General features: G+C 38.6%; 1 non-coding gene and 1 pseudogene across 1 annotated transcript; one reads left to right on the top strand and one right to left on the bottom strand.

Moving 5' to 3' along the window:
• The first annotated feature begins 52,772 nt into the window (after positions 1–52,772).
• Positions 52,773–52,844, top strand: TRNAC-GCA. The gene has a single exon. It is a non-coding gene; the product is annotated as a tRNA-Cys (tRNA).
• A 2,004-nt stretch (positions 52,845–54,848) lies between these two features.
• LOC113885215 lies at positions 54,849–61,154 on the bottom strand (annotated as a pseudogene).
• Positions 61,155–72,089: the final 10,935 nt, after the last annotated feature.

The following is a 72,089-nucleotide window of genomic DNA, read 5'->3' as shown; positions in this document are numbered from 1 at the left end:
GTTCAGTTGCTCAGTCGTGTCCAACTCTTCGTGACCCCATGAATCACAGCACGCCAGGCCTCCCTGTCCATCACCAACTCCTGGAGTTCACTCAGACTCACATCCATCAAGTCAGTGATGCCATGCAGCCATCTCATCCTCTGTTGTCCCCTTCTCCTCCTGCCCCCAATCCCTCCCGGCATCAGAGTCTTTTCCAATGAGTCAACACTTCACATGAGGTGGCCAAAGTACTGGAGTTTCAGCTTTAGCATCATTCCCTCCAAAGAAATCTCAGGGCTGATCTCCTTCAGAATGGACTGGTTGGATCTCCTTGCAGTCCAAGGGACTCTTGAGAGTCTTCTCCAACACCACAGTTCAAAAGCATCAATTCTTAGGCGCTCAGCGTTCTTCACAGTCCAACTCTCACATCCATACATGACCACAGGAAAAACCATAGCCTTCACTAGACGAACCTTTGTTGGCAAAGTAATGTCTCTGCTTTTGAATGTGCTATCTAGGTTGGTCATAACTTTCCTTCCAAGGAGTAAGCGTATTTTAATTTCATGGCTGCAGTCACCATTTGTAGTGATTTTGGAGCCCAGAAAAATAAAATCTGACACTATTTCCACTGTTTCCCCATCCATTTCTCATGAAGTCATGGGACTGGATGCCATGATCTTTGTTTTCTGAATGTTGAGCTTTAAGCCAACTTTTTCACTCTCCACTTTCACTTTCATCAAGAGGCTTTTGAGTTCCTCTTCACTTTCTGCCATAAGGGTGGTGTCATCTGCATATCTGAGGTTATTGATATTTCTCCTGGCAATCTTGATCAGCTTGTGTTTCTTCCAGTCCAGCGTTTCTCATGATGTACTTTGCATATAATTTAAATAAGCAGGGTGATAATATACAGCCTTGACGTACTCCTTTTCCTATTTGGAACCAGTCTGTTGTTCCATGCCCAGTTCTAACTGTTGCTTCCTGACCTGCATACAGATTTCTCAAGAGGCAGGTCAGGTGGTTTGGTATTCCCATCTCTTGAAGAATTTTCCACAGTTTATTGTGATCCACACAGTCAAAGGCTTTGGCATAGTCAATAAAGCAGAAATAGATGTTTTTCTGTAACTCTCTTGCTTTTTCCATGATCCAGCGGATGTTGGCAATTTGATCTCTGGTTCCTCTGTCTTTTCTAAAACTAGCTTGAACATCAGGAAGTTCACGGTTCACGTATTGCTGAAGCCTGGCTTGGAGAATTTTGAGCATTACTTTACTAACATGTGAGATGAGTGCAATTGTGCGGTAGTTTGAGCATTGTTTAGCATTTCCTTTCTTAGGGATTGGAATGAAAATTGACCTTTTCCAGTCCTGTGGCCACTGCTGAGTTTTCCAAATGTGCTGGCATACTGAGTGCAGCACTTTCACAGCATCATCTTTCAGCATTTGAAATAGCTCAACTGGAATTCCATCACCTCCACTAGCTTTGTAGTGATGCTTTCTAAGGCCCACTTTACTTCACATTCCAGGATCTCTGGCTCTAGGTGAGTGATCACACCATCGTGATTATCTGGGTTGTGAAGATCTTTTTTGTACAGTTCTTCTGTGTTTTCTTGCCACCTCTTCTTGATATCTTCTGCTTCTGTTAGGCCCATACCATTTTTGTCCTTTATCAAGCCCATCTTTGCATGAAATGTTCCCTTGGTATCTCTAATTTTCTTGAAGAGATCTCTAGTCTTTCCCATTCTGTTGTTTTCCTCTATTTCTTTGCATTGATTGCTGACGAAGGCTTTCTTTCTCATCTTGGTATTCTTTGAAACTCTGCATTCAGATGCTTATATCTTTCCTTTATATGTGTTAAATTTTATGGTTTGTGAACACCCCATGCCAATTCTTCTTTCCATGAAAGAAGTGTCTTGAGCATAGTTGATGTTAGTGTTTTCAGTGCTTAGAAAAGAAAAACAAAACAATCTTATTTTTAGGAGCGAAGTTGTGAGAATCGTAGAAACAATTCTTTTAACTGTGTTGTAGTCTTGCTATTTCAATAGTATAAACATAGTATTTCAGCCAGTGCTTTTACATGGCTTGAAGGGAAATCATCATTAGAATGTAAAGTTAATGAGATCCATGATTTAGATTGGGGTAAGTATTAGGAGCTTCCTGGTGACTCAGATGGTAAAGAATCTGCATACAATGCAGAAGACCTGCGTTTGATTCCTGGGTCCGGAAGATCCCTTTATCTGGAGAATCCCATCGAGAAAGGAGAAAGGAGCCTCGTGGGCTACAGGCCATGGGGTCACAAAGAGTCAGACAGCTAAGAAACTTAACACTTTCACAAGCTTTTAGGAATTTGAGAATTATGGGACTAAAAATATTGATTAGGCTTAAAGGCAAAAGACAAGTACTGTAAGGTGAAAGTGGACAGGATGACAGTTAAATACAATGAAATCTTTAGGACAGTTAAAGGAAATGTAATTATATAGCAGAGAAAATTAGCAGGATATGTTCCTAGAATTCACAAGAGAGTGATTTAACTCTATGTCTTTCACCTCCTTATTTGAAAATAGTATCATCTTTTACAAATTTTTATTGAATACTTCCCTGCATAAAATATTTAATATTTATATTGTTTTAAATGAAAGTATATATTTTTAATGTAGAATTTTATAGAGATATAAAATTCAAAACCAAAAAAAACTGGAAAAGAAATCGGTATAGTGCTCAACAAATACACAGTAATTGGATGTTACTCATTTTAAAATAACTTTTATTTTATATTTGACTGATTTTTACATGCTAGGTGGTAGACTTGCATCTTCTAGATAAAATTCTGGTAATTTTAGCTTAATAAGCAATGCTGTGAGATAACCAAAGAAAAACCATCATTATCCAGCCGATTAACTGAAATAAAATAGATTAATTTGGACATCTGCAAAACAGAGATACTTTTCATCTATAATGAGATAGCGATTCATATAAACAAAAGGTCTTCATAGATATAGTTGAAATTACAGAGTTTAGATAGTATGATTAGACAGTATGATTAAGCATAGCCAGTTCAATGTAAGGAAATCCAATTTATGTTCTTACCGTCAACATATACTTTTGCTTGTCTTGGTGAAGAGCTAACAGAAAAGAATAAGCAAACAAAAAGAAAATCTTTTAAACTAGAAATATAAAAACTCACAGATTTGCCTGCAGGAAGAATTTCTTTTTAAGAAGATTATTTGCTCAGGGAACCATTGCCAAAGGACCATGAGATACTTCCCTTTGGATAATAGTTGTTTTCCTGTGAACAAAAGCTCTATTACCTTCAAAAAGTTCCTGAATAATGCATCATTCTTTCTGAAAAATTATTTCAATAGACTTCTGTTAAAACAAAATTAGAGGCATTAGAATTTTTAAGTTAAATTTAAGCTTATGGTATTCTCTGATATTAGTCAGTGGTGCATCTAGTTTACTCTAGATCATCCACAGTAGAGATTTGCCATTCTTTTTGACTTGTTCAGTCATTCACATGTGTCTGCTTTTGAGACTCATGGACTGCAGCACACCAGGCTTCCCTGTCCTTCACTATCTCCCAGAGTCTGCTCAAACTCACGTTCATTAAGTTGGTGATGCCATCCAACCATCTCATCCTCTGTCATCCCCTTCTCCTTCTGCCCTCAATCTTTCCCAGCATCAGACTGTTTTCCAGGTGAGTTAGCTCTTTGCATTAGGTGGCCAAACTATTGGAGATTCAGCTTCAGTATCAGACCTTCCAATGATTATTCAAGGTTGATTTCTTTTAGGATTGACTGATTTGATCTCCTTGCTCTCCCTTTTGACTACCTAACATCTGAGTCACATTTTCTGCTTTGGGAATTCCTCACTTTATAAAGAGGGGAGCTTGCCTTCCACTGTAAAGACCAAGTACTTTCTCAGCCTTGACGCTATACCATGCATTCCTATATCGTATGATGAGCTTTGTCTATCTGATGTTTTCACTTCAGAATTTGAATTTCTATAATGCAGCAACTACTTCTTGACATCTTTCTTGCCTGATGTCTGCATCTACTTCAGAGAAATGACAGAAATTCTGGCAGCAGCTCACATTAGTTGCATAAGCTGTGTTCTCTACAGCATCTCTGCCCAAAAGTGAAGCAAGTGATATTTTCACAGGACAAGCTCTACAGAATAAAACAGAACTCATTCATTTATGTCTTTGGATACATGTCTATAAATTGCTGTCCTCAATTTTTCCTGGATATTATGGAGCAAAGAACTGAGGACCCTGACAAATAATGAGCATCTTCAAGTAGCTTGCTTCTGATCTGTAATTGTAAATGGATAGCCAAGGTTTAGATGGAGATGCTTCTGCTTATAAAAACTAAAGATCAGTTGATATTAAACTAAAAACCATACTATTCCTCTTCATATTCCTCTCCTATCATAAAGCAAAAACTCCATTTTTAAAAACAAGACTTTTGAATTATTATTTAGTGTTATCTTTCTCTTGCATCACTGTTCATCCCATTAATTTTCACTTTATTCCTCATTAACAGAAAATTGAAAAGAAAAAGGAAGCTAGCTCAGAGTCTCCATATTCAGAGCTCTGAGAATGAGTAGCTTATTAGAATGTATATTTTAATAGCCAATAGTGTATATCAATATAGTTGAAGAGAATATCACTGCAAATATTCAGGTATTTAATCCATATTAATGAACTAATATAAGAAGAAAAAAATTAGGTGATTACCTAGGCTGAGACAAACATATTGAGATATTCAAGTACTTTGTATTATATATTCTTCTGAATTACCAATTACTTCTGCATCATTAGAGACATGTAAAACCAGCATGTTGTTTGGGAAATTAGAATAGGAAAGAAAGTTTTTATACTAAGCAGCATGATACAGAAGATGATTATCAAACAGCGATTTCTTTTGTCTAGGTGGATTAACCCCCCTCACCATCTTCTGGAAGCTATTTATAATGATATTACAGATTTACTTTGCTTCACAAATCACCTATGCTTCAGCAAAACTGTCTAAATGGAAAATTACTTATAATTAAGAAAATAGCAAATGTTTGACATTTAAAGGAAATCGTAAATTTCTTGCACTATATATATTTATGTTCTCAAGCTCTAGGACCATATGCCTACTGTTTTCTCTAGATATCAAATAGTGATTGAAAATAGTGTTCACCAGTGATATTATACATTTATATAATTCAAATTATGTCTGTTATTAAACTGTGCATAAATTCCTGAGGATTTTTTAGGAAAATTTGGACAGGAAGTTAACTTCTGACTTTATATATAGCAATGTCTATTTTACCTCATTTGATTTGTTTTGGACTTGTAGGTTCATAATTAGGTGCACTTACCAATTTGAACATATAGATCCTTTTGCATTCCATATTGTTAATGATGATTGATTCTAATAGGACTCCAAATAATGTTATCATCCTATTCTTAGTCTTGAAGATTTTACTATCCTCCTATTGATGTTACTGTTCTTGATATCCTCCTCTTGATATCCTCCAAAAAAAAAGAACTGAAAAAAGGCAAATGGTTGTCTAATGAGGCCTTACAAATAGCTGAGAAAAGAAGAGAAACTAAAGGAAAAGGAGAAAAGGAAAGATATACCCATTTGAATGCAGAGTTCCAAAGAATAGCAAGAAGAGAAAAGAAAACCTTCCTCAGTGATTAATGCAAAGAAATAGAGGAAAACAATAAAATGCAAAAGAATAGAGATCTCTTCCAGAAAATTAGAGATACCAAGGAAAGATTTCATGCAAAGATGAGCACAATAAAGGACAGAAATGGTATGGACCTAACAGAAGTCAAAGATATTAAGAAGATGTGTCAAGAATACACAGAAGAACTATACAAAAAAGATCTTCATGACCCAGATAACCACGATGGTGTAATCACTCACCTAGAGCCAGACATCCTGGAATGCAAAGGCAAGTGGGCCATAGGAAGCATCACTATTAAAAAACCTAGTGGAAGTGATGGAATTCCAGTTGAACTGTTTCAAATCCTGAAAGATGTTGCTGTGAAAGCGCTGCACTCAATATGCTAAAAAATTTGGAAAGCTCAGCAGTGGCCACAGGACAGGAAAATGTCAGTTTTCATTTCAAGCCCAAAGAAAGGTAATGTCAAAGAATGTTAAAACTATTGCATAATTGCTCTAATCTCACACGCTAGCAAAGTAATGCTCAAAATTCTCCAAGCCAGGCTTCAACAGTATGTGAACCATGGACTTCCACATGCTCATGCTGGATTTAGAAAAAGTAGAGGAACCAGAGATCAAATTGCCAACATCCATTGGATCATCAAAAAAGCAAGCGAGTTCCAGAAAACATCTACTTATACTTTATTGACAATGCCAAAGCTTTTGACTGTGGATCACAACAAACTGTGAAAAATTCTTCAAGAGATGAGAATACAGACCACCTGAAAAATCTGTATGTAGGTCAAGAAGTAACAGGTAGAACTGGACATGGAACAACAGACTGGTTCCAAATTGGGGAAAGGAGTATGTCGAGGCTGTTTATTGTCACCCTGTTTATTTAACTTATATGCAGATGTGAAATGCCTGATTGGATGAAGCACAAGCTGAAATCAAGATTGCCAGGAGAAACATCAATAACCTCATATATGCAGATGACACCATGTTTATGGCATAAAGGAAAGAACTAAAGAGCTTCTTGATGAAAGTGAAAGAGGAGAGTGAAAAAGTTGGCTTAAAGCTCAACATTGAGAAAACTAAGATCATGGCATCCAGCCCCATCACTTCATGGCAAGTTGATGGGGAAACAATGTAAACAGTGGCAGACTTTATTTTTTAGGTCTCCAAAATCACTGCAGATGGTGACTGCAAGCATGAAATTAAAAGACACTAACTCCTTTGAAGAAAAGCCATGACCAACCTAGACAGCATATTAAAAAGCAGAGACATTACTTAACCAACAAAGGTCCACCTAGTCAAATCTATGGTTTTTCCAGTAGTCATATATGGATATGAGAGTTGGATTATAAAGAAAGCTAAGCACCAAAATAGCGATAGCTTGGACTATGATGTTGGAAAAGACTCGAGAGTCCCTTGAACTGCAAGGAGATACCGTTAGTCAATTCTGAAGGAAATCAGTCCTGAATTTCATTGGAAGGACAAATACTGAAGCTGAAACTCCAATACTTTGGCCACCTGATGAAAGAACTGACTCATTGGAAAAGACCCTGATGCTGGGAAAGATAGAAGGCAGGAGGATAAGGGGATGACAGAGGATGAGATGATTGGATGGCTTCACCAACTCAACAGACATTAGTTTGAGCAAGCTCCTAGAGTTGGTGATTTACAGGGAGGCCTGGTGTGCTGCAGTCCATGGGGTCACGTAGAGTCAGATATGACTGAGCAACTGAACTGATACTGATTGATATTACCTCTCACTGAAGTTTTAACTCAGTAATCTTTTCCTATAAATTCAAAATAGTTACCACCCTCTTTTGTACTACTTAACTGAAATTTCCAGGTTGAAATAATATATGGCAAAATGACAATTGTGGAAGTGTGTCTTTACTATTTCAATAAATATACTTGTGTAGTCTTTCTTTGCACCAAAAGCCAAAAAGTGCTAAGTAGTTATATTTAAATAATTATATATTCAGGTTGTTAGAATTCAAGGTTTTTAGTATAACTGGAATCAGAGTTCATTTCTACTTCAATGCACATTTTAATTAATCATTTGAGTACGCTTTCTACTAAATGGCTCAGTATAATCGATTAATGCTTTAATGTGCTTGCATGCTAAGTCACTTCAGTCGTGTCTGACTCTTTGCAACCCTATGGACTGTAGCCCTCCAAACTTCTCTGTCCATGGGATTCTCCAGGCAAGAATTCTGGAGTAGGTTGCCATGCCCTCCTCCAGGAGATATTCTTGACCCAGGGATCGAGCCAGCCTCTCTTAAATCTCCTGAACTGGCAGACAGGTTCTTTATCACTAGAGCCATCTGAGAAGCCATGCTTTTATATTACTTGACAAAATTTTTGAAGTTTATGTTGGTAACTAGTCCATGTCTGTCATAAACTTTACTATTCTATCCCTTCTTTAGATTCCAAGCCCTGTGTGTTTTTACTAGCTTTAAACTTAGGCAAATGTATGCTTTTAAGACATTTACATTTAAAAAAAAAAAAAAAAAAAAAAAAAAAAAAAAGACATTTGCAGAACAAAGTAGAAGACAAACCAAAAATAATGAATTATCAAATTGAAGACATTGAATTCTTATTAATGTATTTATGTCCATGTGTGACAAAATGTTTTGAGAGCACAAAAATTCAAAATGTTTTTTTCTAAATCTTTGAATGAAATTCATTTTCCAGGAAAAAAGTATCCATATTCAATATTTATTGTCTGGTTTTTTGTATATGGACATAGTTCAAGGACCCTTATTTTGAAGAGCAAAGAAGCATATGAGTCAGAGGGTGCATGAAACAAAAGCAATCCAGTTACTATGCACACCTTTTTCTGATACTGGATACAGAGACACAGTTCTCTGCAGATCTGTCACAGGAAACGTGGTATGGAGCATAAAAGCAACAAATAACTTAGAGATATTTCTTTTACTATTTTTCATTGTATGATGATAGAATCTTGCCAAAAAGGCAGTTCTGTAAATGCTATTATACTAGAAGGCAGTAAAATTATGTGGTCTAAGCAGCTAGTACACTTATACTATGGAATAATTTATGGATAGCTATTAGAGCATTTAGTGATATGAGTGTACTGCTTACTGTTCAGAAATTTCCCCATAAATATTGTGTTCTCTCAACTGTGCTTTTCATAAATATTGAGCAATAGCAGATTTCAAGTTATATTCCCTGACAAGTAATTGGATTGCCACCATTCCATACTGGTGATTCAGTACAGAGTAGCATTCATTGACAGTCAGCTAATCTGGGAAAATAAATGAAAATGACTTGTGAAAGCCAAGGTACTAGAGGGGAAAATATGCCATGATTTAAAAAAAACACAAAATTCCCTAATACTGTCCAGAGGTGGCCTAAGCAAATACATACAAACAGGCAGGTATAAATTTCTTCCAAAAGCAATTACAAAAGAAAGAAATTTATTTTCAGAATTTTAATGATCACACCAAGATCACAATGAGCATACCCCCATACCAAGTTTATTTTATAGTTTTTACACTGGCATACTGTTTGGTGGGATAAACAGACATTTAAAATTACAAAATTTCACAAAAAATCCAAAATTTATAGTTTCCTTAATGTATTAGAAAATATGGCCACACTGGATTCAAAATCCTTCATGACAGTGTTTGACTGGATCTGTGCATAGTATGTCAAATTTAGATGGTACCCACTATTCCACTGGATTTGTAGATATTTGCTTCCATGATGCCTATGAAAAACATGGCTTAGTGAATGCAAGCCAGAAAGACTATGTAATGTTTCGTTTGATGTATGACATAATTATAATTAATTGCATATATCACAAATCTAAAACCCAGTACATTTTTACAAGGTGAGCAAAGCCATACAACCACATAAAATAATTTCAAAACTCAGAAAGTACTCTAATGCTCATCATAGTTAACTTATCTGCAAACATAAGCAATATTCTGAACACTAACATTATAAAATATCTATGCTTGTTGAATTTTATATAAATTGGGTTACAAAGCAAATACAAATATTATCATGCAGTAAATTATTTTCATTCCTTTTCATTGATGTTTAGCATTTCATTTACTGAGAATACTAAAATGCATTTCTCCATTTTACTGTTGATGTACACATTAATTTATTCCAGGTTTTATCTCTAAACAATTAAGCCACTTTAAACATTAAGGTACTTGTCTATGGATGAATTATAGCTTCATTCATGTTTGGCAGAGTCAAAGAAATGAATTTAATGTTATATATATCAGGATTTATTTATTAGCTTTACTCTTTTCCATTGGTCTAAATGTCTATCTTGATGCCAGTACCACACACATATGGTGATTGCAGCCATAAAATTAAAAGATGCTTACTCTTTGGAAGGAAAGTTATGACCAACCTAGATAGCATATTCCAAAGCAGAGATATTACTTTGCCAACAAAGGTCTATCTGGTCAAGGCTATGGTTTTTCCTGTGGTCATGTATGGATGTGAAAGTTGGACTGTGAAGAAAGCTGAGAGCCGAAGAATTGATGCTTTTGAACTGTGGTGTTGGAGAAGACTCTTGAGAGTCCCTTGGATTGCAAGGAGATCCAACCAGTCCATTCTAAAGGAGATCAGTCCTGGGTGTTCTTTGGAAGGAATAATGCTGAAGCTGAAACTCCAATACTTTGGCCACCTCATGCGAAGAGTTGGACACATTGGAAAAGATTCTGGTGCTGGGAGGGATTGGGGGCAGGAGGAGAAGGGGACGACAGAGGATGAGATGTCTGGATGGCATCACCGACTCGATGGACGTGAGTCTGAGTGAACTCCGGGAGTTGGTGATGGACAGGGAGGCCTGGCGTGCTGCAATTCATGGGGTCGCAAAGAGTCAGACATGACTGAGCGACTGAACTGAACTGATACTCTTAAAATTTTATTTATTTATTTATTTTTGGCTTTGCTGGGTACTCCTTCTGTGTGGGCCTTTCTCTAGTTGTGGCAAGTGGGGGTTGCTTTCTAGTTGTGGTGCATGAGCTTCTCATTCTGGAGGCTTCTCTTGTTGTGGAGCACAGGCTCCAGAGCGCAGGTTCAGTAACTCTTGCACTCAGGCTTAGTTGCTCCACAGGATGTGGGATCTTCCCAGATCACGGATCAAAACCATGTTTCTCCTACACTGGTAGGGGGATTCTTTACCACTGAGCCACCAGGGAAGCCCTGGATTACTGTAGTTTTTTTGGTAAGTTTTAAAATCATTAAGTGTGTGTCCTCCAGCTCTGTGTTTCTTTTTCAGGATATTTTAGGTTACTCGGGGTTCTATAAGATTCCACATGAGTTTTATGATGATTTTTCCTGTTTCCTCAAAAATATTGTTGGGATTTTGATCGGATTGAATTGAATCTAATATTGTTTTGGGTAGTATTGACATCTTAACAATAGTAAGACTTCTACTCCCTGAAAACTGGCTATGTTTCTACTTCTGTCTTCTATTTCTTTTAGCAATGCTTGTAGTTTTCAATTGCACAAATCATTTACCTTCTAAGTAAGCTCTTAGCATTTTTTTTCCTTGTTGATGATACTGTAAATGGAATTGTCTTCTTAAATTATTTTTTGGTGTTTTCTCTCTTCAGATTTTTTGAAAACTTTGGAAAGATTGATATTGGTTCTTCTTGAAATCTTAGTATAATTTGCCATTAGGTTCAGAATTTTTCCTTTGTTGAGAAATCTTTGATTATTGATTCAGTTTCTTAACTAGTAATATATTTCCTATATTCTATTTCTTCATGCTTTTGTACTTGTGGGGTTTGTGTTTCTAGGAATTTGTCTACTTCATCTAGGTTATCTAATTTGTTAGCTTATGGTGCTTACCGTACTCTATTATAATCCTTCTATTTCTGTAAAATCAGTGGAAAAATTCACAATTTGATTGCCAAATTTAGTAATTTGAATATTTTCTTCTTTTTTAAAGTCCATGTAGCTAAAGGTCTGTCAATTTTGGTGATCTTTTAAGAGACCAGTTTTTACTGGAAATAGAACTGCCTTATGATCCGGCAATCCCACTGCTGGGCATACACACTGAGGAAACCAGAAGGGAAAGAGACACGTGTACCCCAGTGTTCATCGCAGCACTGTTTATAATAGCCAGGACATGGAAGCAACCTAGATGTCCATCAGCAGATGAATGGATAAGAAAGCTATGGTACATATACACAATGGAGTATTACTCAGCCATTAAAAAGAATACATTTGAATCAGTTCTAATGAGATGGATGAAACTGGAACCTATTATACAGAGTGAAGTAAGCCAGAAAGAAAAACACCAATACAGTATACTAACGCATATATATGGAATTTAGAAAGATGGTAACAATAACCCTGTGTACAAGACAGCAAAAGAGACACTGATGTATAGATCAGTCTTATGGACTCTGTGGGAGAGGGAGAAGGTGGGGAGATTTGGGGGAATAGCATTGAAACATGTATAATATCATGTATGAAACGAGTTGCCAGTCCAGGTTCGATGCACGGTACTGGATGCTTGGGGCTGGTGCACTGGGACGACCCAGAGGGAGGGAAGGGGAGGGAGGAGGGAGGAGGGTTCAGGATGGGGAACGTGGGTATACCTGTGGCGGATTCATTTTGATATTTGGCAAAACTAATACAATATTGTAAAGTTTAAAAAAAAAAAAAAAGAGAGACCAGTTTTTATGTATTTATTTTTTGAGAATCAACTATTGGTTTTCCTGATTTTCTCTATGATTTTTCTATTGTATATTTTGTTTATATATACACTAATGTTTATTATTTATTCTTTATAAAGATGTTGGCCTTAATTAGTTATTTTTTTTAATTCTTTAAGCTACAGTTCGGTCATTGAATTGGTTTTAATTGTTTTTTTGTTTGTTTGTTTGTTTTTTTACTGCCAATTGTTAGTGGTGGTGTTCAGTTGCTAAATCATATCTGAATGTTGCAACTTCCTGGACTGCAGCACATCAGCCTATTCCTCCACTATAACCCAGGGCTTATTTAACTTCATGTCCATTCAGTCACTGCCATCTAACCGTCTCATCCTCTGCCACTCCTTTCTCTTCCTGCTCTCAATCTTTCCCAATATCAAGGATTTTTTCAAGGTATCTTCTCTTCACATCTATTGGCCAAAGTATTGGAGTTTCAGCTTCAGCATCAGTCCTTCCAGTGAATTTTCAGGACTGATTTCCTTTATAATTGACTGGTTTGATCTCCTTGCCTTCCAAGGGACTCTCAGGAATCTTCTCGAACACCACAATTTGAAAGCATCAATTCTTCAGTGCTCAGCTTTCTTTATACCCCAACTCTCATGTCCATACATGACTACTGGAAAAACCATACCTTTGACTAGACAGATGTTTGTCAACAAAGTAATGTCTCTGCTTTTTAATACACTGTCTAGGTTGGTCATAGCTTTCCTTCCAAGGAGAAAATGTCTTAATTTCATGGTTGCCGTAACTGTCAGCAGTGATTTTGGAGTCCAAGAAAATAAAATATGTCACTTCTTCCATTTTTTCCCCTTCTATTTGCCATGAGGTGCTGAGACTAGATGCCATGATTTATTTATTTTTGTTTTTCATGTTGAGTTTTAAGCCAGCCTTTTCACTATCCTGTTTCACCCTCATCAAGAGGCTATTTAGTTCCTGTTCAATTTATGACTTTAGAGAGGTATCATCTGCATGAAGTTGTTGACATGTCTCCCTGCATACTTGACTTCAGCTAATGATTCATCCATCACAGCATTTCACATGATGTACTCTGCAAAAAAAGAGGTTTTTTTCATTATAGGGGATTAGAATGCAAAAAGTAGGAAGTCAAGAAATGCCTTGACTAACAGGCAAATTTTGCCTTGGAGTACAGAATGAAGCAGGGCAAAGGCTAAGAGTTTTGCCAAGAGAATGCACTGGTCATAGCAAATAGCCTCTTCTAACAATACAAGAGAAGACTCTACACATGGACATCACCAGATCAGATCAGATCAGATCAGTCGCTCAGTTGTGTCCGACTCTGATGGTCAATACCATAATCAGCTTAATTATTTTCTTTGCAGCCAAAGACTTACTTAAATTGAAGAAAGTGGGGAAAACCACTAGACCATTCAGGTATGACCTAAATCAAATCCCTTATGATTACACATAAGTGGAAGTGACAAATAAATTCAAGGTATTAGACCTATAAGACTGCCAGAAGAACTATGGGCAGAGGTTCATGACATTGTACAGGAGGCAGTGATCGAGACCATCTCCAAGAAAAAGAAATGCAAAGAGGCAAAATGGTTGTCTGAGGAGGCCTTGCATTAGCCGTGAAAAGAAGAGAACCTAAAGGCAAAGGAGAAAAGAAAGATACACATTTGAATGAAACTTCCAAAGAATAGCAAGAAGAGAAAAGAAAACCTTCCTCAGTGATCAATGCAAAGAAATAGAGGAAAACAATAGAATATGAAAGAATAGAGATCTCTCTAAGAAAAAAAAAGAGATACCAAGGGAATATTTCATGCAAAGATGGACACAATAAAGGACAGAAATGGTATAGACCTAACAGAAGCAGAAGATATTAATAAAAGGTGGCAAGAATACACAGAAGAACTGTACAATAAAGATCTTCATGACCCAGATAACCATGATGATGTGATCACTCACCTAGAGCCAGACATCCTGGAATGTGAAGTCAAGAGGGCCTTAAGAAGCATCACTATGAACAAAGCTAGTGGAGGTGATGGCATTCCAGTTGAGCTACTTCAAATCCTAAATGATGTTACTGTGAAAGTATTGCACTCAATACGCCAGCAAATTTGGAAAACTCGGCAGAGGCAACAGGACTGGAAAAGGTCAGTTTTCATTCCAATCCCAAAGAAAGGCAATGCCAAAGAATGCTCAAACTACTGCACAATTGCACTCATCTCACACGCTAGTAAAGTAATGCTCAGAATTCTCCAAACCAGGCTTCAACAGTACGTGAACCACGGACTTCCACATGTTCAAGCTGGATTTAGAAAAGGCAGAGGAACCAGAGATCAAGTTGCCAACATCTGTTGGATCATTGAAAAAGCAAGAGAGTTCCAGAAAAACAATTACTTCTGCTTTATTGATTACGCTAAAGGCTTTGACTGTTGATCACAACAAACTGTGGAAATTCTTAAAGAGATAGGAATACCAGACCACCTGACCTGCCTCTTGAGAAATTTGTATGCAGGTCAGGAAGCAACAGTTGGAACTGTACATGGAACAACAGACTGGTTCCAAATTGGGAAAGGTGTATGTCAAAGCTGTATATTGTCACCCTACTTATTTAATTTATATGCAGTGTACATCATGTGAAATGCCAGACTGGATGAACCACAAGCTGGAATCAAGATTGCCAGGAGAAACATCAATAACCTCAGATAGGCAGATGACACCACACTTATGGCAGTAAGAGACGAAGAACTAAAGAACTGTAGAAGCCTGGCTTGAAGGATGTACTGTAGAAGCCTGGCTTGAAGGATTTTCAGTATAATTTTGCCAGCATTGGAAATGAGTATAATTGTATGGTAATTTGAGCATTCTTTGGCAATGCCCTTCTTTGGGATTGAAATGAAAGCTGATATTTTCCAGTCCTGTGGCCAGTGCTGTTTTCCAAATTTTCTGACATATGAGTGGAGTACTTTAACAGCATCATCTTTTAGGATTTTAAATAGCTCAGCTGGAATTCTGTCACCTCCATTAACTTTGTTCATAGTAATGTTTCCTAGGGCCAACTTGACTTCACATTCTAGGATGTTCAGCTCTAGGTTTGTGACCACATGATTATCCAAGTCATTAAGATCTTTCTTGTATAGTTCTTCTGTGGATTCCTGCCACCTCTTCTTAATCTCTTCTGCTTCTGTTATTTCCTTGCCATTTCGCTCCTTTATTGTACCCATCTTTGCATGAAATGTTCCATTAATATCTCCAATGTTCTTCAGGAGATCTCTAGTCTTTTTCGTCCTAATATTTTCCTCCATTTCTTTACATTGTTTATTTAAGAAGGCTTTCTCATCTCTCTTTGCTATTCTCTGGAACTCTGCATTCAGTTGAGTACATCTTTCCCCTTCTCCTTTGCCTTTCATTTCTTTTCTTTCCTCATCTATTTGTAAAGTCTCCTCAGAAAACTACTTGCCTTCTTGCATTTATTTTTGTTTACTATGGGTTTGGTCATTGCCTCCTGTAAAATTTTATGAACCTCTGTCCATCTTCAGGCACTCTATCAGATATAATACCTTTAATTTATTCAGTACCTCCACTGTATTTTCATAAGGGATTTGGTTTAGGTCATAGCTGAATGGCCTAGTGGTTTTCCTACTTTCTCCAATTTAAGCTTGAATTTTTTTAATAAGGAGATCATGATCTGATCCACAGTTGGCTGCAGGTCTTGTTTTTGCTGACTATATGAAGCTTCTCCATGTTTGGCTGCAAAGAACATAATCAATCTGATTTTTTTATTGACCATCTGGTGATATCCTGGTGTAGATTCATGTCTTGGATTTTTGGAAAAATATGTGTGCTATAATCATTGTTTTCTGTTCACAAAACCCTGTTACCTTTTGCCCTGCATCATTTTGTACTCCAAGGCCAAACTTGCCTGTTATTCTTGGTATCTCTTGATTTCCTACTTTGCATTCCAGTCTCCTATGATGAAAATGATTTCTTTTTGGTGTTTGTTTTATTAGGTCTTGGTCTTCATAGAACTGGTCAACTTCAGCTTCTTCAGCACCATAGACCTAGACTGCTGTGATGTTGAATGGTTTGCTTGGAAATAAACCAAGATCACTCTATTGTTTTTGAGGTTGCACCCAAGTCCTGCATTTCAAACTCTTTTGTTGACTATGAGAGCTACTCCATTTCTTCTAAGGGATTCTTGCCCACAGTTGTAGATATAATTATCATCTGAATTAAATTCACCCATTCCCATCCATTTTAGTTCACTGATTTCTTTGGAGATCACAAATCCGACATTGTTCACCATAAGCTATGGTGTCCATGGGGTTTTCCAAACAATACTAATGGGTTGTTATTTCCTCCTCCAGTGGATCATGTTTTATCAGAACGCTTTACTATGACCCATCCATCTTGGGTGGCCGTGCAGGACATGGCTCATAGTTTCATTGAGTTATGCAAGCCCCTTCATCATGACATGGCTGTTATCCATGAAACAGTCTTTTTCACTTACTTTTATGTATATTATATAGGTATTTCTTTGTGGTTACCATGGGAATTAGATTTAATATCATAAAGTTATAAGACTCAATTTGAACTTATACCAACTTAACTTCAATAAAACATGAGTGCTCTTCTCCTTAACAGCTTTATCCTCACCCTTTTAAGGTGTTTATGTCACAGAATTACATGTTTATACATTTTTCTCAAAAATGTAAACTAATAATTTTAAGGCATTAATCTCTTATGTTATATAGAAAATAAAATGAGGAGTTACAAACCAAAATTATGAAAATACTTTTAGATGAATATATCTTTTACTTTTTAATATATTTTTCTCTTAATTCATGTAAAAAGCAAAAAGTGGAGTACCACATCATTGGTACAGTAATACTGCTTTTATAATTTCTCATTTATTTACCTTTACTGAAGTTTTTATTTCTTCATGAGATTCCCAGTTACTGGATGATGCCCTTTCATCCTGAAGCACTTCCTTTAGTATTCTTGCCAGGCACATCTAATGGTAATGATTTCCCTCAGGTCTTGTTTACCTCGGAGCACCCTCACATTTGAAGGACAACTTTGCTGGATATAGGATTCCTGGTTAGTATTTTCTTTTTCTTTTTGCATTTTGAATATATGAATTCTACTGTCTGCAGGTCTATAAAGTTTTTAATGAGAACCAATTGATAATCTTATTGAAGAGAGCTTGTGTGTGGTAATTCACTTTTCTCTTGCTTCTTCCATGATTCTTTTTGTCACTGTCTTTCAGCAGTTTCATTACCATGTGTCTCATTAAGGGTCTCTTTGAGTTCATCTGACTTGGAGTCCATCAGACTTCTTGGATAATTACAGTTATATCTTTCTTCAAATCTGGGGAGATTTCAGACATTATTTTTTTTTTCAAACATTGTTTTTCCTTTCTTATATCCCAGTTTGGAACTTCCACAATGCACATGTTGGTCCACTGGTTGGAGCCCTACAGGTCTTTAAGCTCTGTTCACTTTTCTTCAGTCTTTTTGTTTGCTGTTTCTCAGACCTGATAATTTTCACCATCTTGTTTACAAATTTACTGATTCTTTTTTCTGTCCACCCAAATCTGACTTTGAATCCTCAGTGGATTTTTGTATATCAGCCATTTTACTTTCAATTCCAAATTTTTTTTTGCTCCATTATGCTTTCTACCTCTTATTGATATTTCTCTGTGTTCATACTTCATTTTCTTAACCTTCTCCATGTTGTCTTTTAGTTCTTCAAATGTCTTTAAGATAGTTATTTAAGTCTTTGTCTAGAAGATTCATGTGTTGTGACTAAATAGCTTCCATTGTGTCCAACTCTTTGACTCTTTGCAATGCGACCCTTTGCACAGTAGCCTGCCAGGCTCCTCTGTCCATGGGGTTCTCCAGACAAGAATACTGGAGTGGATTGTCATACCCTTCTCCAGGCAGATTTCCAGATCCAGGGATCGAACCCATACCCCTTAGTCTCCTGCATTGGCAGGCAGGTTCTTTACCACTAATGCCACCTAGGAAGCCTTAGAAGAGTCACAATCAGGTATTTGTCAGGGACAGTTTTTGTTTATTTATTTTGTTCATTTGAATGAACCATGTTTTTCTGTTTTTTTTTTTTAATATGCTTTGAATTTTTTGTTTAAAACTGAATACATGAATTGAAAAATGTGGTAAATCTTAAAAGCATATTTACCTCTTTCTTCCGAGTTTGTTGTGGAATATTTTGCCTGTTGTTTGTATTATTATTATTATTATAGACTGTCTCTGTGCTGAAGATTGGCCTTAAGTGTAAATTTAAGGTCTTCTCAGGTCTTTTCTGAGTCTATGCTTTCCCACAATCATGCACTGTGTCTTTTTAATTTTCTCTACATATGCAGTAGGTTTTAAATATCTTAGTCTTTAATGTTTTACTCCTAAAGATGAAAATTAAAAATAAAAATAGAGGAAATGTGCTGGCCTTTAAATCCCCTAGAAGTCACTTCAGCCAAAGGGGAAAGAGCCTACAACAATGTGAAAGGGTGCAAAAACAAAGGCTGTCCCCTCTGTGTCTGAATCTCTGTGATCAGAAACAATAATCAGTGATCAGAGATCCCCACTATTTAAAGAACAAAGTCTTTTTACCTACCCAGGTTCCTACAAGCTGTATTCAAACTGCCCTCGGAGCATGTACACATTTACTTGCCATAGGAATGTTACATAGCTGCTACTATATTAAGAGTTAAAAATGACCAAATATAACTGCAACTTACCACCCAAGGATTCCCATGGAAATTGCAAGTCTTCAATAAAATCTAGAGTTCAAAAATAGTTACACCAAGCAGATTATGTTCGTGCAATTATTATCTAGATGGAAAAACAGATTTCTGATGCTTCCTATTCCCTCTTCCTAGATTCCCACAAATAATTAAAAAATTTTTTTTCTTTTGGTTACTGAAAAAACGTATGCTAAAATCTCCTGTCTTATTTTCACATTTATCTACTTCACATTTTAGTGCTGTCAGTTTACCCTTCTTTTCTAGGCCGTTCAGTTCAGTTCTGTTCAGTCGCTCAGTCATGTCTGACTCTTTGCGACCCCATGAATTGCAGCACACCAGGCCTCCCTGTCCATCGCCAACTCCCGGAGTTCACCCAAACTCACCTGCATCGAGTCAGTGATGCCATCCAGCCATCTCATCCTCTGTCGTCCCCTTCTTCTCCTGCCTCCAATCCCTCCCAGCATCCGAGTTTTTCCAATGAGTCAACTCTTCTCATGAGGTGGCCAAATTACTGCAGTTTCAGCTTTAGCATCTGTCCTTCCAAAGAACACCCAGGACTGGTCTCCTTTAGGATGGACTGGTTGGATCTCCTTCCAGTCCAAGGGACTCTCAAGAGTCTTCTCCAACACCACAGTTCAAAAGCATCAATTCTTAGGCGCTCAGCTTTCTTCACAGTCCAACTCTCACATCCATACATAACTACTGGAAAAACCATAGCCTTGACTAGACAGACCTTTGTTGGCAAAGTAATATCTCTGCTTTTGAATATGCTATCTAGGTTGGTCATAACTTTCCTTCCGTGGAGTAAGCGTCTTTTAATTTCATGGCTGCAATCACCATCTGCAGTGATTTTGGAGCCCCAAAAAATAAAGTCTGACAGTGTTTCCACTGTTTCCCCATCTATTTCCCATGAAGTGATGGGACCAGATGCCATAGATCTTCATTTTCTGAATATTGAGCTTGAAGCCAACTTTTTCACTCTCCACTTTCAGTTTCATCAAGAGGCTTTTTAGTTCCTCTTCACTTTCTGCCATAAGGGTGGTGTCATCTACATATCTGAGGTTATTGATATTTCTCCCGGCAATCTTGATTCCAGCTTGTGCTTCTTCCAGCCCAGCGTTTCTCATGAGAGATTGATTGAGTTAATTCAATCATGTACTGACTAAACTGTGGGTAAGTTTGTATACCTGTTAGGGCTCTGTTTAATGCTATGTAATTCTACTACTTGAGCTGAGTCAATGAGAATGTCATCCAACTTGGAGATTGGGTATCCAGTAATACCAGGAATATCGAATAATACCTTATTAATAGGGTATTACTTGCCAGTTTCAGATTCAAAAAGTAAAAACCTTAGAAGATATCATACATATTTCTAGAACAAGTAAAAATTGAACAAATGAGTTAACCATTATTTTTCTTGAAACTAACAGAGAATTGAAGTAGCAAACTAAAAGTGAAAGTGTTAGTCATTTAGTCCTGTGCGACTTCTTGCCACCTCATGGACTACACCCCACCAGGCTCCTCTCTCCATGGAATTCTCCAGGCAAGAATATTGGAGTGAGTTTCCATTCCCTTCTCCAGGGGATCTTCCCTGATGCAGGGATGGAACCAGAGTCACCTGCATTGCAGGTGGATTCTTTACCATCTGAGCTACCAGGGAAGCCCAGCAAAGTAAACTGTCACCTAAAATTCTGGAGATTCAGACAAATATAGAGAACAGAAAAGATCGTCTAACCTTGGTCAGAAGCTATTGGAGCAATAAACAGGTAGGAACACTTATATGATCATTTTGACAAATTCCTGTTTACCTTGCATAAAAGAAACTCTTGTAATCTTAGGATGCCTTGACACTCTGTGGGTTTTACCTCTAGGTAAAACATAATTTCTCACTGTGAAGAGCCGAGAGAAAAATCCCCTAGTGGCTCTGGCAGGAGAAGAAAAAGCAACCATCTTGAAATATGTGTGGAGTATTGTCATGAACAAAAGCCTACTGTCCATGGAGAAAACTTTAGCCCAGCCTTGTCTTACACAGTGGAAAGGGCCTTTATGCACTACCAGTCTCCTTCAGACTTCCTGACTCAAATTTGTGAAGGTTATAACCTAGGGACATAGGATTTCTAAAGACTAAGACTAGAATGCTTCATCTTCCCCACACCTTAGCAACACAATCACAGATTTCTAGCATAATAATAGAGGATTGCAGACAGAAGGAAGAATATGCCTAATGGAAATATTCATCTGTAACAAAAGATTAAAGAGCATTAGAAATAACCATATCCAAAAGGTTTTTTATCATTTATATTGACTCTTTGTTTGAAAATAATAACTTTGGAGTGTGCAATGTATAACATATATAAAAATAAAACAAAAAGGCAATAATAGTAAAGAAATCTGGATGGGAGGAAAATAGTACTATTTAGGAAAATATTTTTAATGACTGGCTTAAAGCCTTTCACTCTCAGTTCCAACATCTTTCCAATTCTGACTCAATTTAATTTATCTTTTTATTCTTGATCTTATTTTACTTCTTTCTTGTAGGCTTGGTAATCTTTTGCTGGATGCCAGGCATTTTCAATTTTAACTTGTCACTGTCCTGGATGTTTTATATTTCTAACATTATTGAGGTCTTTTCTGGGATAGAGTCAAGTTACTTGGAAGTTTTTTGATTCTGATACTGATTTTATGATTTGTTAGGTGAAACTAACCTACATTTATATGTGCATATATATGTATATATGTATAACATATGCCTATGATATCTGTATGTATATACATGCACAATGAAATACTATTCAGCCATAAAAACAAGGAAATCTTGCCATTTGCAACAACATGAATGAACCTTGAATATTATGCTAAATGGAACATCAAACAGAATAGACAGATACAGTATGATTCTATTCATATGTTGGCTCTAAAAAACAAGTGAACAAACAAAACTCATACATGCAGGGAACAAATTGGTGGTTGCCTAAAAGGAGGATGGTTGAGTGGTGGGTAAAATGAATGAAGAGGATTCAGAGGTACAGATTTCCAGACATAAAATAGATAAGTCATATAAATAGAAGTGAGAATTATTTTTCTGTAATGTTTTAGAACAGTGCTTTTTCTACTTTTATCAAAAAAGCAATTGATCGTATTATAATGGTGCCAGAAGACTAACATAATTATTCTGAATTCCTTCTTATATAGAAAAAAGTACTGTGGTTTTTACACATTCTGGTGCATATGACAGACTTCATAGATTAATAAGATGCAAAATGCTCAGTGCTTTTTCAGAGCATTTGTTAGGATAATGTTTATTAAAGTTATGAGCTTTACTCTTGAAATGCTTGCTGCCAGGAAGTTTTCCTCTAGAGACCATACCTTGACTTTTCCTGCATATTGGCAGTGACAGCAGTAACACTCACAACAAAATATGTGGGTCATTTTGAGAAGGATTATGTCCAGAGATAGAGTGGAGAAATATGAAGGAGGTTATAGAATATTGATATAAGAAGCAACCTCAACCATACTTCTTGAAAGAGCAATTCTGTAAAATTAGAGCTGTCAGATTAAATGAATTGTTCAACAAATGCAAAACAGTTGCATACAAAACATGAACCAGCAAATATATTTCACCAGTACCTTTGACAGTTTTAATAGAGCTATCAATTTACATTTGTGACATAATTTTATACAGAGTAAGTAAAACAGACATGACCATATATTTGATTCACAATATGAGAGAGAAATTTATCTTTTCTGTATAATTTATTTCTCTGGGTATAATATTTAGGTTGTCATATTTATTTTGGCATCATCAGAATATATAGGATATTTTATTCATCTGGGTTTTCAATTATGTGCCTAATACATTCTGATTTGTAGATAGATATTAATGGTTGGCATTTTTATAACCAAGTCGTATTCATCTTTGCAAAGTATATCATTCTACTTTAAGAACTTTCTCAAGCACATTTCTGAGATGGCAGAACAAAAAAAATGAGTCAAAGCTCATGTGTTAGGAGAGTGAACTAAAAGTTTTAATATATAAAATTAAATTAAAAGTTGTATTTGGTTTGGCCCAACCATAGTAAAAAATTTATATAGAACCCCAGTTTCTCCTCTCATTTTATACATATATACACACACACAAATATATTCTCCTGCCAGGCTCCAATGTCTATGGAATTCTCTGGCAAGAATACTAGAGTGGGTTGCCATTTCCTTTTCCAGGGGATCTTCCTGACCCAGGAATCTGGCTCTCTTGCATTGCAGAGGCATGATGGCCCTTACATATTCTCCATTGAGAACAACTCTTTCTGAAAAAGTTAAACTATGTAGAGTCATATAATCAAATCCTGCACTTAGAAATTGTGTTACCAATTATTCACTAAATGGACATTTAAATAAATATACAATTTCTCAGTATTGTTACAGTTTGGCTTCTATTAGAAACATAGAACCCTATAATTAAAGAATGTGGAGAGCTAGTGAAGACACAGAAGGCAATGATGGGACATCGTTACTTTGTAAAGACAAATCTGTTAGAACTTTTTAAAAAAATAATTTATAATGACCAGTCCTAATTTCCTATGTTAAAGTCATGGTTTAGTCAGGACAATTTTAGATTATGGTCTGTAAAACATCAAAGGGAAGTAAAAACTTGCCTTTACTGAAATAAATTGGTTGACTTGTGTTATACAGACCCAGGTGGCACTAGTGGTAAAGCGCCCATCTGCCAATACCATAGACATAAAAGACATGAGGTTTGATTCCCGGATAGGGAAATTCCCCTGGGGTAGGAAATGGCAACCCACTCCAGCATTCCTGCCTGGAGAATCCCATGGACAGAGAAGTCTGGCGGTCTACAGTCTATTGGGTCACAAAGAGTTGGACATGACTGAAGCGACTTAGCACACACACACACACAATTAGCTGAAGATTCCAAATGACAAAGAAATACAGGGTAAGATGAGGGATAAAAATCAGAGTTTTCAGTCTAACTTTGATGGCCTACTCTACAGTGTCCTTTACGTAATTCTACCACCTTTTCTCTATGCCTGTGCAAATAGGATGAACAATAGGGGAAATGTATTTCCTATCACTGCCATTTTTGGCTTCTGTGATTCTTTTTTGATTTGTAAATCATTTGAGAGTGAAGCTACATCCCTCCAAGAACCTTTCTATCCTAATGGATTTTTGCTTTTTTTGTTTGTTTGTTTATATTTGCCAATCTATTTATTTGACTTCACTGGGTGTTAGTTGCAGCACACAGGATTTTTGATCTTCCCTGTGACAAGGGAGGTATTTAACTGTGGCCTGCAAACTCTTAATTGTGGCATGTAGGATCTAGTCCCATGACTAGGAATAGAACCTGGGCCCCCTGCATTGGGAGCACAGAGTCTTAGCTACTTGGACCACAGGGAAGTCCCAGTCCTGATTATTTAAGTATTTCTGATCATCATGCTAAGTCGTTTGAGTTGTGTCCAACTCTTTGCAACCCTATGGGCTGTAGCCCACCAGGCTCTCCTGTCCATGGAATTCTCCAGACAAGAAAACTGGAGTGGGTTGCCATGACCTCCTCTAGGGGATCTTCCCCACTCAGGGACTGGATGTACATCTCATATCTCCTGCATTGGCAGGCGGGTTCTTTACCACTAAACTTCTAAATCTCATCCTTCACACACACACACACACAAACACACAACTGGGCCTTACAAAGAAACTGTGGACTTGCTGGATTAAGCTATTGTTCCATTTAGCAGTAAATTAATAGAATACCACTGGGAATAACTTTGTATAGGAAATATCTAATTTGCACAAGAGAAAAATCAGAGTGAGCCAGAACAAAGCAAAGCTACTGACTTGGAGCCAATTTTCAGGCTTAATATCTGGTATTATATAGTTACAGTTCAATCTGATATTAAAAGTATAAATATATAAATACATACCCTAATACAAGGAATTTAGGTTTTCTACCCTTTATCTCCCTAAGAATGTGAGCTATCCCACACAGCCTAAAGCAGAGTGTGAATAAATCAGTCACCCAACCATAAACTTAATCTGTTGGCAGCCAAACAGGAGCTAAGGGAATGCAGTGCCTTCTTGCATAGAAATGTCTGCAAATGAGCAATGGACCAAAGCAATTCACACAGAATGAATATAAATTTTCTTTCCTATTAGCATGTGAAGCTATTTTTCCTACCACCCATACAACCACAAATCTCAATTGATTTTGCACAATTGTCCATATGACATATAGCCCAGTTTTCTTACTACTGGGCAATTTGTCTGAAGACCTACATAGTTATAGTCGTAAACTTCAGAACTCATTGTGGATTTTAAATCTAGCTTTTATATAAACTGCATAAAGTTAGAAGACCAGCCTTCTTCTCTATTCTGAATACTAGACTTCCACTGATGAAATATTTTTTAACCTTTGTCAGCTAAGTCAGCTTTGTTTTACTCACTGATTTACTTGACTAAATCATCAGTATCCTTTGCACTTAATATGTTGGTAGATGAATTCTTCCTAGGATTTAATAGTTTGTTGGGCCTAAGTGTAAAAAATATATTTGTATTCTCCCCAAACTTCGTGGTTATATTCAGCCCTTTCTTGTAAATTACTGGGATTTTTTAAATAAATGAAGTGTAGTCTAAATAAATAGAAAATGAAATTAAACAAAACATCAAATATAAAAGAGGCAGCAACTTAAAGAGAACAAAGTCATCAATACATGTAGTAACTGAGATTTTTTTAGGGATAAGGGAGAGATATATTCTTCATTAAATGAATAAAGTATTTGATTACTCATTGAGATAGAAATACAGCCTAGCTCAAAATGTAGCATATAAATTTTAGAAAGATTAAATATGTAAACACTAAGAAAATACAAGAGCTCATTTTTATAATCTTATAACAGTGAAATTCTTAACTTTTGAAACCTGTGATTATTTACTTATGAGTTATTGGAAGAACACTGATGTGGGGCTCGGATACCATAAGGATGTGTCTCAGTCTCTCTGACTTTAGTTCCCTCCTTTGTAAGTGAGGTGTGTAGACAAATGATCCACAAGGCTCCTTCCAGTGCTCTTGGTCTGTAATCACTGTGGTGTGTAATGTGTGTGACACACACATATAGGAGACTACCAGGTTTGGGAATGTAACTGAATGAGGAAATGCTTTGTTTGTCCAGAAAACACTATGAACTTTCCAAAAATGGACTGTGATAAATATTGGATATTTTGATTATGATAAATGCAGTTTCTTTTAAATATTAGCTGAAGGTACAGAAATTTTGTGGTGTTCTTACAAATGTCACAATGTATTCAAATATTTTTCTTTCAAAGATCATTGTGTAAAAATCGTCTGCTTTTATGTAACTTGTGATAGTGTTACTTTTATTTTAAAATTAAAAATATATAACCTGTCATCCTTCAACCCTGATTACTAGCCTTAGTGTGTTACTGTTAATCAGTTTCTCATCTTAGACTTCTTCTGGCAGGAATCTGACACCAGTCTTGGTTCTCTCCACTTTCCAATATTTCCCTGAAGTTTCATCCATTTGGCTGATTTCAAATTAGTGATCACTATATTTTCTCTTTCATGCGGAGGGATGAGATTCATATTACACCACCACACCTCACCAAAGGAGTTCTCACTATAATGTCTACTGCAAACTCTTCATATATCTGCTTTAGCCTTGATGGCATATAATGGTGGCAAAAAGTTTGTTGTTGTTCAGTCTCTCAGTCATGTCTGACTCTGCAACCCTATGGGCTGCAGCACACCAGGCATCCCTGTTTTTCACCATATCCCAGAGCTTTCTCAGACTCATGTCCATAAAGTCAGTGATGCCATCCAACCATGTCATCCTCTGTTGTCTCCTTCTTCTCCTGCCTTCAATTAATCCCAGCATCAGGGCCTTTCCTAACGAGTCAGTGCTTCGCATCAGGTGGCCAAAGTATTGGAGTTTCAGCTTCAGCATCAGTCCTTCCAATGAACAGTCAGGATTGATTTCCTTTAGGATTGACTGGTTTGATCTCCTTGCAGTCCAAGGGACTCTCAAGAGTCTTCTCTAACACCACAGTTCAAAAGCATCAGTTCTTTGGTGCTCAGCCTTCTTTATGGTCCAACGCTTATATCCATACATGACTACTGAGAAAACTGTAGCTTTGATTATAGGGACCTTTGTTAATTGTGGTTTTGCCTTTGCTTTTAAACAAAGGGATAAAGGAGTATTTGGCACCATTTTGTTTCTTGATTTTAAAATGTCAGTGAATATATTGAAAGGAAAGTCATTCATCATATCATGCTATATATGTGTGTACTGTATATGTGCATGCACTATATTTCTGAGTAAAAATAATTTCATAACAGTTTATAAGAATATTCTTTCAAGTGTGAAAATCTACATGTGTATAAATTTTTGGCATATGTTAAAAATGATTGTGTTGGTTCAACTGAATGATTATACATTCTAAAAATGAAAGTTGATTCAGTTGTCTATGCTGTGTAACAAATGACCCCAAAATGATGGCTTAAAATAATTATTTTTTATTTATTTTGCTTCACTATCTCAATTAGGTAGTTGCCACTCAGGGTTCCTTAGGAGGTTGCAGTTAGATGGTGGTTGGGCTGAGGTCTTCTCTAAGCTTCTTTTTTCACTTCTCTGGTTACTGGGAAGGTAAGACTTAAATAGCTGATGTCTAAAATAGTTAGGACTCCATATGTGGATCTCTCCCTTTGTTTCTCTGTATGTTTGTCTCTCTACCTGTTTCTCTTTCTTTCTTTCTCTTCAAGTGGTCTCTACACCCTTGTCACTTCACATAGCAGCCTTCAGTCAGCTGAATTTCTTACATGAGAGCTGAAGAATCTAAAAAACGAATGCCCAAGGGAGCATGTTTGGCATAATTTATATAGACTTTTCTAGCTGGCCACACATGTCTCACATTGTCACTCCACTACATTCTGTTTGTTCAAGAGAAATTAGTAATTTAGGGGACTGAATTTGATACCACCTCTGTCCAGTTTTTAATTGGATTATTTATTTTTTCTGTTGAGTCATATGAGTTATTTATATATTTTGGATATTAACCACTTGTCAGATACAGGATTTGCAATTATTTTTCCCATTCAGTAGGTTGCTTTTAAATTTTGTTGGTGATTTTCTTTGCTTTACATAAGTTTTTTAGTTTGATGTCACTCCATTTGTTTATTTTTGCTTCTGTTGCCTTTGCTTTGGGAGTCAGATCTAAAAATTCATTGATAAGACCCATGTTAAGGAACTCCCTGTATATGCTTTCTTCTAGGAGTTTATGTTCCATGTCTTACATTTAAGTATTAATACATTTTGAGTTAATTTTTGTGTATGGTGTAAAATAGTGATTCTAGTTTCATTCTTTTGTATTGTATATGGCTCATGTACATTTTCTGGGAAAGGGAATCTAAAATACCTAACAAATTCTCCTATTTTTATTGCAAGAAAAGATATAATCACAGCCTTAGAATTTTGAGGATGTTTGAAATTCTGAATTGTATAACTACTGACTATGACACTGAAACAGAAAGGGGGCAACAGGTTTTACACAAATCTATGTCTTAAGTCATGGAGTTTGAGGGCCATAATTTGGGTCAAAATCAGCAAAACCAAATGCAACTCCTACTATACTTGATTTTATTTGTCAGTTTAACTGGCTAAGGTATGCCCTGATAGTGAGTAAAACATTTCTGGCTGTGCCTGTGAGGATGTTTCTGGAAGAGATTAACATTTGAAGCAATAGACTAAGTAAAGATTGACCTCACCAATGCTAGTGAGCATCATCCAAATTACTGAAAATCTGTGTAGAACAAAAAGGTAAAGAAGAACAAATTTTCCTATTGGCATGAACTGGACATCCATCTTATCTTGGTTATCAGTGATCCTGATTTTTAAACCTTTATACCTGGACCAGGCTTACACAAATGGCCCTCAGATTCTCAAGTCTTTGGACTCAGATTTATACCATTGGCTTCATTGGTTCTCAGCCTTCAGACTTGGACTAAATTGTACCATTGGTTTTCCTGATTCTCTTGCTTCCAAATAGCAGATTGTGTATATCACTGCTTTTGGATGAAAGTCGTATATATATATATATATATAAACTTCATATAAATTTATTATATATATATACAGTTGTGTATATACATATATAAACTTTATTTAAATTTATCTTGTCTAATGTGTCACTTAAAGCCAGTGTTTCCATTTTGATTTTCTGTCTGGGTGATCTGTCCATTGATGTTTAAGTGGGGTGTTAAAGTCCCCTACTATTATTGTATTACTGTCATTATCTCTATTTATCTATATTTATATTTGCTTTATGTGTTGAGGCACTCCTATGTTGGGTGCATATATTTTACAATTGTTTTATCTTCTTTTTGGATTGATCTATTATTATGCTTTTTCTTCTTTGTTTCTTCTTAGAGTCATTTTAAAGTATATTTTGTCTGATATAACTATTGCTATCCATCTTTCTTTTCTTTCTATATGCATGGAATACTTTTTCCATCCCCTAGCCTGAAATGAGTTTCTTGTAGGCAGCTTGTAAAGAGTCCTGCTTTTGCACTCATTCAGTCATGCTAGTCTTTTGATTGATGATCTATTCAGTCCATTTACACTTAAAGTAATCATCAATAGATATGTGCACACATGCTCGGTTGTTTCAGTCACATCCGACTCTTTGCAACCCTTTGGACTGTAGTGCCAGGCTCCTCTGTCTATGGGATTCTCCAAGCAAGAATAATGGAGGGGTCACCATGCCCTACTCCAGGGGAAACTTCCTGACCCAGAGATTGATCCCAGCTTTTCTACATTACAGGTGGGTTCTTTACCGCTGAGCCCCTGAGGAAGCACCCCCAATAGGTATGTACTTATTGCCATTTTGTATACTGTCTTCTGGTTCTTTTTGCAGTTCTTTATTATTTCTTTATTCTTCTTTTGATTTATTTCCTTGTGATTTGATAAACACCTTTATTGATATGCTTGGATTTCTTTCTTTTGCCTGTGGTGTGTGTGTATCTATATAGATTTTGGGGTTTTGGTTACTATTAGAATTATATACAGCATCTATATATTATACATGCAAAAGAATTCCAGAAAAACATCTATTTCAGCTTTATTGACTATGACAAAGCCTTTAAATGTATGGATCACAATAAACTGTGGAAACTTCTGAAAGAGATGGGAATATCAGACCACATGACCTGACTCTTGAGAAACCTGTATGCAGGTCAGGAAACAACAGTTAGAACTGGACATGGAACAACAGATTGATTCCAAATAGGAAAAGGAGTACATCAAGGCTGTATATTGTCACTGTGCTTATTTAACTTATACATCATGAGAAATCCTGGGCTGGAGGAAGCAAAGTTGGAATCAAGATTGCCGGGAGAAATGTCAATAGCCACAGATATGCAGATGACACCACCCTTATGGCAGAGCCTCTTGATGAAAGTGAAAGAGGAAAGTAAAAAAGTTGGCTTAAAGCTCAACATTCAGAAAACTAAGATCATGGCATCCGGTCCCATCGCTTCATGGCAAATAGATGGGGAAACAATGGAAACAGTGGTTGACTTTATTTTTCTGGGCTCCAAAATCACTGCAGATGGTGATTGCAGCCATGAAATTAAAAGACACTTACTCTTTGGAATGAAAGTTATGACCAACCTAGACAGCATATTAAACAGCAGAGACATTACTTTGCCAACAAAGGTCCATCTAGTCATGGCTATGGTTTTTCCAGTGGTCATGTATGGATGTGAGAGTTGGACTGTGAAGAAAGCTGAGTGCTGAAGAATTGATGCTTTTGAACTGTGGTGTTGGAGAAGTCTTTTGAGAGTCCCTTGAACTACAAGGAGATCCAACCAGTCCATCCTAAAGGAGATCAGTCCTGGGTGTTCATTGGAAGGACTGATGTTGAAGCTGAAACTCCAATACTTTGGCTACCTGATGTGAAGAGCTGACTCATTTGAAAAGACCCTGATGCTGTGGAAAGATTGAGGACAGGAGGAGAAGGGGACAACAGAGGATGAGATGGCTGGATGGCACCACTGACTCAATGGACATGAGTTTGGGTGGACTCTAGGAGTTGGTGATAGACAGGGAGGCCTGGTGTGCTGCAGTTCATGGGGTCGCAAAGAGTCAGACACAACTGAGTGACTGAACTGAAGTTGATACATCCTTAAGATCAAATACATTTCAATAACCCTGTATTTTTATTCCTCCATCTACACTTTTAAGGTTTTTGAGATCATATTTTATATCTTTCCATTTGCATATTCCTCAACTGTTTATTATAGATACAAATGTTTTTACTACTTTTGTCATTTAATGATTCTACTAGCTTTATAAGTGATTGATATACTACCTTTACTGTATAATTGCCTTTACCAATGAGATTTTTCCTATTTTCTATTTTAAGTTTTCATATTTCTGGTTGTGATCCTTTCTTTCCCCCTTAAATAAGTCCTCAATATTTCTTGTAAAGCTGGTCTATTGGTACTCTTTTAGCTTTTGCTTGTCTGTAACACTCTTACCTCTCCTTCAAATATGAATGATAGCCTTGCCATGTAGAATTTTATTGGTTTTTGGTTCATTTCTTTCATTATTTTAAATATATTATGCCATTCCCTTCTGGCCTGTAGAGTTTTTGCTGAAAATTCACCTGACAGCCTCATATGTAGCAAGGTACTTTTCCTTTACTGATTTTAACATTCTCTCTTTGTCTTTAATTTTTGCCATTTTAATTACATTGTGTCTTGGTTTGAGCCACTATGGGTTGGTCTTGTTTGGGGCTTTCTGTGTTTCCTGGACTTGAATGTCTGTTGCTTTCCCAGGTTAGGGAATTATCAGTTTTTGTGTCTTCAAATATGTTCTCTGCTCCTTTCCATTTCTTTTTTTATTTACATACTTGTAATACAAAGGTTAGTACATTTGGTGGTGTCCCAAAGCATCTTATACTCATTTTTTTTAAAGTTTGTAATTCTTTTTTCTGTTCAGGCTAGGTGATTTCTATGACTCTGTCTTCCAGTTTGCTGATCCTATTCTTTTTTATCATCTAATTTACCTTTGATTTATTCTGGTACTTTTTTTATTCTTCATCTCTGGGCCTTTAAAAAAATTCTTTGTTAAACTTGTTGTATTCATCTTTTCTTATCTGGAGTCTATTGCACATAATTACAAACATTACCTTCTTGAACTCTTTATTGGGTACATTGTTTATCTCCATGTTGCTTAGCTCTCCTGGGTTCTTGTTATTTCATTTAAAAGAAATTTCTGTCACTTCATTTTGCTTGATTTTATGTTTTCATTTCTATGTATTAGGTAAGTCAGTTACATTTCCTGATCTTGGAGAAGTGGCCTTATGTAGGACATGACCTTTGGGGTTCCGCCAGGGGCATACTCCCCTCTGTTCATCAGATCGATATACTTCAAGGGTGTCTCCTATGTGGGCTATATGGGCCCTTCTGTTATGGTGGGGGGTGACTACTGTGGGTATGCTGGTAAGCATGGCTGGTCCCTAGACAGGTTGATTGCCAGATCCTGCCTTATGCATAGGCTGCCAGTGCTGGTCGGTGGGGACAAATTCTGACATGATTGGCTGCATCAGCTGGGGAGTCCCAGTCCTGGTGCCAGCAACACTGCCCTGTTTTATTTTATAGCTGCACATTTTAAGTAGAATATTCTTACTTGAAGAATAGACTTTATAGTTTTATCCACTCCTAGCCCTAGGATATTTCATATACATAGAACATTTTCAATAAAGAGCTGCTTGTTGATTAATTTGATATGTCATCAAAAGTTGTAGTCTTTCTCATTAATTCTGATAGGCTTTCAAATTGATGTTGATGAGCAAAATACATCAGATTATTTAATTCTTTTATCATGCAAAAAAGATCAATCAGCTTGGAAAATTGGAGATTATATGGTTCAAACATGAAATTATGAAATATTTCAAGAAATGCTTGAAAATAGTTAAAAATTGATAGGAACATAAATATATTACTGGACTCAAACCACTGAATAGTTTCTATTGCTATGATCTGACCTAAAATTTCCAACTTTACCTTGGTGCTTAATTGATTATTTGAATATTCAGATTACTAGCATAAACATAATTCAGAATAATTTGAAATTCAGTTTACTAGCATAAGCAAATTGTTCCTTGAATGATATAATTCAAGTAACAATGTAAGTGTGACTACTATCTTGTTACCTGTACTTGTGTGACTTACAGTGGTAATTAGTCATCAATGGGTATCATACTTAAAAAGACTCATGACCAGGTGGTATCTATCTCAGTAATTATTTTAAACCACTATTACGTTTTTAAGTAATTTTTCTTTTTCTACTCTTGAGTGTTATGCTTTCTCCTGTCATAGATACCAGTCACAGCAAAAGAAATGAATTGTAAGTGCACAATACCCTTTGAAACAGAATAATGTTGAACACAGGCTGGTTCCAAATAGGAAAAGTAGTACATCAAGGCTGTATATTGTCACCCTGCTTATTTAACTTATATGCAGAGTACATCATGAGAAACTCTGGGCTGGAAGAAGCACAAGGTGAAATCAAGATTGCTGGGAGAAATATCAATAACCTCAAATATGCAGATGACCCCACCCTTATGGCAGAAAGTAAAGAGGAACTAAAAAGCCTCTTGATAAAAGTTAAAGTGGAGAGTGAAAAAATTGGCTTAAAGCTCAACATTCAGAAAACTAAGATCATAGCATCTGGTCCCATCACTTCATGGCAAATAGATGGGGAAATATTGTCAGACTTTGTTTTTTTGGTCTCCAATATCACTGCAGATGGTGATTGCAGCCATGTAATTAAAAGACGCTTACTCCTTGGAAGGAAAGTTATGACCAACCTAGATAGCATATTAAAAAGCAGAGATATTACTTTGCCAACAAACGTCCATCTCATCAAGGCTATGGTTTTTCCAGTGGTCATGTATGGATGGATGTGAGAGTTGGACTGTGAAGAAAGCTGCGCACCGAAGAAATCATACGTTTGACCTGTGGTGCTGGAGAAGACTCTTGCAAGTCCCTTGAACTGCAAGGAGATCCAACCAGTCCATTCTAAAGGAGATCAGTCCTGGGTGTTCTTTGAAAGGAATGATGCTAAAGCTGAAACTCCAGTACTTTGGCCACCTGATGTGAAGAGTTGACTCATTGGAAAAGACTCTGATGCTGGGAGGGATTTGGGGCAGGAGGAAAAGCGGATGACAGAGGATGAGATGGCTGGATGGCATCACTGACTCCATGGACGTGAGTTTGAGTGAACTCCGGGGGTTGGTGATGGACAGGGAGGCCTGGCGTGCTGCGATTCATGGGGTCACAAAGAGTCAGACACGACTGAGCGACTGAACTGAACTGAACTGAAAAACAGTGAAGAGCATCACTCTGTCCTGTATTAATTTTGCTTTACAAAACAGATTCTGAGGCCCTTCAGGGGGAAATGGTAACATAATAACATTTCCTGAAAGATAAAGCTCAACTTGGTTGAATTCTGTTCTTTCAAAAGGATAAATTTTCTCTAATATTAGTTACTAAAACAAAGTAAATACATTGTAGTTGCAAATAATTTTTAGTCTATTACCTTGCTTATAGGATTAATATATACAGTTCTATCCAATGTTTTGTCTCAATAACTATATAAAGCTCTTCTCACTTATAAATCAATGAAAGCTTTAAATCATATCTAGATAAATGCAAATTAAAGAACAGAAGCTCTGGTGTCAGGAGACTCAAATTACATCAACAAAACTGCCTTATAACCCTATTTAATCCCCCTAGTCTATTGCTTCCTCTATAAAATAAGTCTAGTTATTAGTATATATCCCATAGATTTATTGTAAAGAATAAATGAGATTATATATAGAATGCATTAAATATGCCTTTGGTGCCTACTAAGTATTAATAGTAAATCAATATTAACTATTATTTCTTCAGAAGGCCTTATTATCATTTCATTCTCCAAATATTTATTGAGTGCCTGCAGTAGACCAGCAGCTGAAGTTTCAGCAGGCTAGAAGATAAATAATATCCTTTGTTTTCATGGAACTGGCATTCCAGTATAGGATATGGCAACAAAGAAAACATAAATGAGTAGTGTAAGCCAGAAAGTGAGTAGGATTAAAATCAAAAAGTAAAGCAAAGAAGAGGAATATGAATGGATGAGTGTGAATATTTTTGGTAAGACTGAAAAGAAATCCACATTTGATAAATGTCTGGAAGATATAAGTCATGCAGACACAGAAGATCATTTAGGGCAGAGAGAACAAATCCAAAACCATGATGCAGGCATCTACTTTGTGTGTCCAAAACAGAGTGAAGGCCCCCAGTACTGGAGTGGGATAAAAGGAGTGAAGGATGAACTGAATTGAAGTCATTTTCAAGACTCTTATGTTGAGAGGCTTTAGTAACAGGAAGGACGTTGACCCGATGGTGAGCCATTGGAGCAATGTGCAAAGAGGGATGTGGTCTAATGAGATTTTATGGTTTCCCCTTGGCTGTTATGTAGGGAATAGAATGACAGCAATTAAGCTGTGAAGATGGGTCACCAATTAGGAGGCAATTCCTATATACTCTGGTGAAGAGTAGGTCTAAAAAGCCTGTGATGATAACTAATATCAGTATGGTTTATCATAATCATAGTACAGTTCAGTTGCTAAATTATGTCCTACTGCTTGAGACCCCATGGACTGCAGCATGCCAGGCTTCCCTGCCCATCACCAACTCCTGGAGCTTGCTCAAACTCATGTCTGTTGAGTCGGTGAAGCCTTCCAACCATCTCATTCTGTGTCATCCCCATCTCCTCCTGCCTTCAAAATTTCCCAGCATCAGGACCTTTTTCAATGAGTCAGTTCTTCGCATAAGGTGGCCAAAGTATTGGAGTTTCAGCTTTAGCATCAGTCCTTCCAATTGAATATTCAGGACTGATTTCTGTTAGGATTGACTGGTTTGATTTCCTTGTAGTCCAAGGGACTCTCAAGAGACTTCTACAACACCACAGATCAAAACCATCAATTCTTTGGTGCTCAGCTTTCATTATAGTCCAACTCTCATATCCATACATCAGTTCAGTTCCGTTCAGTTGCTCAGTCGTGTCCGACTCTTTGTGACTCCATGAATCGCAGCACGCCAGGCCTTCCTGTCCATCACCAATTCTCAGAGTTCACTCAGACTCATGTCCATCGAGTCAGTGATGCCATCCAGCCATCTCATCCTCTGTCGTCCCATTCTCCTCCTGCCCTCAATCCCTCCCACCATCAGAGTCTTTTCCAATGAGTCAACTCTTCACATGAGGTGGCCAAAGTACTGGAGTTTCAGCTTTAACATCATTCCTTCCAAAGAAATCCCAGGGCTGATCTCCTTCAGAATGGACTGTTTGGATCTCCTTGCAGTCCAAGGGACTCTCAAGAGTCTTCTCCAAAACCACAGTTCTAAAGCATCAATTCTTCAGCACTCAGCTTTCTTTATAGTCCAACTCTCACATCCATACATGACCACTGGAAAAGCCATAGCCTTGAATAGATGGACCTTTGTTGGCAAAGTAATGTCTCTGCTTTTGAATATGCTATCTACGTTGGTCATAACTTTCCTTCCAAGGAGTAAGCGTCTTTTAATTTCATGGCTGCAGTCACCATCTGCAGTGATTTTGGAGCTCCAAAAAATAAAGTCAGCCACTGTTTCCACTGTTTCCCCATCTATTTCCCATGAAGTGATGGGATCAGATGCCATAATCTTCGTTTTCTGAATGTTGAGCTTTAAGCCAACTTTTTCACTCTCCTCTTTCACTTTTATCAAGAGGCTTTTTAGTTCCTTTTTACTTTCTGCCATAAGGGTGGTATCATCTGCATTTCTGAGGTTATTGAGATTTCTCCCAGCAATCTTGATTCCAGCTTGTACTTCTTCCAGCCCAGCGTTTCTCATGATGTACTCTGCATAGAAGTTAAATAAGCAGGGTGACAATATACAGCCTTGACGTACTCATTTTCCTATTTGGAACCAGTCTGTTGTTCCATGTCCAGTTCTAACTATGGCTTCCTGACCTGCATACAGGTTTCTCAAGAGGCAGGTCAGGTGGCCTGGTATTCCCATCTCTTTCAGAATTTTCCACAGTTTATTGTGATCCACACAGTCAAAGGCTTTGGAAAAGTTAATAAAGCAGAAATAGATGTTTTTCTTGAACTCTCTTGCTTTTTTGATGATCCAGCGGATGTTGGCAATTTGATCTCTGGTTCCCCTGCCTTTTCTAAAACCAGCTTGAACATCTGGAAGTTCATGGTTCACATACTGCTGAAGCCTGACTTGGAGAATTTTGAGCATTACTTTACTAGCGTGTGAGATGAGTGCAATTGTGCGGTAGTTTGAGCATTTTTTGGCATTGCCTTTCTTTGGGATTGGAACGAAAACTGACCTTTTCCAGTCCTGTGGCCACTGCTGAGTTTTCCAAATTTTCTGGCACATTGAGTGCAGCACTTTTACAGCATCATCATGACTACTGGTAAAACCATAGCTTTGACTAGACGGACCTTTGTTGATAAAGAAATGTCTCTGCTTTTTAATATGCTGTCTAGGTTTGTCACAGATTTTCTTCCAAGGAGCAAGCATATTTTAATTTCATAGTTGCACTCAGCATCTGCAGTGATTTTGGAGCCCCAAAGAATAAAGTCTCACTGTTTCCATTGTTTCCCCATCTATTTGCCATGAAGTGATGTGAACAGATGCCATGATCTTTGTTTTTTGAATGTTGAGTTTTAAGGTAGTTTTTTCACTGTTTTCTTCCACCTTCATCAAGAGGCTCTTTGGTTCCTATTTGTTTTCTGCCATAGGGTGGTGTCATCTGCGAATCTGACGTTATGGATATTTCTCCCTGCAATCTTTATTCCAACTTGTGCTTCATTAAGTCCAGCATTTTGCATGATGTGCTCTGCATATAAGTTAAATAAGCAAGGTGTCAGTGTACAGCCTTGACGTACTCCTTTCCCAATTTGGAACCAGTCCATGGTTACTTGTCCAGTTCTAAATGTTGCTTCATGACCTGCACACAGATTTCTCAGGAGGCAGGTAAGGGGTCTGGTATTCCTACCTCTTTAAGAATTTCCCACAGTTATCATGATCATAACCTGGATACATTTTAAAGATAAATTTGGTAGGATTTACTGGCAGAAGAGATGTAAGGTGTGAGAGATAAGAGATGTTAAAGTAATGTCAAAATTTTGTCCTAAGCAAGAAATTACTAGAGTGACTAGTATTACTAGTCACTAGTAATACTGGTAATAGTATTACTATTACTAGTAGTAGTATTACTATTTTAGATCTTGGCAATATTGTTATTATTGTCACTAATATTATTTTCATATCTTAATTTTGAACCTATAGTAACCTTTTAATTTGTATCGCCTGAGTTTCTCTTCATAACTGAACATTTTATTCAATAACATACTTTTATTACCCTTTATATTGTTAGGTATGAAATGAAGCAGTCCAAATAGTATTATCAATTTATTAATATTTCCATTGTCTGTGATACTTCATTTTATTTGCATTGACTTTCTGAATCAGTATCACCCTCCCCATATCCCACCCCTACTTCTATTCATAAAATATTCAGTGGAAACTCTGCTGTGCTTCTATACATTTTTTTCCTTATTACACTCTGTATAGAGGAACCTTTTGCTCTCTTCATTTGTCTTCGCTCTCTTGGAAGTTCCATCTGACCAGAACGGTAGTTGATAAACCAGGGTTCCCACATAGAGCATCTTTAAGGGCAAAAGAAAACAAGCTGAATCTCCATGTCTGGCTCTGTCTTGACTGCTTCTTTGCTCCTTGCCACTCACTGTCATCACAAATGCATGAATCATCTCATTAAACCTCCCATTAACCTGTAAGAGATTACTTAGTGCAATAGGAGAGGGCAATTCAGATTTTTATATTTTATACTACACCATCAATTATTCTTCAAACCTATATTGCTAAAAGGAAAAATACAAACCTTTAAGCAAACTTAGATTTTCAGTCCTCATGTTTTGTTGAATTAAGGCTTTTCAGAAGGACTGTATGCACCATAAATGACTCTTTATACTCTAAATCAATTAAATAAACCATCATGTCATTAAACCATGGTCTACATTTGAATTTTGTTTGTCTTAAATTCTGATTTCTAAATGTTTTCCAGAAGTATCTTTTTAATGACAGCTATTGAAAGCTGCTTGATTGTTCTAGTTATCATTTAATAGACCAAAGAAATGTAAACTGATAAAGAAGGATATGTAGCTATTTTATTGATGGCTCAAAAATCCAGTGACTTGAAGAAGCATAAATATATAAAATATATATTTAGATGGGGTTTTTATTTGGCATACATTTCACACAGCATAGACTAGAGTTTGGAAAGTGAGACTGCTCTCACATGGATTGTTTTGCAATCATGGTTTTGGAAGAGGCTTGTGCATTGTTAGAAACATTCTCTAATCACACTTAGGGATGTTTTGAGTCTCATAGGGAGGCTTATCTAGTCACAGAAACCCTGTGGCTGCTGTCACTATTTCCCTGTCTCTCCATGATGGTTAAGGAGACTCTAACATCTGTATTGCAATAGCAGCGTGAAATGAGAACATGAAAGGAAAATGGCAACACTGGGCCTGGAAAGGTAGGCAAATGTCCATTACTTTCACTACCTCATTACTGAGACAGCTAGGTCTCCAAAACTTGGGATTCTATTTTATCATTTATATCATAGAACGTTGTTTCTTAACTCTGATGATTCAATCCTATGAACATTTGAGGAAAGCTCTTGCTTTCTTTTTTTCAACTACTTCCTAACCCTCCAACCCCCCTCTTCCCAGTCCTGTAGAAGGAGGAAACAGAACAGGCTCTATCTTGAAAGCGGGACTCCATCTTGGGCCAGACTGTGGACTTTGAGCTATATGTCCAGTATCTATGGAAATGACATACCAACCGGAAAAGTAGGCCCCTGGAAAAAGAGCCCCAGGGCTCTCCATCGCCTAAAAGAATACCCTAATTATCTGTGTAACTGAACAGAATCATGCATTCTATTATGCTTATTGAAGTACGACCACAGGCCTGTTGATAAGTGTCCACTGTTAAAGTACCTAGGCTTAAGGCATATGATCATGGGTTAACTTTGATTTTATCTTTCTTTTTCCTTTGTTCAGACCAGTTTCAGGTCCTTATACACTTAGGGCATATAAGGTTTTCACAAAAACTGGTCAGGGTCCTTGGCAAAGAGAAAACTGCCTTGGGCCCGCCGGTGGAATAAACTGCACTCCACTATCTGCATTGTCCTTCTGAGTGAGTTTGTTTCCCAGAGCACGTAGCTACAACATTTGGTGCATTGGCTGGGAAACTCCTCCCTTTGAGGAGACAAGTCCAATTTGGGGCTACTCCGAGGCCTTGTGGCTTGAATCTTCAAGAGGCGGGGGGAGGGGGGGTGTTCCTTGCCCTTCTGGAAGGATTCTGCTTCTCAACACCTAGACCTTTCACATTAGAAGGTAGTGGACAGCAGCAAGAGAACTGAGTGCTCAGGTGAAGAGGAACCCACCCAGCAGGGTGGAAGAAGGGGCCTAATCACACCCCTGGGAGGGATTAGTAGGGGCATGGACCCACAGGAACCTGGAATAGGCAGGTGGCAGGTTTGCTTGGTACACGGGTCAACGAGCGTGTTAGGGCTTAGGAAGGAAATTTGTGAAGGTCATTTAGGAGGTGTGTCCACGTTGTCTCGGGGGACATTATTACCAAGCAATCACTAGGGGATTTTTTTAGGAGAAGAAACTTGGTCCTTGTGTGCTCATATTGTACCCTCCCCCAGGAGGTGTCCCATCTGCTGTGAAATTCTTGACCCCCTCGCAATTGTCAGGCTAGAAGGAGGGGGATATATAAATGAGTATGAATTGGCTTTTCTGGAGATGGCCTGGGACGTGGGATATTTAACCCACCTGTGTTTTCATCCACACCTGATCAAGCCTACCAAGGCAGAATGGACTTTAAGGGAGAAACAGTCTTGGACCACATGGTGTTCTGGTTCTGCCATGCTGACCGGCAGGTGAAGACATGCTGATCCCCCTTCTCCCTCTGGGATCTGGCAGGGTTTGGTCGAGGATGACCTGTGCCCCACCCCCTATACTGGATGATGACGCACCCGCCACCCAGTGATCCCCTTAATGCCCAATCCAGGGCCAGGTGAAGTTCCTGCAGCAGCCGCTGCTCCTCTGCCAGCTCTCCCAGAGGTCGTAGAGCCGCTTCCTCAGAGGCTCCGATCCCGGTGGCAGAAGCCTCTAGCCAACACTTCCAGGACCCAGCTCCAGCCAGCCACCCCAGCTATACATGCCTCTCCTGGTAAGTACTGACAGGAAGGGGAAAGGTGACACCAGAATCAAACAGAGGCTGCACTTCACTAAGGAGCCAGAGGAACGGGTCCCGCCACAAATGCCCCTCAGAGAGTTACAGCAGCCTCCAGTTCAGGGTGAAGACGGCCACTACCATCAGCCTCCCATAGCCTATTATTACCAGATTAGGCTAATGGAGACTATTTTTCAAACCCACTGCCCTACATGGGATGACATAATCCAACTACTAGTCTCCCTCTTCAGCACTAAGGACAGACACAGATTCAGAACAGGCCGGAAAATGGTTAAATGGTTAAGAGAAATGGCACCTGAGGGTAATGCAAACCTGCAGCAGTGGGCAGAACTAGCCACCCCTGATGAGAGGCCCAACTGGGACCTGGAAGTGGACTTCACTGAAATGAAACCTCACCGACACTACCATTACCTGCTTGTCATAGTATGCATGTTCTCGGGATGGGTAGAAGCTTTTCCTACCTGAATTGAAAAAGCATTAGAGGTAGCCCGTTTGTATAGAGATATACAAACAATGTTTTTCAGAGACTATTAGAAGTTTTGGTTACCCAATATGTTCTTTCCAATTAGAAGTGCTCCCCAACTAAATGACAGAATTATAAAGCACCTTGATCCTAATAATTAAGGGAAACAATACCTACCCCATCCACAAATACCTCTAACATAAAACTAGATGAGAGGGAGAATTTCATGAACAAGCACAAGACATTCTTATTCCCACATTACCATTCAACCTTTCTGCAGTGGCCGCCACAGTCTCTCCATACCCTAGTGATGGACTTCTAAGTGGAAATGCTCAGAACTGGTTTAGGAGAATTTCTGATTATTATTATAGTTTCCTTAACCGGTCTTTCCCATGATGGCCTATGTGTAATTTTTAAAATTTATTTATTTAAACTAGAGGTATATTACTTTACAATATTGCAGTGTTTTTTGCCATACATTGACATGAATCATCCATGGGTGTACATGTGTTCCCCATCCTGAACCCCCCCTCCCACCTCCCTCCACATCCCATCCCTCAGGGTTATCCCAGTGCACTGGCTTTGAGTGCCCTGTTTCATGCATCGAATGTGGACTGGTCATCTATTTCACATGTCATGATATACATGTTTCAATGCTATTCTCTCTAATCATCCCACCCTTACCTTCTCCCACAGAGTCCAAAAGTCTGTTCTTTATATCTGTGCATCCTTTGCTGTCTCGCATATAGGGTCATCATTACCATCTTCCTAAATTCCATATATATATACATTAATATACTGTATTGGTGTTTTTCTCTTTTTTAATTATTTATTTTAATTGGAGGCTAATGACGCTACAATATTGTGGTGGTTTTTGCCATACATTGACATGAATCAGCCATGAGTGTACAGGTGTTGCCCATCCAGAAAACCCCTCCCACCTCCTTACCTTTCCCATCCCTCAGGGTCATCCCAGTGCTCTGGCCCTGAGCATCCTATCTCATGCATCAAACCTGGACTGGCAATCTGTTTCACATATGGTAATGTAGATGTGTCAATATTATTCTCTCAAATCATTCCACCCTCACCTTCTCCCACAGAGTCCAAATATCTGTTCTTTACATTTGTGTCTCTATTGCTGTCTCACATATAGGGTCATAGTTAGCATCTTTCTAAATTCCATTTATATGTATTAATATACTGTATTGATGTTTTTCTTTCTGACTCACTTCACTCTGTATAATAGACTCCAGTTTCATCCACCTCATGAGAACTGATTCAAATGCATTATTTTAATAGCTGAGTAATATTCCATTCTGTATATGTACCACAGCTTTCTAACCCATTTATCTGCTAATGGACATCTAGGTTGCTTCCATGTCCTAGCTATTGTAAACAGTGCTGCGATGAACATTGAAGTACATGTGTCTCTTTCAATTCTGGTTTCCTTGGTATGTATGCCCAGCAGTGGGATTGCTAGGTCATATGGCAGTTCTATTTCCAGTTTTTTAAGGAATCTCCACACTGTTCTCCATAGTGGCTGTACTAGCTTGCATTCCCACCAATAGTGTAAGAGGGTTCCCTTTTCTCCATACCCTCTCCAGCATTTATTGTTTGTAGACTTTTTGACAGCAGCCATTCTGACTGGGGTGAGATGGTACCTCATTGTGGTTTTGCTTTTCATTTCTCTGATAATGAGTGATGTTGAGCATCTTTTCATGTGTTTGTTAGCCATCTGTATGTCTTTGGAGAAATGTCTGTTTAGTTCTTTGGCCCATTTTTTTATTGGGTCATTTATTTTTCTGGAATTGAGCTGCAGGAGCTGCTTGCATACTTTTGAGATCAATTATTTGTCAGTTGCTTCTTTTGCTATTATTTTCTCCCTTTCTGAAGGCTGTCTTTTCACCTTGCTTATAGTTTCCTTCATTGTGCAAAAGCTTTGAAGCTTAATTATGTCCCATTTGGTTATTTTTGCTTTTATTTCCTTTACTCTGGGAGGTGGGTCATAGAGGATCCTGCTGTGATTTATGTCAGAGAGTGAGAGCCTATGTTCTCCTCTAGGAGTTTTATAGTTTCTGGTCTTATATTTAGATCTTTAATCCATTTTTAGCTTTTGTGTATGATGTTAGAAAGTGTTCTAGTTTCATTTTTTAAAAGTGGTTGACCAGTTTTCCTAGCACCACTTGTTAAAGAGATTGTCTTTTCTCCATTATATATTCTTGCCCCCTTTGTCAAAGATAAGGTGTCCATAGGTGCATGGATTGATCTCTGGGCTTTCTATTTTGTTCCATTGATCCATATTTCTGTCTTTGTGCCAGTACCATACTGTCTTGATAACTGTGGCTTTGTAGTATAGCCTGAAGTCAGGCAGGTTGATTCCTCCAGTTCCATTCTTCTTTCTTAAGATTGCTTTGGCTATTCGAGATTTTTTGTATTTCCATACAAATTGTGAAATTCTTTGTTCTAGTTCTCTGAAAAATACCATTGGTAGCTTGATAGGGATTGCATTGAATCTATAGATTGCTTTGGGTAGTATACTCATTTTCACTCTATTGATTCTTCTGATCCATGAATATGGTATAATTCTCCTTCTAGTTGTGTCATTTTTGATTTCTTTCATCAGTGTTTTATAGTTTTCTATATATAGGTCTTTTGTTTCTTTAAGTATTTTATTCTTTTCATTGCAATGGTCAATGGAATTGCTTCCTTAATTTCTCTTTCTGTTTTCTCATTGTTAGTGTATAGGAATACAAGGGATTTCTGTATGTTAATTTTACATCCTGCAACTTTACTATATTCATTGATTAGCTCTAGTAATTTTCTGGTGGTGTCTTTAGGGTTTTCTCAGTAGAGGATCATGTCATCTGCAAACAGGGAAGATTTTGTTTCTTCTATTCCAATCTGCATTCCTTTTATTTCCTTTTCTTCTCTGATTGCTGTGGTTAAAACTTCCAAAACTATGTTGAATAGTAGTGGTGAAAGTGGGCACCCTTGTCTTCTTCCTGAATTTAGGGGAAATGCTTTCAATTTTTCACCATTGAGGATAATGTTTGCTGTGGGTTTATCATGTATGGCTTTTACTATGTTGCGGTACGTTCCTTATATGCCTGCTTTCTGGAAGGTTTTTATCATAAATGGATGTTGAATTTTGTCAAAGGCTTTCTCTGCATCTATTGAGATAATCATATGGCTTTTATCTTTCAATTTGTCAATGTGGTGTATCACATTGATTGACTTGCAAGTATTGAAGAATCCTTGCATCCCTGGGATAAAGCTCACTTGGTCATGATGTATGATCTTTTTAATATGTTTTTGGATTCTGTTTGCTAGAATTTTGTTGGGGATTTTTACATCTATGTTCATAAGTGATATTTGCCTGTAGTTTTCTTTTCTTTTCTTTTTTCTTTTTTTTGGTAGCATCTTTGTAGTTTTGGTATTAGGGTGGTGGTGGCCTCATAGAATGAGTTTGTAAGTTTACCTTACCCTGCAATTTTCTGGAAGGGTTTGAGTAGGATAAGTGTTATCTCTTCTCTAAATTTTTGGTACAATTTACCTGTAAAGCCTTCTGGTCCCAGGCTTTTGTTTGCTAGAAGATTTTTGATTACAGTTTTGATTTCCGTGCTTATGATTGGTCTGTTAAGATAGAAAATCTATCTTTTCCTGGTTCAGTTTTGGAAGGTTATAATTTTCTAATAATTCATCCATTTCTTCCAAGTTGTCATTTTTATTGACATTAGTTGCTGATAGTAGTCTCTTGTGATCTTTTGTATTTCTGTGTTGTCTGTTGTGATTTCTCCATTTTCATTTCTGATTTGTTGATTTGATTCTTCTCCCCCACCTTTTTTTTTTTTTTCTTGATTACTCTGGCTAATGGTTTGTCTACTTTATTTATCTTCTCAAAGAACCAGCTTTAAATTTTTGTTTTTTGCTATAGTCTCCTTTGTTTCTTTTTCATTTGTGTCTGCCGTAATTTTTATGATATCTTTCCTCCTACTAACTCTAGGGTTCTTCATTTCTTCTTTCTCTAGTTGTTTTAGATGTAGAGTTAGGTTATTTATTTGATTTTTCTCTTGTTTCTTGAGGTAAGCTTGTATTGCTCTAAATCTTCCGCTTAGCACTGCTTTTACTGAATCCCATAGGTTTGGGGTTGTCATGTTTTCATTTTCATTCATTTCTATGCATATTTTGATTTATTTTTTGATTTGTTCTGTGATTTGTTGGTTATTCAGAAGCGTACTTTTTAGCCTCCATAAGTTTGTATTTTTAATAATTTTTTCATGTAGTTGACATCTAATCTTATCACATTGTGATCTGAAAAGATGCTTGAAATGATTTCAATTTTTTTGAATTTACCAAGGCTAGATTTATGGCCCAGGATGTGATCTATCCTGAAGAAAGTTCTGTGTGCACTTGAGAAAAAGGTGAAATTCATTGTTTTGTGCTGAAATGTCCTATAGATATCATTTAGGTCTAACTGGTCCATTTTATCATATAAAGTTTGTGTTTCCTTGCTAATTTTCTGTTTAGTTGATCTCTCCATAGGTGTGAGTGGGGTATTGAAGTCTCCCACTATCATTGGATTACTGTTATTTTCCCCTTTCATTCTTGCTAGCATTTGCCTTACATATTGTGGTGCTCCTAGTTTGGGTGTATATGTATATTTATCATTGTTATATCTTCTTATTGGATTGATCCTTTGATTATTATGTAGTGTCCTTCTTTTTCTCTTTTCATGGCCTTTATTTCAATATCTATTTTATCTGATATGAGTATTGCTACTCCTGCTTTCCTTTGGTCTCCATTTGTGTGAAATATATTTTTACAGCTCTTTACTTTCAGTCTGTATGCATCCCTTGTGTTGAGGTGGGTCTCTTATAGACAGCATATATAAGGGTCTTCTTTTTGTATACATTCAGCCAGTCTTTTTCTTTTCATTGGTGCATTCAATCGATTTACATTTGGGGGTAATTATTGATAAGTATGATCCCATTTCCATTTACTTTGTTGTTTTGGGTTCGAGTTTATAAACCTTTTCTGTGTTTCTGTGTTCTAGAGAAGATCCTTTAGCATTTGTTGAAGAGCTGGTTTGGTGGTGCTGAATTCTCTCAGCTTTTGCTTGCCTGTAAAGCTTTTGATTTCTCCTTCATATTTGAATGATATCCTTGCTGGGTATAATAATCTGGGTTGTAGGTTTTTATTTTTCATCACTTTATGTATGTCCTGCCGTTCCCTTCTGGCGTGAAGAGTTTCCATTGAAAGATCAGCTGTTACCCTTATGGGAATCCCCTTGTGTGTTATTTGTTGCTTTTCCCTTTTTGCTTTTAATATTTGCTCTTTGTGTTTGATCTTTGTTAATTTGATTAATGTGTTCTTGGAGTGTTTTGCCTTGGGTTTATCCTGTTTGGGACCTTCTGGGTTTCTTGGACTTGCGGGGCTATTTCCTTCCCCATTTTAGGGAAGTTTTCAACTATTATCTCCTCAAGTATTTTCTCATGCCCTTTCTTTTTGTCTTCTTCTGGGACTCCTATGATTTAAATGTTGGGGCACTTAACATTATCCCAGAGGTCTCTGAGGTTGTCTTCATTTCTTTTAATTCTTTTTTTCTTTTTTCTTCTATGCTTCATTTATTTCCACCATTCTATCTTCCAATTCACTTATCTTATACTCTGCCTAGTTATTTTATGTTAGTTCTCTCCAGAGTGATGTTGATCTCAGTTATTGCATTATTCATTATTGATTGAATCTCCTTTATTTCTTCTAGGTCCTTGTTACACATTTCTTGCAACTTCTCAATCCTTGTCTCTAGTCTACTTATCTGTAACTCCATTTTGTTTTCAAAATTTTGGATCATCTTTACTATCATTATTCTGAATTCTTTTTCAGGTAGACTCCTTTTCTCCTCCTCTTTTGTTTGGTTTGGTGGGCATTTATCATGTTCCTTTACCTGCTGCATATTTCTCTGCCTTTTCATTTTGTTAGGATTACTGTGTCTAGGATGCCCTTTCTGTAGGCTGGAAGTTCATGGTTCCTCTTCACTGTGGAGAGTGCTCCCTGTTGGTGGGGTTGTACTAGTGGCTTGTCAAGGTTTCCTGGTTAGGGGAGCTTATGTCTGTGTTCTGGTGGGTGGAGCTGGATTTCTTCTCTCTAAAGTGCAATGAAGTGTCCAGTAATGAGTTTTGGGACATCTATGGGTTTGGCATGGATTTGGGCAGCCTGTCTTTTAATGCTCAGGGCTATGTTCCTGTTTTTCTGGGGAATTACCATGGTATGTCTTGCTCTGGAACTTGTTGGCTCTTGGTTTGATCTTGGTTTCAGTGTAGGTTTGGAGGCATTTGGGTGAGCTCTTGTCTATTAATGTTTCCTGCAATCAGGAGTTCTCTGATGTTGTCAAGTTTTGGAGTTAAACTCGTGCCTCTGGCTTTCAGTCTTATTCTTACAGTAGCCTCAAGACATCTCTATCCATACAGTACAGATGGTAAAACATCTATCTAATGGTGAAATAATTCTCCACAGTGAGGGCCACCAAGAGGTATTCACAGAGTTACATGGAGAAGAGAAGAGAGAGTAAGAAGATAGAGGTGACCAGGAGGAGGAGAGGGGAATCAAAAGGGTAGAGACCAATCTAGCAGCAATCAGTTCCCTAAGTGTTCTCCACAGCCTGGATTATCCAGATTCATAGAGTTAAGTAGAGAAGAGAAGTGGGAGGGAGGAGATAAGGCAGAGTCAAAAAGGGAGAGAGCAATCAAGACAGTAAGCACACCCCTAAGTAAAAATGGATACTGAAGATTGGATTCTTAAAGGTATGAAATTGATCACAAATACAAAAAGCAAAGATTAAAAATCTAGATTAGACGTTACACTCTCAAAAATACAATATTAAAAATACAAAACAAAATCAATCACAAAAATTGTTAAAAGAATATGAAATTTGCTTTAAAAATAGGGTCTTTATTTTGCAATGTAATAGTAGTTTATAAAATTAAAATTAAGGGAGTAATAAAGAACTTAAATAGTAAAAAAAAAAATTGTTTTAATGAAAATAGTAAAAATATATCTAGGAATTTCTCTGGAGCTGCTGTGGGCAATGATGGGTCAGTTCCGTTTCAGATAGTTCCTTATTCCAGCTTGTACTTGTTCTCAAGGTCTATAGGCCCCTTCCAATGCTTCAGTTCAGTTCAGTCACTCAGTCGTGTCCCACTCTGTGACCCCATGAATCACAGCACGCCAGGCCTCCCTGTCCATCACCAACTCCCATCCAATGCTTAGTCAATGTTAACTACAGGGTTTTAATCTGTTGTACCTGTCATTTCCAGAGCAGAGCCCTCTTCTTTGTTTATTTTGAATTCCTCTGATTGCAAGTCTCTTCAGTATCTAATTTCCACCCTGACACAAGGGGGTAAAGGTGGTCACTTATTTAGGCTCACTTGTTGAGTTGTGTTGTGGGGAGGGAGGAACATTGCAAACAAATATCACTGGTGTGTATGAAGAGTGCTCACTGTGTATGGACCACACTGGGTTTGCCCTAGCTCATGGCAGCATGTGCTTTCCTGGTCTACACTGCTCAGGCTCCAGGTTGCTCTGCAGGGGTACTGTCCAAAATGGACCCTACATTTCATGCACTTCCCAGGTCTGAGATGCTCAGGTTTAGGTTCTCATGTACTCCGCAAGTGCACAGACTTGGTTGGGTGTACATTTTTTCCCCTTCCCAGGTCTGAGCAGCTCAGACGACCAGGTGCTTGGCAAGCACACCCTCCCAGGTGGGACGTGTGTCTTAATCACTTCTATGGTCCCAGCCACTTGGTTTCCCGGGTGCACCACAAGAGCACTGTCCGAGGTCTGCAGTGTGTCTCCTCTGGGGAGCTGATCTCAGGCTTAGACCCTCCTGGCAGTTGTCAACAATTCAGGATCCCAGGAAGACGTGGTCAGCAACTGGGAGCCTGCTCACAGTTTGGTTGAGAATGCCAGTCTCTGGGGATGAGATTGCCCCTTGTCTTCCAGCTCTGGCTGTTGCATGCCTGCCTCTCTGCCTACGGTGCTGGGGGAGGGGCCTGTTTGCAGCTGACTAGCCCTCCTTCCATATTCGCTCAATCCTTTGTTCTGTGAGTGGGCCAAGCTGTGTATTAGGTTAGAGTCTTTGATGGGAAAGTTCTCTCTCTCTTTTTTTTTTTCCCCTCTCTCTGGCTATCCACTGTTTGGACTGCTACTTCACGTTAGCTCCCTCAGATTGTCCTCAGGGCATCCAGGCCCAGTCCTTACCCTTAGCACACAACCCTCACCTCCCTGTTCAGCCCCTGCTTGCTGGTAGTGGAAGAGAGCATCTGGGATACTTCTCTGCTGGGAGTTGCAGTTAGGCAACTCCTTTTTTTTTTTTTTTTTCCCTCCCAGTTATGTTTCCCTCTGAGATTCCAAAACTCCCCAAAGACCCGCTGGTGAGAGGGCTTCCTGCTGTTTGAAAACTTCTCATTCACAACTCCCTCCCCAGAATGTCTCTCTCTTTGTCTTTTATATTTTGTCCTACCTCCTTTCGAAGAGAATGGGCTGCCTTTCTGGATGTCTGGTGTCTTCTGCCAGCATTCAGAAGTTGTTTTGTGGAATTTTCTCAGCATTCAAATGATCTTCTGATGAATTTGAGAGGGAGAAAGTGGTCTCCCTGTCCTATTCCTCTGCCATCTTGGGGCTGCCCCCCTCTCCCATCCTCCCACCCCCAAATTGTTAAAAGGAAACTCCTGAGATGGAAATCTCTGGTAAAACAATCATAAAATTATCCAGCCATTTCCACAAGTTTGGGATTCTTTTTCCAGAAGAAATGATTTCAAATTACTTTGAGGGCAGAGGTTTTCAAAAGTTAGTAGATATCAGAGAAATGCAGAAGGCTTGTTAATGCACAGATTGCTGGGCAGTGCCTCTGTAAGTTTTTTTTTTCCAGTGAGCAGAACTTTAAACATTAGAGGTTAATTTCTCCCTCACATTTCAATATATGGATTCTTATCCAACTTTTATCTAAAAGCACTTACTTTTTATTATTTCAAATCAGAGTAAATCATTAATATACAGGAAAAGAAAACCTTTCAGATTCAATCTAAATCCTAGCACACTATGTTGTAATAACAACTAGACTTTTATTTTTGACCAGTAGTGATATAATTAACTGGATTTTGCAGTGGGCCAATTAGGGTAGGCATTGGTCAAATTGGATAGAAAAGAAATTACTGGTCAAATTGGATAGAAAATAATTTATTGATTAAATTAGTCCCTCACCAGCACATCTACATATCCAAAACTTTATTATGTTAACTTGTAATTAATGCAATGTTACTATGACATATTTTACATCTTGTTGTCCTACTTTGGATTATGTTGCATTTTACTCTGAGAGTATATCTCAGGTTGGATCAGCCACATTTCAATGCTCAGTAGGGACAGTGGCTAACAGCTCTGTATTGGGCAGTGCAGGTTTATAGGATATTTTCAGGTGCCACTTGTCATTAGTGTTCTTTTTTTTTAAGCAAGGATTTGTGGTTTTATTAAATGTCTGTACTTTAGAAAGTGATGGAGAGTACATTAATAACAGATTAAAGGTGAATGATGTACATTATACTGCACACAGCATTAAAAAACTTAAAAAATTAGAACATATTACTCTGGTATAAAAATACACCATAAATTAAAAAGTCACAAAATGAGTGAAATTCCATGAGTGAAAACAGACAATGACTTGTCTGTTTCACTGTTCTTTCGTGAAAGGAAGAAAATAGCCAAAATTCATAGACTAGGTGGCAAATATGAACATTTCACTAAAGATGTAGAGATAGTAAATACACATCTGAAAAAACTGATAATTAATCCTTAGGTAAATGCTAATAAAACAACAGTGAGATAGCATGACAAACTTATCAAAAGGTTTAAAGTTAACAATAATGGATCAGAAGAAAAATAATAATTAAAAAATAAAGATAAGCATATTCCTAATAAAAACACTAATAACCTGGAAGGTTATCCTCTACCCTATGTATGTAGAAAGATATATATATATATATATATATATATATATATATATATATGTATGTATACAATATATTAAAGTGACAGCTTCCTTAAAAAAAAGATTGACCAAGTGAAGTATTCACTAGGATACAGGAGGAAATGGACCTCTCAAACACTGCTGGGAAGAATGGAAAAAAATAAAATCCCAGGCAGTCCAGTGCCTGGACCTAGGTGTTCAGTGCTCAGGGCCCAGGTTCAATCCCTACTTGGGAAATTAAGATTCCCCCAAGCCATGAAGTGTGGCAAAAAAAAAAAAAAAAAGGAAAAAAAGGAATAATTATTTCAGATCATAATTTGCTAATTTGTTAAAGTTAACACTCACCTATCTTATGACTCACACCTTGCACTCTGAGTTATTGAAGAAAAGATAAATGAAACATATATCCACATAAAGAATTATACACAAATGTTTTACCAGATTTTTTTTTTTTTTTCAATAGTGAAAGATTAGGAAAACAGCAAATGTCCATAAGCAAATGAATGGGTAATAGTGGTATATCCTAAAACAGGAATATTTCTTAGAAAAAAAAGTATGAGCTGCGCATACATTATTGATGACTCTTCAAGTATTTATCCAACATAAATAAAAGCAGGAGAAAGAGTGAATACTTTGATTTCCATCATTTGAATTCTAGAAAATGAAAAGTTATCTATTATAATGGAAAATAAACCAGTGGTTACATGGAGGGCTGTGGAGGACAAGAAGAGAGAGTATAAAAGGTCATGAAATTAATATACAGTAACATAGTCATTGGAATCTTCCCTGGTGGCTCAGACGGTAAAGCGTCTGCCTGCAATGCAGGAGACCCAGGTTCGATTCCTGGGTTGGGAAGATCCCCTACAGAAGGAAATGGCAATCCACTCCAGCACTTTTGCCTGGAAAATCCCATGGATGGAGGATCCTTATAGGCTACAGTCCATGGGGTAGCAAAAAGTCGGACACGACTGAGCGACTTCACGTTCACTTCACTAACATAGTCATTACCATCACTGTGATCATGCTTTTACTTCCATACATGTTTCAGAACTTATCAGATAGCTTTTGAAATGATTCATGATTAAAAAAAAACCAACAACAACAAAAAAAAAACTCTATGTCCAACTTTCTGGAAAGTAAGTTTGGTAATCCTACATTCATTCCACTTTCTCAGGCCCTTTGTAGATCGGTTTTACCTCAAAGACAGTAAATAGAGTGAGCATTGAAGGACCTTCCACCTGAGCCAACAGGAATGTGACCTGGGTCACAGATACATTTGTGGACTGGATTCTCCTTTTTTCTATCTTTATTCTTTTTTACCTGCCTTGCTCTTGGTAGAACCTGGGGGAAATTTTCCCCTCAGCACTGCTGACATCCCCTGTGAACAAGAGAAAATATTTATGCTGCTCCCAGAAGCAGTTATATTGTCGCACCTGACCCCTCCTCAGGGTGATCTAAGTCTCCTGAAACTCATCATAACATCCAGGCCTGAAGTGAGGACAAGAAAGCTCTGCAGTCTTTCACAGAAGGCAATGGGCAGAAATGCATATTTGGCAAAAACTAGTAAGTTAATTTCTGCCTCTGTATTGATTCTTATGAGGCACAGAAAGTTTGATACCCACATGAAATTTGTACACCTCTTCATGCTTATAGAGCCCAATTCTGTTTATAAAACACACTACATCATAAATGGAATGTCCAAGATTAAGGAGGTCTTAAACAGTAAAGTCTTGGTTATGGTACACACCAAAGCAATGGTCAGGCAGATATGCCAGCAATCCCTGTAAATTCTTAATTGGTGACTCGGAGACTAGAAAAAGTCATCACAAGTATCTTCATACCAACATGTCCCTGAAAATGGTGGTCCTTCTCTGCATGCTGCCAGATGAACTCCTGACGTTCTCTGGGCCAATACTGCATCATGCCCATGCACAAGCTGTTCTGAAAGGAAAGGAAGACATCCCAAGGATTCAGGCTAATCCTAATTTCCTCCAACAAATGAGAGAACAGAGTGTACCTCCCTGAGCTTTCTAGGGTAGTGACTAATGCATACTTTGGAGACCTGCCAGGTTAGAGATGAAATGGATATGGTGACAGAAACTGGAAGTGATGTTAATCTATCAAGAGCAGATTAGTGTGAAACACAGTTACACTTATTTCATGTAATTATGAAGAATCTCTTTACTCTTAGTGTTTGGATTTATGAGGCAATTAATGTCTCAAATTTTGGTCCAGTGGCATTACACTGAACAAGGAAACTATACATTCCTTATAAGTCTAAGGCCTTTTGCCAGTGTGAATTCTCTGGTGCTGAGAGAGGTTAGATTTTTGGCTAAAAGACTTCCCACATTTGAGTCAGTCATATGGCTTTTCTCCTGTGTGAACTCTCTGATGATAATGAAGGGTGGAACGAGAGGTAAAAGACTTCCCACATTCACTGCATTCATAAGGCCTTCCTCCTGTGTGAACTCTCTGATGAATAATGAGGTGAATTCTTTGGGTAAAGGATTTCCCACAGTCACTACATTCACGAGGCCTTTCTCCTGTATCAACTCTCCAATGTCAAATGAATATTGAGCTATTGGTAAAAGACTTCTCACAGTCACCGCACTTATAAGTTCATTCTCCATTGTGAACCCTCTGATAATAGCCAAGGGCATAGACAAAAGTACAAGAGTTCTCACATTCACTGCACTCATAAGGCCTTTCTCCAGTGTGAACTCTCTGGTGTTTAAAGAGGTATGAAAATCTGGCTAAAGGATCTCCCACAATCAGTACATTCATAATGCTTTTCTCCAGTGTGAACTCTCTGGTGTTATTCAGTTGGGAACTATCCCTAAAAGATTTCCCACATTCACTTCAGTCAAAAGTCCTTTCTACTCTGTGAACGCTCTGATGACAATGGAGGGCAGAGTTAGAGGTAAAACATTTGCTGCACTCATAAGGCCTTTCTCCTGTGTGAACTCTACAGTGTCAAAGGAGTATTGGTCCATTGGTAAAGGATTTCCCACAGTCACTGCACTCATAAGATTTTTCTCTTGTATGAACTCTTTGAAGATAACAGAAGGCAGAACCAGAGGTAAAAGATTTCCCACATTCACTACATTCAAAAGCCCTTTCTCCAGTGTGAACTCTCTGATGTTGAGATAGGAAAGATTTATGGCTAAAGGATTTCCCACATTCACTGCACTCATAAGGCCTTTCTCCTGTGTGAATTCTTCGGCGTATAATGAGGTGATTTATTTGGGTAAAAGACTTCCCACAATCAGTACACTCATATGGCCTTTCTCCAGCGTAAATTCTCTGTTGATAATGCAAGCCAGAGCTAGAGGTAAAGACTTCCCACATCCCCGACATTTATGAGTCTTCTCTCCAGTGTGAACTCTCTGATAACAATGGAGGGCAAAGCTAGAAGTAAAAAAATTCCCACATTCACTGCACTCATAAGGCTTTTCTCCTGTATGAACCCTCCAGTATTCAATTACATCAGATTTTCATTTAAAGAAATTTCTACATTCAGGGCATTCATAACTCATTTCTCCAGTGTGAACTGTCTGTTGCTGAATAAATATGGAGCTATGGCCAGAAGATTGTGCACAATGATAGCACCATGGCAATTTTCTCCAGTGTTACTCCTCTGAGGATAAATGAGAGCAAATTCTTGGCTAAAGGATTTCCCACATTTGCTGCACTTGTACTGCCTTGCCCTAGTATGAATTTTTTGATGTTGAATGAGGGCTGAACTTCCTCTAAAAGATTTGCACAGTCACCACACTCAAAGCCTGTCACCAGTGTAGACTTTCTGGTGCACAACAAATGAGGATCTATACTTGATTTTCCCCCCACATTTACTGCACACAAAACTCCTTTTCAGTGTAGGCACTCTGGTCCTGAACAAGTGTGTGTTTGGGGCTGAAGACTTTATTGCATTCTCCCCTGGTACAATGACTTTTTTTGCTTTGTAAAGTTTCCATGCAGTAGGTAACTGTATTTGGCTTCTCCCCAATGTGACTGACCTGTTGCTTCAGATACTCTGAGGTGGCTCAGAAGTCATCCCCAACTTCCTTGCTGGTTAAAGGTTTCTCTGACACATGGAAATTGGAGCTATGCATAAATGAAGGCCTGTCCACACTGATTATGAATAGTTTCTCTTGCATGTGCTGCTCCTGGTGCTGTTGAGGGTCTGCACTGAAATAAAATACTTTTGCACATTCCCTACACTTCAGTTGTTTCTTGCTGTGTTGTGTACCCTGCTGCTCAGGCTTGAGAGACAATGTAAAGCCACAAACTTGACAGACCACAAACTTCACATGGGTGAGTCTTCTGAGAAGATCAAGGCTTCTTGGAAGTCCTGGCCTGTGACACTGCCACAGAAACACTTTGTTCAAAGGAAGCCTCAATTTCTCCTCTCCACTGAAGAAACACAGTGAGGATATAAGTTCTCCAGCATCACATCGCGGTACAGGCATCTCTGAGCCACGTCAAGAATCTTCCATTCCTTCCAGATGAAGGACAGGGCAATGTTCTCAAAGGTCACACCACCCTAAGGCGGGTCCCTCCGCGCTGCTGCTGCCATCGGACTTTGGCCGGAGGAGGGCTGGAAGCGGCCTGAGGACTCAAGCACTGCAAGGCCTCTCCCAGGCCTAACACGGGTCACCCTGGGCGATGTTACCGAGTCTCAGATCTGCCTCCGCGCAGCGGAAACAGGCTTTCCTCTCAGACCTTCTTGATGTGGTCACCTCGATCCTGACACAATGGTCTGGAGCTGGAAAGGACCCAAAGGGCACGAAAAAATCACTGCCACAAAGAGGATGCCAGGAGTCCCTTCTGTCATTAGTATTCTTAACAGCCCCTGAAGGAGCACTAAACATCAAGTTGGTGAAATGCAGTTCATTCTTCTTTTTTTGTTTTTTTCTGAGTATAATTTCTTTACATTGTTGTATTAGTTTCTGCTGTACAATGAAGTGTATCAGCTATGAAAGTGAAAGTGTTATTCACTCAGTTGTGTCCAACTCTTTGCTACCCCATGGACTGTAGCCCATCAGGCTCCTCTGTCCATGGAATTATCCAGGCAAGAATACTAGAGTGGGTAGTCTTTCCCTTCTACAGAGGATCTTCCCAACCCAAGGGCTGATCCCAGGTCTCCTTCATTTCATGCAGATTCTTTATTTTCTGAGCCACGAGGGAAGCCCAAATCAGCTGTAAGTATGTATACATACATACATACACCTCCCTCTCAGACCTCCCTCCCTCCCCCTCCATCTCAGCCCTCTAGGTCATCACAGAGCACTGAGCTGAACTCCCTGTGCTATACAGTAAGTTCCCACTAGCTATCTATTTTACACATAGTAGTGCATTTATGTCAATCCTAATCTCCCAGTTCATCACACCCTCCTGTTCTTGTGTCACATGTCTGTTCTGTAAGTCTGTGTCCTACCTATCCTACAAATATGTTCATCTGTATCATTTTTTCTAGATTCCACATATATAGTTCATTCTTAAGTAAAATATTGATGGAACAAAAAAAATGTCAACTGTTCCTCCTATTTTTCAATACTGTTTCAAACTTATGCTGCCTTTTACTTGTGGTGTTTTTATTAACTATTCTCCACATCCCTGGGTGGCACACAGAAACGTAAGTCTGACAGAGACAGATCCTTGCCCTTGGTATTATGAATGACCAGTTAAAATCCAATTATTTAAGTATCTTTACTAGCCTATGAGAGGGCTTTGCTGGTGGCTTGGACAGCAAAGAATCCACCTGCAAAGGAGTTCTGGGTTCGAACCCTGGGTTGTGAAGATCTCCTGGAGAAGGGAATGGCTACCTACTCCAGTATTCTTGCCTGGAGAATCCCATGGACAAAGGACTCTGGTGAGCTACTGTACATGGGATTGTAAAGAGTCAGACACAACTGAGCAACTAACACTTCTCAGTTTCACTAGCCCATGAAGTCTTCCCTAATGAAACCTAGCTTGTAAGTATACATATAGGAAGTACTGGTTACAATCTACTGATATTAGTCATTTCTCCCAATAAGGGATGTGGGTACCTAGGTACACCCTCAGTTATGTATTATGAATGTTTTGTGAAAGTGGCTCTTCTCTAAACCCCTCTAGTCGCTCATCCTGTGACACTCTTTTCTCATGAACTTTCATCTTACTGGGCATTATTTGCTAATCGTCTATCAAGTCAAATATATTCCAGGAATGACACTGCAGCATAAATTGAGGTGTAAGTGGGCAATCTTATAACTACTGTCTTTGATTATGAGAGAGTCATTTCCTAGGCAGGTTGATAAGAAGGCTAGGGGACCCCAAGGAGAGAGGGGTCTGGAGTTCTCAAGGAGGAAGGAAGAACAAACTTTTTTTTTCCTTCTACATTCTTTAGGATTATATAGCAATAATGTATCCTGCTTGAGGACAGTCTCTGGAAAAAATCTTCTGGCTAATCCTGTTATCTTAAAATGTAAATTATGGGAGTAGGTCTAGTGAGGTCTTTACAACCTCCAGATACTCTTTTGATTCACTGTAATAACTAATTAGAGAGTATATAACTCCATTGCTAACACTGGAAAGGGGGTACTCTTTCTGCCCCCTTCTGATGCCTATGTCAGAAGCTTTCTCTATCTCTTTTATACTTTAATAAAACTTTATTACATAAAAGCTCTGAGTGATTAAGCCTCGTCTCTGGCCCCGGATTGAATTCTTCTCCTCCGGAGGCCAAGAATCCTGGCGTCTTTTTGTGGTTCTGTGAAAACTTTTCATCCTGGGGGCTCATCCGGGATTCTTCAGGACAAGGTAAGGATGCTTGGAGCTCTAGTTCTTTGTTCTCCTAGCGAACATGTTTTCTGTTGTACTTTACTAACTCTACAGTGTGCTGAGCGTGAATGAATGAAATGCCCTGCGTGAAGCAAGTGAGGAACCCTGCTCTGTGGTTCTGCGGTGACCTCATATGGCTTATGGCTGAAACCTGTCGGGGGTTTATACCGACTTGCCAATGCCAAAAGGCACCCAGTGTCTCCTTTGGGGACCAACCAGAAATGGGCAAAGCATGTGGACCAAACTCTCCTTTCTCAGTCAAACTTTTCAGTCTCTCTGACCACTTTGTAATTCCTTGGAAATAAGAAGTACTAACCTAATCTATCAGATCATACACTTTCAAGGGACTTGTGATCTATGCTGTTACTGTGTACTATTACCTAGATCCCAAGCTTGGATTGGTAGTCAGGAGGCGCCTAGCCTCGCTAGGCATGGTAAGTTTGGAAGCTAGATGGAGCTCTAGCTCCAAGAGCATCTCTGAGGTTAAAGGTTACTCAGATTGGAACTACAAGGGATTTGTTTTTCCTTTGGTAATGCTGGCTTTTAGTGGACCAGAGGAGGCTCTTATACTGGTGTGGTGATGCTTGGAAGGAACATCTCAGTTTTATGTTCGTATTGGTCTTGTTGTGGTCAGGAATATACTCAGGGTTGTGCACAGGCACTCAGGTGATTAATGTTTCCCCCATCGGTTAAACCTTGGAGGCATTCTGGAAAGTTACTCTGATTGCAACCCAGGTGGCATCAGAGGCAAGCAAGATTTTAATGGTGAGGAGCTGGACGTCAGTCAGGGATGCCATCAGGTCTACCCCTGGTGCATCTCCACCCCATCTCGGTGATAGAACCTGGAGGGACGAGTAGGTCACCTGCATTGGTAAGGGACAGACTAAGTCCAACCAGGAAAGAAAAGCTTTGGTGTAAAGTCTGTCTACACCCCCATCTAGAATAGGGAGGGACGCCTCTAGTAGAAAGAGGGTGCTGGTCCATTTTTTTCTCTCTTACAGATGGGAGCTAACAATTCCAGCCTCATTCCTTTGAACTGTATCCTGAAAAACGCATAGATTTGATCCCCAGGGCTTAAAGAAGACACACCTGGTCTTCCTATGTGATACTGCATGGCCGTGGTACCCACTGGAGGATGGCGAACAGTGGCCAGTTGGAGGGTCTCTTAAGTATAATACTGTTATACAATTACACCGGTTCTGTAGAAAATAAGGAAAATGTGTAGAAGTAGCATATGTGTTGCCCTTTTTCTCTCTGAGAAATATGCCAGACTTATGTCCTAAGGGTATAGATTTGGGTGTGACTCCTTCAGCTCCCTCCTGTCCTCCTACTTTGCTAGATGAGAAGGAGGACAGGAGACAAAGAGAAAAAGGAAAGCAGGTTTCTCCAATCTATCCCTGGGATCATATGCACAGAGCAGCCAGAAAGACTGAGAAACAGCCACACAAGCTGTTGCCTCTTCATGAAGCACCCACCGGGAGAAATAATCAGTCTATGAGAGTTAATAAGCCTTTTTCTTATCAAGAAATACAAAAAATCAAGGAAGATCTGGGAGACTATTTAGAGGACCCAGAAAAATATATTAGAGCTTTTAAAGGTGTTACTCTGCTTTATGACCTTACTTGGAAGGATGTGATGTATATCTTGGGACAAATGCTGACTCAAAAAGTCGAGTTTTGGGGAAAGCGATTGCTTATGGAGATGAATGGTTTGGTAATTAATCAGTAGGGAAGAGGGAGGACGAGATAACTGCCCTCCCCAATGGGAATCAGGCGGTCCCAAGTACAGAACCAGACTGGGACTACAACACAGCTAAAGGAAGATGAGATCAGAGTCATTTTGTCAGGTGTATTCTTAAAGGACTCAGGCAGGCGCATGCTAAGCCTTTAAACTATGGCAAATTGGCAAACATAGAACAGGAGGAGAAGGAAGCTCCTGGTAAATTCCTAGATAGACAGAGAAGCCCTTCGCAGATTCACTGAAATTGATCTGGAAAGTGAAGAGGGAAAAGTGATCTTAAAAGATAGATTTCTCACTCAGTCAGCTCCAGATATCTGCTGCAAGTTATTAAAATGGGCATATGGACCAAATCAGTCTTTAGATAATCTGTTACAACTGGCTCAGACAGTTTATTATGGTAGGGAATATGAGGAAAGGAAAGAAAGGCAGAAAAAGACAAAGGAACAGGCGGAAGCCTTCACAATGGCTATGAGAACCGTTCTTAAACAGCCTGAGAAAAATGCCCAGGGGACCCAGGTGAAAAGGGATGGGCTTGCTATTACTGTGGAAAGGAGGGGCACATCAAGTGAGATTACCCTCAGACATCCAAGCTGCCCCCAGCTCCATGTCGGGTCTGCAAAGGACCACACTGTAAGAGAGACTGCCCCCAGAGGCATAGGTTTCAGTGGTCGGACTCTCAAGACAAACAGAACTGAAGGTGCCCAGGGGTCCCCACACAAGCTCCTGTCCTAATTACACCTGAGGAACCCCGGGTATTAATAACTGTGGGGGGCCAATCCATCGATTTCCTTTTAGACACTGGGCAACTTACTCTTTGCTTACTGAAGCCCCTGGCCCACTTTCTTCCCAATCTGCTTCCGTAATAGGACTGTCTGAACGAGCCAAAAGGTATTGTTTCTGTAAGTTGTGACTGGGACTCTGTGCTATTTTCATACGAGTTTCTGATTGTGTCAGAGTCTCCCTCACCCCTTTTGGAGAGGGATATACTGAGCAAAGTCCATGCCTCAGTTTTCATAAATATGGAGCCTTCCCTTTATCTCCCTTTAATTGAACAAAATGTAAATCCTAGAGTATGAACTGATGGAAAATCTGTGGGTCGAGCGAAAAATGCTATTCCTATAGTTGTCAAGCTCAAAGACCTGCACTTATTTCCACATAAGAAGCAGTATCCACTGAAACCTGAGATTAAGGAAGGGTTAAAACCCATCATCGAAAATTTAAAGGAACAGGGACTATTAATTCCCTGTAACAGTCCATGCAACACTCCTATTTCGGGTATAAGGAAATCAAATGGTAAATGGAGACTAGTTCAAGTTTTATGAATAATAAATGAGGCCGTAGTTCCTTTACACCCCGTGGTGCCTAATCGTTACATGCTATTGTCTGAAATTCCTGAACAAGCCAAATATTTCTCTGTAATTGATTTAAAAGATGCCTTTTATTCAGTGCCTTTGGCGGAGGAAAGTAAATTTCTATTTGCCTTTGAGGACCCGACACAACCAGCTTCTCAGTTAACCTGGACATTTTGCCCCAGCGATTTCGTGACAGTCCTCACTTATTTGGACAAAGTTTGTCATGGGATCTACAAAACTTTAATAGCTCCAAAGCAGTGGTGTTACAGTATGTAGATGATATTTTGCTCTGTGCTGAGACAGAGGAAGCTTGTTCAAGAGCCTCAGAAGACTTCTTAAACTTTCTGGCAGGCTGCGGTTACAAGGCATCAAGAGAAAAGGCTCAGCTTTGTCAACAATCTGTTAGATATCTGGGCCTAATCATATCAGAAGGGACTAGGGCCATAGGCCCTAGAGAATTAAACCTAAACTAAATCATCTCCTACCTATGACTTTAAGACAATTGAGAGGACTTTTGGGAATCATAGGCTACTGTCGTATTTGGATTCCGGGTTACAGGGAAATTGCCTGGCCTCATTATAAACTTATAGCTGAAACTCAGCAGGCCCAAACCAAAAAACTGGTTTGGTCTCCAGATACTCAAAAGACTTTTAAGGTTCTTCATACTGCTCTCCTGCAAGCTCCAGCTCTAAGCTTGCCCACAGGGTCAGAATTTAATTTGTTTGTCACTGAAAGAAAAGGTGTGGCCTTGGGAGTTTTGACACAACCCTGAGGGCCTCACCAGCAACGTATTGCTTATCTAAGCAGAGAATTAGATGTAATTTCACATGGGTGGCCCCACTGCCTAAGAGTAATTGGGGCAGCAGCTTTATTAACACCTGAAGCTTTAAAAATAATTAATGGATGAAACCTTATTGTACTGACTTCTCATGCTGTGAGTGGAATCTTAAATTCTAAGGTTAATATTTGGATGACAGACAATAGGCTTCTTAAATATCAGTCATTGTTGTTAGAAAGACCAGTAACTAAGCTTAAAGTTTGTGGAAATTTAAATCCTGCCACTTTCCTTCCTGAGAAGGAAAATGAAAAACCTGATCATGATTGTTCCCACTTCCTAACTTTAAACTATGCAGCTTGGGAAGGTCTAATGGATACCCCATTAGACAATCCTGACATGGAAATATTTACCGATGGCAGTTCTTTTGTTCAGGATGGAAAGCATAAAGCAGGTTATGCCGTGGTGACTGCTGAACAGGTTTTAGAAGCAAAATCTCTCCCCCAGGGAATCAGTGCTCAGTTAGCAGAGCTTATGGCTCTGACCTGAGCTCTAGAGTTAAGCAAAGGGCAGCGGGTAAATATCTGCACTAATTCTAAGTATGCTTATTTGACTTTACATGCTCATGCTGCAATATGGAAAGAAAGACAGTTCAAAACAGCAACAGGAGCACCTAATAAACATTTCAGAAAGATCAAGAGACTTTTAACTGCTATATATTGTCCTAAAGAAGTAGCTGTTATGCATTGCAAAGGACACAACAGAGATGGGAGTAAAGTAGCTGAAGGTAATCAGCTGGCTGACTGTCAAGCCAGAAAAGCGGCACTTTATGAAACCCCTTCACTACAGAAGCCTTTGATCTGGACAGGTCCTGTGGAACAGGGAAAACCACAATATACTGAGGAAGAATTAGAAAGATATGAGAAACGAGGAGCAAAGATTACTGATAAAGGATGGTTACAGCCCAAAGATGGGTGATTAATAATTCCTGAAAATTCTCAATGAAAAATTCTTAAGGGTTTACACCAGAGTTTTCATTTGGGTGCAGAGAGTACTTACCAGATGGCTTTTCACTTGTTTGAAGGTTAAAATGTAATGAAAACTTTAAAGAACATTATCAAAAGGTGTGAGGTTTGTCAGAAAAATAACCCAAAGACTGAAAAGCTAGCAGAATCTGGATTACAACGAAGTGGAAAGTATCCTGAAGAGGACTGGGAAATTGATTTTACTCATATGCCAAAAGCTAATGGGTATTCTTGCTTACAAGTTTGGATGGATACTTTTACTAGATGAATTGAGGCTTTTCCCTGTCGTAGTGAACAGGCTAAGGAGGTTATAAAGATTTTAATCCATGAAATTATCCCCACGTTTGGGCTGGCACAGAGCCTTCAGAGTGACAATGGCTCCGCCTTTAAAGCTGCTGTAACTCAGGGGGTATCTAAAGCTCTAGGACTAGAATATCACTTACACTGTTCCTGGAGACCCCAATCCTCAGGAAAGGTTGAAAAAGGTAATGACATTATCAAAAGACATCTGCGCAAATTAACTCAAGAGACCCAGGACAATTGGACTAAAGTCCTACCCATAACTTTAATGAGGGCTCGAACTGCCCCCAAAAAAGAGGGACTGTCCCCCTTTGAATGTACTTATGGACGGCCTTTCTTATGCACAGATATTGTTATAGAACCTAAAGCCTTGGAATTAACTAATTATGTAACTCAGCTCTCAGCTTTGCAACAGGCATTAACAGAACTCCAGGAGACGACTCCTGATCCAGCCTCTGAGTCAAGCAAGCCTCTATTTGAGCCAGAAACCGAGGTCCTCATAAAAACATTGGGGTCTGGGGGTCCACCTCTTGAGGCCCTCTGGGAAGGCCCTTACCAAGTTATTCTTTCTTCTCCCATAGCTGTCAAAGTGCCAGAAATTGATTCATGGATACATCATACTCGAGTTAAGAGGTGGCACCCTGACCAGAACTAAGTGACTTAATTTTGTCTTTATTTTCTATGTTCTGACTTTGTACTTTTCACATGGGCCTGATAATCTATGTGAGCCCACTTCTGCTGACTCCAACAAATCATGAGTCTGCGGTTTGATCCTCAAGACAATGCCTTCCTGTCCTGGGCTCACTCCTACGCTGAATTCCACAATCAGTCTAACTACTGGGTCTATGGAGCACTCCCCTCTTCATCAGTGGAAGACTTCCCATGGTGGACATCTCCACTTTGAGGAAAAGACTTTCTCCAAGTCTGCAAATACCTTCAACAACAATCGCATGTGATGCCTCTTCTTAAATTGATGACATCTAACAACCTTAAGATGGACTGATGTAACTATGGACATAATATGACTTTTCATTTTGATTTTAACTTGGTTTAATGACTATTTTGCCTTATGTCTGTAATTGTATAATAGGGTTTTCTAACCCTCTAAAAGCTTTTAAGTTACAAATGGTTGTCCGGGCTCCTACGAGTGCCACAGCCTCCTCCAACTATTACTTGGGGCCCCTGTTTCAGAGACCCTCAATATGAGGGTTGGGAGAATATATTGCCTCAACAATTTAGGGACCATGCCCCTAAACAGCAGGAAGTAGTTATGGAAAGAAAATGATGCCCCTTTCCCTTGGCAACATAATTCTCCTAAAAGAAAAGGTGGGGATGAGAGAGTCATTTCCTAGGCAGGTTGATAAGAAGGCTAGGGAACCCCAAGGAGAGAGGAGTCTGGAGTTCTCAAGGAGGAAGAAAGGGCAAACTTTTTTTTTTTTTTTTCCTTCTACATTCCTTAGGATTATATAGCAATAATGTATCCTGCTTGAGGACAGTCTCTGGAAAAAATCTTCTGGCTAATCCTGTTATCTTAAAATGTAAATTATGGGAGTAGGTCTAGTGAGGTCTTTACAACCTCCAGACACTCTTTTGATTCACTGTAATAACTAATTAGAGAGTATATAACTCCATTGCTAACACTGGAAAGGGGGTACTCTCTTTCTGCCCCCTTCTGATGCCTATGTCAGAAGCTTTCTCTATCTCCTTTAGACTTTAATAAAACTTTATTACATAAAAGCTCTGAGTGATCAAGCCTCGTCTCTGGCCCCGGATTGAATTCTTCTCCTCCAGAGGCCAAGTATCCCAGCGTATTTTCATGGTTCCGCAACAACCTTTCAATTATATGCAAGTAAGTTCGTACTCCTGTGGTCCAAATCCTTCCTGCTGAACATCCTCACACTTTGCAGTGAATGTATATATGTCCAATAATGTTGATCTTTGAGCGTACTATTCTCTGATATATTTTTAGCAACTCATTTTGTTTCAAACCCATCTGAAAATTACAGGAATAATATATTGTTCAATTGAAATTAAAACATGGAATTGTTTGCTAAGTTTCACTTCTAGTATGAAATGATCAAGTACAAAGAATGTCTCTCTTTTCTGTCTATGAGAAAATTAGTCAAATGTTTTTTTTAATTAGTCAGTTACTAGAGTCCAGGGGAATATATCTGTCCAGAGATCTTCAGTACCTAATAATTACCATACCTTTTATCAATTTATTCAAGCATACAACTGTTACCTTTTGAGTGAGATGATGGTTATTTATTTGTCATGCAAGTGAATAAACTTACTAACTAGTATGTCAAAATTAGCAAACTAACAGGTTATTTATATTAAGAATATAGGTATAAAATTATATAGAATATAATAGACATCTATTTCTATAGATATAGAAATTTTGCAGCTCTCCTGGGCTCCCACAGAGCCTTGTTAATCAGCTACTCCACTAGCACTCTCCAATAGTACTTTTGGAAATAAGAAAATATTCTATATCTGCACTGCTCAATATGGCAGCCACTAGCTACATGTGGTTCTTGAGAACTTAAAATGTACCTACTTGGGTTCAGGAATGGGATTTTTATTTCATTAATTGTAATGAATATGAATTTTAGGAGCTTTCCAGGTGGCACTAATGGTAAAGAACCCACCTGAAAATGCAAGATATAAGAGACCTGGGTTTGATCCTTGTGTTGGGAAGATCCTCTGGAGGAGGGCATGGCAAACTACTCCAGTATTCTTGCCTGGAGAACCCATGGACAGAGAAGCCTGGCAGGCTACAGTCCATATGGTCACACAGAGTCAGACATGACTGAAGCAACTTAGCACACACAGAGGCACGTATGAATTTTAATTTAAATAGCAACATATGACTGGTGTCCATCAAAATAGTAAGACTATGCACTAAGATCTGAACCACATTAGCCAATACAAATGTCTACAGTCAGTGAGAGCATATGGAGCCCTCAGCAGAGCTGAGGAAACCCAAGCATCAAATTCCTCCTGTGTTCACTAAGATATTTGGTAACTATCAGTAAACAAAACTAGAAAATTTCTGGACACATTTAGCTTGATTGAAGGATATAGAAATTATCTGGTATATTTTAAAAATTCCTAAAGCTTAGAGGCTTAGAAATTGAGTTTTAACTCCATATGAATAATTTCTATAAAATACTGTACATGTGTTGAGGACACTTTTTTCCCTACTTTGTTCTGAACACAATCTCTTTGCTACAAAACTCTTAGTGTTTTCCTACAAAGTATTTTCAGTTTTGTTGAGGCTGATCTATTTCTTCAAAGCTATCAATCTCATCTGCTCTTCAATTTTATTGACTTAGAGTGAATGATTCATCTCTTCAACTTACCAACTACACTTATTACCATCCCCAAGATATTTGGGGTAAATGCTTCTCAGTAAAGCATCTGTCTACAATGTGGGAGACCTGGGTTTGATCCCTTGGTTGGGAAGATTCCCCAGAGAAGGAAATGACAACCCACTCCAGTACTCTTGCCTAGAAAATCCCATGGACAGAGGAGCTTGGTGCAGGCTACTGTCCATGGGGTCTCAAAGAGTCAGGCATGACTGAGCGACTTCACTTGCACAATTTGAAAGAGAAAAGGAAAAAATGTGGTTCAATCTGCTTCTGTGCTGCCACACTTAATAAATTGAATAGAGCTCAAGATAACTGCATCAATTTACCATTCATTCACTCATTTAAAAAATGTTTTTCTAATATTGATTATTTGCTATATCTGGGCACTGCACTGGTGCTAAGTAAAGGAAATGGCACTGAATAAAACAAAGGCCCTTCTTTGATAGAGCCTATATTCTAGTAGAAATGAATGGCAGTTAACAAAGGAACAGCTAAATAAATGAATTTGTCAGTCCAAAATAAATAATGGAAGGCAAAAATGTCAATGGTGTGTGTACCATATGATATTTTGAAATCAAATAAAGCCAAGTGGCATTTGAGAGGACAACTAAATGCAGTGATGAATTGAACCATAAAGACACCTGGCAAATGGATAGGCTTTGTGGCAGGAGTGTCCTTGGTGTGTACAAGAAGAGAAAAGAGCATAATATATGATAGGACAGCAAGAGTGAAAGGCTACTAAGTAACACAGGGGGATCATTATAAACTTGAACTCATTTGGAGATTGTGCAAATTAAAAAACATAGCCAAATTGTAAATATATTTTCTATTCACAATCAACAGAGTTTGCTGATGGATTACAAAATGTAACAATATTCAAGGATAACTCCAAGGATTTGGCCTAAGTGACTGTAAGAACTATAATATCCTAAAAATTGTTTTGTGTCTTAAAATGTACTCATGGTTTCCACTTTTAACCAACTAGAAATTCTTCTCCATATCTCAAGTCCATTATCTTTCCTATTTTCTCAGTTCAGTTCAGTTCAGTCACTCAGTAGTGTCCGACTCTTTGCGACCCCATGAATCGCAGCACGCCAGGCCTCCCTGTCCATCACCATCTTCCGGAGTTCACTCAAACTCACGTCCATCGAGTTGGTGATGCCATCCAGCCATCTCATCCTCTGTCGTCCCCTTCTCCTCCTGCTCCCAATCCCTCCCAGCATCAGAGTCTTTTCCAATGAGTCAACTCTTCACATGAGGTGGCCAAAGTACTGGAGTTTCAGCTTTAGCGTCATTCCTTCCAAAGAAATCCCAGGGCTGATCTCCTTCAGAATGGACGGGTTGGATCTCCTTGCAGTCCAAGTGACTCTCAAGAGTCTTCTCCAACACCACAGTTAAAAAGCATCAATTCTTCGGCACTCAGCTTTCTTCACAGTCCAGCTCTCACATCCATACATGACCACTGGAAAAACCATAGCATTGATTAGACGGACCTTTGTTGGCAAAGTAATGTCTCTGGTTTTTAATATGCTATCTAGGTCGGTCATAACTTGCCTTCCAAGGAATAAGTGCCTTTTAATTTCATGGCTGCAATCACCATCTGCAGTGATTTTGGAGCACAAAAAAATAAAGTCTGACACTGTTTCCCCATCTATTTGCCATGAAATGATGGGACCAGATGCCATGATCTTCGTTTTCTGAATGTTGAGCTTTAAGCCAACATTTTCACTCTCCTGTTTGACTTTCATCAAGAGGCTCTTTAGTTCCTCTTCACTTTCTGCCATAAAGGTGGTATCATCCTCATATCTGAGGTTATTGATATTTCTCCTGGCAATCTTGATTCCAGCTTGTGTTTCTTCCAGCCCAGCGTTTCTCATGATGTACTCTGCATAGAAATAAAATAAGCAGGATGACAATATACAGCCTTGACATACTCCTTTTCCTATTTGGAACCAGTCTGCTGTTCCATGTCCAGTTCTAACTGTTGTTTCCTGACCTGCATATAGGTTTCTCAAGAGGCAGGTTAGGTGGTCTGGTATTCCCATCTCTTGAAGAATTTTCCACAGTTTATTGTGATCCACACAGTCAAAGGCTTTGGCATAGTCAATAAAGCAGAAACAGCTGTTTTTCTTTAACTCTTGCTTTTTCAATGATCCAGCGGATGTTGGCAATTTGATCTCTGATTCCTCTGCCTTTTCTAAAACCAGCTTGAACATCTGGAAGTTCACAGATCACATATTATTGAAGCCTGGCTTGGAGAATTTTGAGCATTACTTTACTAGTGTGTGAGATGAATGGCTATTTTCTAGCCATGACTATTTCAAAACTCTATGGCTCAGCCAAAACTTCCTTATACTGAGAAAATAAGCTTTGCTGAATCAGAGTATTTCTAAGCTTCACTATCCTCATCTGAGAAATGAATTTAATAATAACAACAGTAATAGTGAACACACTGAATATCATCCTCATTGAATGTAATCTACATCAGGGGTCCCCAATGATGAAGCCAAAGACTGGTACCAGTCCATGGCCTGTTTGGAACTGAGTTGCACAGCAGGAGCCGAGCAGCAGGCAAGAGAGCAAAGCTTGATCTTTATTTACAGCTGCTCCTCATCACTTGCATTACTCCTGAGCTCTGCCTCCTGTCAAATCATCAATGACATAAGATTTTCATAGGTTGTGAATGCTACCATGAAATGTGCATGCAAGGGGTCTAGGATGCTCACTCCTTGTGAGAATTATCTCCAAACCATCCTCTCACATCCATCTGTCCATGGAAAACTTGTCTTCCACATAACCTGGTGCCAAAAAGTTTGGGAAGCACTGATCTACGTGGCCAGAAGTCTATCTGTTTCTGTTTGTCTAAAACAATAGCCCAAGGTCACATATTCAGCAAGTAGTAAAGCTAGAATTGGACTTAGGTAATTTGGTTCCCGAACTCTTGGACTTTCTCTGTGGCACTAACTTTCATGGGCTATGTAAGGTTTGAATGCAATGATGCAATTATGTTGTTTAGCACAGATCAGATCAGTCACTCAGTCGTGTCTGACTCTTTGCGACCCCATGAATCACAGCACGCCAGGCCTCCCTGTCCATCACCAACTACCGGAGTTCACTGAGACTCATGCCCATCGAGTCAGTGATGCCATCCAGCCATCTCATCTTCTGTCGTTCCCTTCTCCTCTTGCCCCCAATCCCTCCCAGCATCAGAGTCTTTTCCAGTGAGTCAACTCTTTGCATGAGGTGGCCAAAGTATTGGAGTTTCAGCTTTAGCATCATTGCTTCAAAAGAAATCCCAGGTCTGATCTCCTTCAGAATGGACTGGTTGGATCTCCTTGCAGTCCAAGGGACTCTCAAGAGTCTTCTCCAACATCACAGTCCAAAAGCATCAATTCTTAGGCGCTCAGCCTTCTTCACAGTCCAACTCTCACATCCATACATGACCATAGGAAACACCATAGCCTTGACTAGACGAACCTTTGTTGGCAAAGTAATGTCTCTGCTTTTGAATATGCTATCTAGGTTGGTCATAACTTTCCTTCCAAGGAGTAAGCGTCTTTTAATTTCATGGCTGCAGTCACCATCTGTAGTGATTTTGGAGCCCCCCAAAATAAAGTCTGACACTGTTTCCACTGTTTCCCCATCTATTTCCCATGAAGTGATGGGACCGGATGCCATGATCTTCATTTTCTGAATATTGAGCTTTAAGCCAAATTTTTCACTCTCCACTTTCACTTTCATCAAGAGGCTTTTTAGTTCCTCTTCGCTTTCTGCCATAAGGGTGGTGTCATGTGCATATCTGAGGTTATTGATATTTCTCCTGGCAATCTTGATTCCAGCTTGTGTTTCTTCCAGCCCAGCGTTTCTCATGATGTACTCTACATAGAAGTTAAATAAACAGGGTGACAATATACAGCCTTGACGTACTCCTTTTCCTATTTGGAACCAGTCTGTTGTCCCATGTCCAGTTCTAACTGTTGCTTCCTGACCTGCATACAAATTTCTCAAGAGGAAAATCAGGTGGTCTGGTATTCCATGTCTTTCAGAATTTTCCATGGTTTATTGTGATCCACAGTCAAAGGCTTTGGCATAGTCAATAAAGCAGAAATAGATGTTTTTCTGGAACTCTCTTGCTTTTTTCATGATCCAGCAGATGTTGACAATTTGATCTCTGATTCCTCTGCCTTTTCTAAAACCAGCTTGAACATCAGGAAGTTCACAGTTCACATATTGCTGAAGCCTGGCTTGGAGAATTTTGAGCATTACTTTACTAGCATGTGAGATGAGTGCAATTGTGTGGTAGTTTGAGCATTCTTTGGCATTGCCTTTCTTTGGGATTGGAATGAAAACTGAACTTTTCCAGTCCTGTAGCCACTGCTGAGTTTTCCAAATTTGCTGGCATATTGAGTGCAGCACTTTCACAGCATCATCTTTTAGGATTTGGAATAGCTCAAATGGAATTCTATCACCTCCACTAGCTTTGTTCGTAGTGATGCTTTCTAAGGCCCACTTGACTTCACATTCCAGCGTGTCTGGTTCTAGGTCAGTGATCACACCATCGTGATTATCTGGGTCGGGAAGATCTTTTTTGTACAGTTCTTCTGTGTATCCTTGCCATCTCTTCTTAATATCTTCTGCTTCTGTTAGGTCCATGCCATTTCTGTCCTTTATCGAGCCCATCTTTGCATGAAATATTCCTTTGGTATTTCTGATTT

The sequence above is a fragment of the Bos indicus x Bos taurus genome, chromosome 28, assembly GCF_003369695.1.
Source record: "Bos indicus x Bos taurus breed Angus x Brahman F1 hybrid chromosome 28, Bos_hybrid_MaternalHap_v2.0, whole genome shotgun sequence".
Classification (NCBI taxonomy): Eukaryota; Metazoa; Chordata; class Mammalia; order Artiodactyla; family Bovidae; genus Bos; species Bos indicus x Bos taurus.
Note: the sequence above shows the minus strand (reverse complement) of the source record. Positions and strands in the feature narration are given on the sequence as shown.